The sequence below is a fragment of the Pyrus communis genome, chromosome 7, assembly GCF_041283825.1.
Source record: "Pyrus communis isolate YQ-2024b chromosome 7, ASM4128382v1, whole genome shotgun sequence".
Classification (NCBI taxonomy): Eukaryota; Viridiplantae; Streptophyta; class Magnoliopsida; order Rosales; family Rosaceae; genus Pyrus; species Pyrus communis.
In genome coordinates, this window is record NC_142571.1 from 11,651,426 (window position 1) to 11,723,514 (window position 72,089).

The following is a 72,089-nucleotide window of genomic DNA, read 5'->3' on the forward strand; positions in this document are numbered from 1 at the left end:
CTACTCTGATGTGAGGTGGAAGATACTCTTTGCGGGCCTAGCCGCGAATGAACTCTTCGCCTGGAAGGTTACTCATGTTGATTATCGAAGTGTGGTCCCAAGCATGAGTGTATGTTTGTCCATGGGCCAAACTGAGAGTGCATGCTCCTCCGCGCGCTAAGAAGAGAGTATACACTATCTTTGGGGCCCAATCGGGAGTGTACACTGCTGGAACGCTCGGTTTGTGTCTGGTTGAATGACTACTTGCTGAGACGCTGCTGGAGAGGTTTTTTGTCAACCCTTGTCCTACTTCGGAACACCTCGTCGGGGGCACGTTGCATCTCGGTGCGTTGCAAGAGTTGATTCACCAAAGTTGTCTGTTATGTGAAGGCGCTTGTCAACTATATGACTTGTCGAGATAAGTGTTGCTCTCCATTTAGGTTGGAAGAGCTTGGGCGGAATGCATCTCCTTGAGTAACGGAAGTGTAATAGACTCCAGGTGCAAGATTTGAGTTAGGAAATGTTAAATATATGGAGAAATTAAGTGAAAATGCCCTTGGTTCAATCGTCGGCCTAGAAATTTAGAGCCGAGACGGTTGAACCGGTCTTAGACTAACTTGGGCTGCTTGAGATACCATAGGAGTAGGCTAGGCCACGGGAGTGGGCTACGGCACGCGTGCATGTTGGGCCTAGGCTAGGCTCGGGAGTGCATTGGGCTCGCGCTAGCCTTGAGCCCGTGAGTGCTAGGCTATTTTTCCTGCCGCAGCTGCTTGGGCTTGTGCTGCTGAGGTAATGGCTTGGGCCGGCTCACGCTGTGCCTTGCAACATGGGCTACAGATTAGGTTGTGTGCCAAGTGGACGAAGCTTGGGCTTGCGATGTTGGGGCAGCGGCTTAGGCTCTTATAGCGCCTGGGCTTGTTATTGCAAAGTGGCGTGGGCCTGGGCTTATGGCTGCCTCACTACTCGCTGTTCACAGTGGGCTTACTGCCATAGAGCTGGCCCATTCCCCATTACCATAGTGGTCCCTGTGGCTACCATGGTGGTGGTGCTCCGTGGTGACAAAGTTGATCCTTTTGTCATCACTTTGAGCCTTGTGGATCATCATGGTGGGGCTACGTCTCATCCTCTATTATTTGATCCGGATCTTTGAACGTAGGAAGTTCCGTTCATCATGGTTTTGTGAATTTCCCTTCATTGCATTTTTTCCTCACCTCTATTCAAAGAATTAAAAAATTCTAGGAATAACAAAGTATGAAAAAAAAACATTATGAACGAAAGAGAAACGAGAAACTTTGAATGTGAGAGTCTTTTTCGAGCGTGTGAATCAAGCTCTCAATGAAAGCACCAATTTGTGGATGCAAATTTCTTCCTCCTTGTTCTTGGACAAAATTGCACCTACAAAAGAAATAGCACCTTAGGTCAAGGCCAAGAGTCTCACGTGCCCACGATGAATAGGGGCGGCTTTGGTCGAAGAACCTTCGATGCCAAAGTTAGAATTTCGAGAGAAAAATGTTTGGAGAATTTTGAGAATTTAGCAAAAGAATTGGAATTGAGTTTTGGAGAGAATGAGGGTGTTTATATAGGGATGTGGCCACCTTGGGAGGAGATGAACTGGCCACTTGGATGGTTTTGTGGGTGAAGTTCATGATTTGTGTTTAATTAGCAAATTAATTGAATAATTAATCAATTAATTACCTAATTAATATAATAAAAAATGAATGATTTAGGGGTTACCTTGTGGAGAAAATATGATGAGGGATGGATGAAATAGGATATAAATAAATACCTATTTTGGGCACTTTTAGCTTGATTGAGGGATGATCTCCCACTACTTGCGCGTATAAGCTTTGATGTGCCTCGAGGTTAATTTTGTCTTTTTCACCCCTATAATCCACGTGTCGCCTCCATATTTTTCTCGATTATTTTTTGTTCCACAGTTGTGAGTTTGTTGTGAGAGAGAGAGGGATCCGATAGTCTTCCTTGGGAGGACACGTTGCAACCAAAGCAGGGGGGAGAGAGAATCGAGGAACCAAAAAGGAAAGTGGCCCCACAAGGCACACAATTTAAGACTTAAAAGCACATTTCAAAAATATCTTTCAACCCAAAGTGGAATTATGAAAGTACCCTTCCGTTTTCATAAATTCCAAGACGAGTCATCACAATCTACCCTCGTTAAGAAAATTTCATCTCGAAATTTAAAATAATATGCTACACTAAAAACTCGAAGGTAGGAAAGAATATATGTATAAAGAAAAAAATCAAGTCAGAGTGGTTGCATCAAAGAGAATATGCCACACCGTCGCGAGCGGTCTGCCAGATCCTTTTTCATGCCTCTAAGCTCCTACTTTCTTCCCTCATCAATATAAAAGTAAAAACATACTTTATAAAGATATAAGGTCAAAATGTATAATAACTTATGGTCAAAAATATGCAGGTAAAATACGATAACGTAAAAATAGATATATATTGTCATAAAGGTGAAAAACTCATACTGAAAATCAAAATCGAAAGTGAAAATGGGTCTCGCCAAAGCATTCGTAATGTCACATACTCTGAAAACCGATGTGTCTTTGGGTCGAGCCCCAACAATAACTAAATGGTAACAACTATCGCAAACGGGTCTACCTGCTCACTTGCTTAACGAACCCAACGAATATGCCATAGATATTACAGTCGACCGCCCATAATATTGATAACACATTGTTGTCTCGATAAGCAAGCAGTAATTTCCTAAGGGTGCAAACATACCAATTTGTCCAACTCTAAGTCCATAACAACACAAGCACACAGTTTCTCAAATCATAAAATCAAACATCCGAAAACCAATTCATAGAACTCCACTGTCCAGCCAGTGCTGCCAATAGAATATATTATACCAAGCATCAAATAGTGCCATACACAAATTGAAAATAAAATTATCGTCGTAACTACTCCAAAAGAGATCGATGCATACTTCAATCATTCGGAAACCACAAATTGAAAGAAAGTAACACGTCATTCAAGATCTAGATAGTTCGTTCAAGACTGTCTAATAATCTGCAAATAAAAATGCGATACAGAATAAACAACTTAGTACTCAAGACCTTCTTGAAAACTTCACAAAACTTAGGAGTAAAATGCACATCACGATAAAGTACAAAAGTGACGATACATTGAGAACCAGAACCATCTAATTCACAACGTCTACGCAAGCTGATTCATTGAAAATTTCTCTCCAATTTAGCGAACAGCTATGCCAAGAAGGTTAAGTGAACACCCATGAATTTAAGGGTCAAAACAAGTTCAACAAAGCTAGGAAACAAGATAACTTGAGTGAATGCGTAGCTTTGATAGAAGGATACATATAAGTACCTAACTTGATTCTGTGGTGGTAAGTCGAGATGGTTGAGTGGGGACTCGACTTAAGTGGTAGTCTAAAGTAATCTGATAGACGAAAACTCAAACTTTTTCCCTATTCCAACTTTCACAACAACTTGTTACAACGATAACCTAAGGATATTCAATCACCAGTGGTAATGATTTGCTCGATAGGATGTTAATAGTGATTGAATGACTAATGGTTCAAGCTAGAACTTTCGAATCTAAGTGGTTCTCCTGAATAGTCTCTCTGCTATAGAAAAAATACGAAGTGAAATGATACAAAGTGTCATAGGGTACACACGAACCCAAAGTTGACTAAAATGCCTTCTAGTACCTGGAGGTGAAGCAGGGATTTTGGTCGAAATCGATATTAATCGAGACTTCAGTCAAGCAAAGTCTAGAAAGAAGAATTTTGCCAAGTGGTCAAAAGAATAGTCCTCGTGGACTGGTAGATAAAACGCCGAGTGAGTTGATCAACAAATACTGAAACGTCATCATAGTGTCCACATGTACAAGATGGTTTGTACCAGAAATCTATGATGACATTCACCCATGTCTATTCATATCCTTAGTAGGTCCCCAACAACCCAAGAAGGACAATCATGGGAAATTTCTGACTAAGAGCATCAGTTACGATAGTTGCTTGACCATGATGGTACTCAAAGGTGCAATCAACTCACTTATGAGTTCCATCTACTTATTCTATCTCCAACCTAACTATTTATGTGTGAAAACATAATATAACTTCTTTGGTAAAAAATGATGCAACATTTCTCACTGTAGAGAAAACTTTGTCATATTTTACAGCAAGGAAGATTGTTATCAGCTCTAGGTTAAGGATAGAATGGTTCACATCATGCGGTTCCAATTGTCAAGAAGTACACGCATTACTAGATCCTGCTGCATCAATGTGTAGCCAAACATTTAATAAAATACCATGTGAGGATTTTCAATTTCCAACGGTCGTAACCCTTTTGGAAATTGATGAGAATAACGTCTGCTCCCAAAGAAACTCCCAAGAAAAATGTCTACTTCAAACAAAAACAATTTGGTGTATAGTTGACTGTCAATGTTTAATGAACCTGACCTCACGGTTGGAGTAAGCAAGAAGGTTATCGATAGAACAATCATCGAGAATTGTGCTAAGGAACTGCACAAATTATTGAGATTTCTAATTTCAGGTCACTTCATTGTAAAACCGACTCTACCAGCAATTCCTAAGGAACACATGTTGTAGAGTATCGGTCCGATGTTGAGAGTCGTCCAACAATCCATACTGATGAGGCACAATACTGACATGAAATTTCTTATTCTTCAATAGGATATGAATATTCATGCAGAATGAGGGTTGCACAACCATGCTGAATGACAACAAATCCGGAAGTCGTGACATCTAAATGATGTCATAACCGACACACCACCACATTAACAGAAGATCCTAAGTATGCTCTGAATGAACCACGCTCTGATACCAAATTGACACGCAAGACCCTGATATTTTCTAAACACCAAAGTAAACAGGTGTTGGCCAACACCCAAAGGTGACGAAGCGATATTAGGATGCATGAGAACTAAGAACAATTAACCGACATAAATAAAACTTGTAAATTTAATTATAACGAATATGCATTTATGGAACGTGTTTAGAGCATACAACCAAAATGTGACACTAAGAAGGAATAATATAAAATTGAATGAACAAAAGGATGGGTCCTACGCCGAGAAGGCTCAAAGATGCCGATGCGGGAATGCATTGATGCCGGGATTGTACACCTCGATCCTAAGCACTGAGGGGGCGCAAAACAAAACATGAGTGGACCAAGTTGATATATAAGTACTACGAAAACAGTTAATCTTTAACGTACTAACTCCCAGGTTTAGAAAACTCGTATAGTATAATAAGTAATAGGGTTTTCCGAAAACCCTAGCATGCTATAAAACATTTCATAAAACATATATTATATAATGTGCTTAGTAGTGGTATATATATAAGGCACATATATATATATATAATATTTCATTCACTCAAAGGCACATAGAACACTTCTTCATTCATCCGAAGGTTCTACATCACGCGCCTGTAGGCAGATCATTTGCCCGTAGGCAGTATCATTCATCCGTAGGCACTACAACTCCCGGCCAAAGCCAATATAAGTATCTTTCAACTCGTAGGCCCCTACATCACCCGATCGAAGCCAATATATAGATATCATTCGACCCATATGCCTCTACATCACCCGACCGAAGCCAATATAAGTATCAATCGCCCGTATGTAAAACATACGGGCGTAGGCAAAACATATGCCCGTAGGCAAAACATATGCACGTAGGCAGGACAGTTCGAATAACCATTAAGTAAGTACATAAATATATATCTATCTTAATCGGAGTTCAGTAGCTAAAACGTCATATCGTAAAACCTATTTGTAGTATATAGTCATCAATCATATATACTATGAAGAACGGGAAAATCAATAAAGTATGGTATTCCAAAATATCCTCAGTAAAGCATGATATCTAATAAAGTGTAAATCTAATTTACTCATAAACGTTTCATAAAACGTAACCATTAAATCATGCTTTTCATGTATGCATTTCTAATAGTAAAATATGCATTTTATGAAGGAAAATTTGTGAAAAACAAGTTCATTTGAGCAACATCAACAACATGCAATTAACAATTAAAAGGCGGAATCATGTTTTTATGCACTCAAAAACAAAACTTAACCCATGAACTTCAAAGCCTAGTAGATAGGTGAACCAAGACTCAACTCAAAACAAAGTGAGTTGAGATATCAATACCTTTGTAGATTCCTCTTTGCATAAGTAAAGGCTAATCACCCAAAGAGAGGGCCTTCATTCCTTGCATCTTAGATCCATGGATTTGGATGGATGAAAAGGTTTCTCCAAGTTCCCAAAATTGAAAACCTCTAAGTCTCCACACCAAGGCATATTGTAGAAGAAATGAGTGACCTTGGAGGAGTTTGAATGCTAGATGATCCCTCCAAGGGGGTTGAAATTTTAGAGAGAAAGGAGAGCTTGTGTTCTCATCCTTTCCCCAAAAATTACCCTTAATGAATTTTGGCTATTAAGTCATACTTATTCCTTAATTCATTTGAGTGGCAAACTTGTAAATAAGTCCAAAACCACTCCTTCTTTAACATGGGATTTATTGGGCTATTTGGGCCTTTGTGAATCATTATTCATTAAGTTGTCACACAACTTAAGTCAATGGACTTGACGTTCGAAGCCCATTGGGCCTTAAGGTCCAAAACTATCCCGAGGTCTTTTAACGAACTTATTCGTTTGATTAATAATCATATTAATTAATCCTTGCCATAAATAATTAAACCATTTAATTATTCTTACTCATCTCCGTTGAATCTTCAATCTCTACCTTACACGGTGTACGATCCATTAGGTTCCTTTTAGCGAGGCAGTGGGCGATTCAAACTCTTTCAAATCGATTGTGAATTGGAACTTACTTTCAATTCTCCCGTTAGTGATAATACACTTTTAGGGCTTCCACAAACCATGGTTGACGCCTAGCAGCATGTCATGGTTACCCAAGCTAATCAGAAGAGGTGGAGAACCTATTCAGTTTTAGGATTACAAATGCAATACGGTCTTTCTCTAATACAATACTCTTGACCACATTGTTTGGTTTGATAGTTTATTCATGTCTACTATCCAATGTGAGTCTTGTGCTTATATGATTATCTTGAATGTGATTTGGAACACATTCCTAAATCTCATTCATACTCTGGCCAGAGATTCTAAATCATATCATAGAGTATTCTCCCTCAAAAAATTTGAAGGTTAGAGATCCCTTGTTGCGCATTCACTTGCCTCCATGGCTAAGTGGCTTAACCCCAACGATGCCGTGGACACCCTCCTGATGGAGTGACTTTGACATAATCAAAGATTAAGGACCTAACCACAAGACAACTGTGATGCCTCAGGTCAAAAGACTAATTTGCATTATCCTAACCATGAGTTCTCATGTGACATGAATATGAGAACTCTTCGTTGATCGTGTTCAGTGAACTCATTCTCTATTGAGCACCTACGTACTTGTCTTGATGTCACACACACCAATGACTTGAGACTAGTCACTCTCCCTGAGAGAAGACATAGCACGTACTGATCTTAACGGACTGTCAATGCCCAATTGACAATCCTATGATCAGGAACGTTTAGGATGTGTCAACGAAAGAATGGTCTCATGAATCTAACTTCTTTAGATCGCATTCTTCCAATCACATATTCCTTGGACTTATCGTTTAAGCATATAACATTTATATGAGACGGCTCAAACAATAATCTTTGCCCTTTACATTAAACTAGATTAGTTTAACATGTGAAATGTCCATAAAGTATCATCATATGATTGGTTTTAGGGCACATTTCCAACAATCTCCCACTTGCACTAGAGCCAATCAGCTTAGTCATCAGTGATGATACCTCTTCTGTAGTCATTTCATAAATGGCTGAGTAGTAGGCCTAGACAATAGATATCTATATGTTATCCATAGAAGCAACCTTGAGAATAACGACGTCACCATTATACATGATTCTCAATCATGTGGTTCAGTCTCTCATTTGAGTTCGGACCTTGATGAGACCCTGATTCCCTGGCTTGAGCTATCGCCTCATTAGTGTCATACACTTTCTGGTTGGAACCGAATGGAGAGTTCATAAATGAACTTTCCCATCCAAACAACAATGTTGTAAGCTTCTATATGGCAATATATTTTGCATACATGATGGAACACATTAAAGTCATTACTTTTAACGTTTCCACCCAAATATCTCTTTAGTCATAATAAAGAGATATCTCATTATCACTTCATTCATAATGAAGAGATATTCTATGATGGATTAGATTCATAATCTAATACATTTACGCTTCCATTACGTTACTCTAATTCTTCCTCATTCTTGAGGAATCCATCCTTAGTATTTCTTAAATACCTAATGATTCACTTGACAGTTGCCATGGTTCTGATCCTGGGCTTGCACTGATATCATCTTGTACCGTTCTAGGTACAACTTATATCAATGTTTTCATACAATATGAAATACATAAATCACCTTTCTGCGTATGCATAAAGGATTCTATTTACGCATTATTTCTTTGGGAGTCAAAGGGTACATTCCCTTTGAGAAGAACAACTTCCTAGTCTCACTAGAATTGTCATTCTAATTGAAGTTTATCATCATATGAGAAACTTCCTAGCATCTCTTGTCTATTTTAGGGATTGATATAATCCAATTATATCTTGAAATATATCATTATAGATTTCCATCCCATAGACTATATCTCCCATATACATTCTATCATTATAGAATGTTTAAAGTCATAACTTTAACGATGAAGATTTCCTTTCATTTTCAAAATTAATATATATCATGTATATATATTTTCAAATTTAGGAATATGATTAACTCCCACTAATCTTTTGTAAACCTAGTAAACAAAAGATTCATTTACATCTTTATGAGAAATCAAACGATTTGATCCTTTTTCTCATAAGATGCTTATAGCTCCCACTAAGTGTAGTCATAAGGATTTTCATTCTTATTTCTTTCGAATTAAGAGGTGTAACTCTATGACATAGTCATAAAGTTCAAACCATTCAACTGAGACGATTTATAAATCCTTCTCGACTACCTTGGAGCTTGTGGTGTAGGAACTAGGTTGTTATATTTGTTGATCATATCAAACAAATATTGCTTATTAGCACACAACCCCAAATCTTAACATGTTTAAGATTTGTCTTTCTTTCCAACTACATCTTATGGAGTTATGAAAATTTTGGAAGATCTTCTAATTGACAATCATATTGTTTTAGAAGTATATATATATCCTATATATGGGTAATAGATAACATCCAACGAACTAAATTTTATTCAAGTTCGTTCTTCTCCTAATGGAGAAATTCATTATCTTATGATGCTATTTTCCTTGATATCTTTCAAGGAAACTCATCTAAAGTGTTATCTTTCCTTGGATCAAATCCAAGGAGGTAAATACTTTAGACGTCTTACTCATCAACTTACATTTCTTGAATTCTTTGAAACCTTTTGCAAAGTATTCGGACTTGTGTTTATTCAAAATAAACTATAGTCCAACCGAGAGTGATCTTCGGTGAATGTCATACAACATGAGTAGTATTAAGTTGTGGACAAGTGCCACTAACATCTAAGTGAATTATCCTTAACAACTTTGTGATTCTTTCTTCTTTCCAAAAGAATAAAGATTCGAACATTTCGCCTCTATACAATATAACAAGAAGGTATTGGATCCGGGTCTAACGATGCAATGCATCCATCTATTACCAACTCGTAATTTATGTTTTAGAGGTATCACAACTCAGTTGGGATTAGTCACTACCTTGCAACCTTTTGGGTTTTAAGCATCATCGTATTCTAAACAGTTAAACTACCACATCATCTCTACTATAGAGACAACCAATTAAATTACAATAATCTAATTATTGATTAATAAAGAACAATGTTTTGTCAAACAAAACATTTATCCATCTCTACTATAGTGACGGATTTAAGTTCCTTAAAATTGGAATGTAAAGACAATCTTTAGTATTTTCCAATTTCTTTGGTAGTTCATATGAGGAAGTAAGTACAATCCGCTTTCGTAGAGATCTATATTTTATTCACTTTCCGAATGTGAAGTACTTTCTCTTCTCTCATTAATCTTCTACTTTTTATTAGCACACTTTTACAACAATTGTAAAACATAGTTGCTAATATAGAATCATGTATTCAAGTAGAAGAACCAACTGTTTTGAATTATTCAAGAACATTTTACAACACCTTCGAAAGGTGTGTTCTTGACACTTGCAAGACATTTCTTGCAAATACCCCTTCCAATGTCCATCCTTTCATAAAGAAAGTTTGTTCCCTTGGAGTTATTTTGCCTTCTTCATTTGACTTCCCTTTTGACTACAATAGTCATGGTCCCTAAACTCCCACTATCTCTCTTGAAACTTATTTCAAATGTGTTATACACATCAAACGATTTGGAGAGCGTGCGGTTATTGTTCACTATATAGTTTACAATAAACTTAGTGAACCATTAGGATAGGGACACAAAGGTGAAGTCCTTGCCTAGTTTCCGTCTCGTTAAGTGTTTTGACACTTCAACATTCAATGATTCAAAATCATCATAAGTCCATGTTGATGGACTATTTTTGTCAACCAACCATTATGTTCTCAACATAATTACAAACTTTCAAGAGTTGTTCAAGGCAACTCTCATTTCTTCATACAACAATTTGTAAGTGAAGAATCATGACACATAAAGTGTCCATGCCCTTGTGCTTACTTCTCAAGTTCCTTGTTCGTGTAACAAAGAGACAAGCACTAGAGTTTGCATTGTCCTCTTCATGGTAGACTTATCTAACATGTTCTTCCTTTGATACATTATCAATAGGAAGATTGTTCTTCCTTTGATACATTATCAATAGGAAGATTGTGAGGATGAGACTACTTAGGCACTTTTACAATCCATTCAAGACAATCTATGGGATTGTGGTACCAAGTTCGGAAACTAAAGCGTTCGGTTTTTCTTTGTCAAGTTTTGGATAGCGTTTGCAAATATATTGGTAAACAAATACATAACGAATATAAATTGATTGATTTTAAGCTATTTGATCCGGGTCTTTAAATCAAAATAGCACCACCCACTATTTTTAGCAAATTCCATATCCCTCATCGGAATTCGAGAGTTTTGTTGAACTCTTAGCGGGGTATGGGAGACTCACCATTACCAAGCCCACCTCACGATGATACGATATCGGTTAGCAAAAATAATAATGAGAGAGTACGCTTACTCATTTGCATCTCTTGCAAGTACCCATCTTATTTGGCCTCTAGAGAATGTTGCCTCACAATGATATGATATTGGCGCCATTGCACTTAGTTAAGTTATTCCCACCATGCTTAGTTCATGAAGGGGTTCAAGAATAGCCTCACAATGATATGATATTGGTCATCCTCGTTGCCTACACTCACCTCATCATATGCGTATAGACTCCTCCTGAGTGTAAGCATGCACTTTGTACTCCCCCATGATAGGGTGAAGCCGGTGTACAAGTCACAAACGATTGGAGCCTACCACGGTGGAAGGCCACGAAGAGATATTCAAAGCATCTCTCGCTTATCAACTTAATAATGGTTTGTTGAGGGTTTTAGGTCTCATCACATATAAACATACATTTTAATCCAATTAAAACATTTTGGTCCTATTACAACTATTGGTCCATATGATTGATTTAGTAGTATATAATACTCCCACTATGCTTTTAAAACGGTTTTTAAAGCAAGACTATATGGTACTACTAACATAAGATTTGCATTCATTGATGGACTATATAGTTGCCTTAGGGCCTTAGGATGACTATGAACCTTTGATTCGATTCAACACGAGCCTAGTGTTGAATCTCGGTCTAGGGATGGTGATTGATTTTAGTTACGCGTTTAATCACATTAAGGCGTGTTGTCTTATTGGGCGTTGGACCCAACTACTCCAATTTCATGCATATCGAATAAAACAAGAAAGGAGTACTTCAAAGTAAATAAGAGCTTATGCTCTTTTACAACAATTGATCAAATCAAATTACTTTAAAGTAAAGAAGAGCTTATGCTCTTTTACAACAATTGATCATATCAAATTACAACCAAAATTTAATCTACACATTCCCATGGTTCAAACAAATTTGAAACGGCCTTTCACATAGCTCAATTATAGTAGGCTTAGGTTCATAATCACCCTTTCTTTAATTAATTAACGCTTTAACTAATTAAACTTGAATGCAACATTTTCATTTGGTTTTTGTATCCATAGAATTGATTTAAATGGAGCTAAATGATATGAAAATCCAATTCTCATTTAAAGAGACAAAACAATTTTGTTCTCTACCTAATTTGGGCCAAAATGCTATGACCTCAACTTTTGGGCCATTTTGCAAAACTTAAACTTTTGGGGTCACTTTGTAAAAACACAAAAGTCCACTACTTCATGTAATTACAACTAGAACCCAAAAATTTCCACAAAAGCTAAAACTTCATTAAAGGAGCAAAACAATTTGTCCTTTTAGTGATTTTGGACCTTTATGTAAAAACGTAAACTTTTGGGTCAAAGTACAAATACACAAAAGTATCAAAACTTTATGTAATTGCATAAGAGCCCCACAAGGACCCTAATTGAGTAGGGTGGCCGGTTTTGAAGCAAAGTAATAAAAAAAAAAATTTCAAAGTTTTTGTAAGTGGGGTGGGTGAAATGGAATAAATCATTACACACCTACCCACTAAAATTTCTTTAACTTTTCAAAATAAATATCTAATATATTTAAACATGAGAAATATTTCAAAACAAAAACTTTATGAAATAAATTAAAACTTTGAATCAAAACACCAAACCTTTTGTTCTTGGCAAGAACATATCAAGAACAATGAAGAACATCCATGAAAACCCATAAGAGCTCCATGAACATTCTTCACCCAAAAACATACCAAAACCACTCAAACTTAAGGGAAATAACATACAACCATACTAGGGTACATAGGGGTTCCAAAAGTCACTTTAAAACACTTTTAACAAGTCAAACAAGAACCCAAAAATCCACCCTTTGGATTTGGCCGAATTTCCCCAAAACCATGGCACCAAATTTTAGCTCCAAAATTCATGCTCATATGAACTACATCTACAACATTTGAGATGGCAAATTTTCTAACAAAATTTACATTCAAAAAAGCAAGAATAAAGCTTGTAACAATTACAACATTCAAATCACAAACTATGAACTACAAAACCCAAAAGGATTCACCAACTACTAGACCTAGGCTCTGATACCACTTGAAGGAAAATTTGTGAAAAACAAGTTCATTTGAGCAACATCAACAACATGCAATTAACAATTAAAAGGCGGAATCATGTTTTTATGCACTCAAAAACAAAACTTAACCCATGAACTTCAAAGCCTAGTAGATAGGTGAACCAAGACTCAACTCAAAACAAAGTGAGTTGAGATATCAATACCTTTGTAGATTCCTCTTTGCATAAGTAAAGGCTAATCACCCAAAGAGAGGGCCTTCATTCCTTGCATCTTAGATCCATGGATTTGGATGGATGAAAAGGTTTCTCCAAGTTCCCAAAATTGAAAACCTCTAAGTCTCCACACCAAGGCATATTGTAGAAGAAATGAGTGACCTTGGAGGAGTTTGATTGCTAGATGATCCCTCCAAGGTGGCTGAAATTTTAGAGAGAAAGGAGAGCTTGTGTTCTCATCCTTTCCCCAAAAATTACCCTTAATGAATTTTGGCTATTAAGTCATACTTATTCCTTAATTCATTTGAGTGGCAAACTTGTAAATAAGTCCAAAACCACTCCTTCTTTAACATGGGATTTATTGGGCTATTTGGGCCTTTGTGAATCATTATTCATTAAGTTGTCACACAACTTAAGTCAATGGACTTGACGTTCGAAGCCCATTGGGCCTTAAGGTCCAAAACTATCCCGAGGTCTTTTAACGAACTTATTCGTTTGATTAATAATCATATTAATTAATCCTTGCCATAAATAATTAAACCATTTAATTATTCTTACTCATCTCCGTTGAATCTTCAATCTCTACCTTACACGGTGTACGATCCATTAGGTTCCTTTTAGCGAGGCAGTGGGCGATTCAAACTCTTTCAAATCGATTGTGAATTGGAACTTACTTTCAATTCTCCCGTTAGTGATAATACACTTTTAGGGCTTCCACAAACCATGGTTGACGCCTAGCAGCATGTCATGGTTACCCAAGCTAATCAGAAGAGGTGGAGAACCTATTCAGTTTTAGGATTACAAATGCAATACGGTCTTTCTCTAATACAATACTCTTGACCACATTGTTTGGTTTGATAGTTTATTCATGTCTACTATCCAATGTGAGTCTTGTGCTTATATGATTATCTTGAATATGATTTGGAACACATTCCTAAATCTCATTCATACTCTGGCCAGAGATTCTAAATCATATCATAGAGTATTCTCCCTCAAACAGTTTGAAGGTTAGAGATCCCTTGTTGCGCATTCACTTGCCTCCATGGCTAAGTAGCTTAACCCCAACGATGCCGTGGACACCCTCCTGATGGAGTGACTTTGACATAATCAAAGATTAAGGACCTAACCACAAGACAACTGTGATGCCTCAGGTCAAAAGACTAATTTGCATTATCCCAACCATGAGTTCTCATGTGACATGAATATGAGAACTCTTCGTTGATCGTGTTCAGTGAACTCATTCTCTATTGAGCACCTACGTACTTGTCTTGATGTCACACACACCAATGACTTGAGACTAGTCACTCTCCCTGAGAAAAGACATAGCACGTACTGATCTTAACGGACTGTCAATGCCCAATTGACAATCCTATGATCAGGAACGTTTAGGATGTGTCAACGAAAGAATGGTCTCATGAATCTAACTTCTTTAGATCGCATTCTTCCAATCACATATTCCTTGGACTTATCGTTTAAGCATATAACATTTATATGAGACGGCTCAAACAATAATCTTTGCCCTTTACATTAAACTAGATTAGTTTAACATGTGAAATGTCCATAAAGTATCATCATATGATTGGTTTTAGGGCACATTTCCAACATTTTAGAGGGGGTCTACTCACATTACACTGATGGTGAAGAGCCGTGCGAACAAGAGAGGACAGAAATGCCACGAATATTTGCACCTAAGCATATAAAGGATCCAATTAATAAAACTATACTAAAATGATTGAATTTGGGAAAAATGGACGTCAAAAACAAATTCAGGACTTCAAATTACTCTAAAAAGGGTCCCGGGCAAATTTCGTAAAAGTCAACATAGAATATTCTAGGAATCTTCTTTGATATTCTAAAGAATATTCCATCCAGGTGGGCTGGTTCTTGGATTTGGGCTGAAAGGTTTATAAGCTGGGTTTCACATCTGGGTTGGGCTTGGGTTAAAGCCTAGCAGCCCAACCCAAGAGTTTGGGGTTTTGGTTTAAAGGGTTTTTGGGTTTAAAGGGTTTGGGCTGAGTTCCATGGCCCAAAGAATTGGGCTAGCTAAGTGTGGTGGGTTATGTTCGACCCGTTTTTAGGCCCGGTTGGCCACTTTCGACAGATAAGAAGGCCGGAGCTCTCCCAACTCCGTTCAACCTCAAAACCAAATTGAAGCCCAAGGAATAATGATTCGAATCATACCACTTGTTTCCTCAATCAAGGCCAGAGTTGGCCGAAAAACGGCCTGCAAATCACAGCATTCTCACTGGAATCTAGGGAAGTATCCCAAAGGTGTTTTCAAGTCAAACCTTCACTAAAAACGAGTATAAAACCTTAGATATCATAGCAACATCTATTTGAGACAAAGAGAAAAGGGTTTTGAGGCTCACTAACTTGGAAATGGTGGAGATTCGTCGGATTTTCCCCTTGTTTTTGCATCGGCTTTCATGGTGTTACGTCTCGGTTTGCACTTGCAGAAGAAGAAAAAGAACGAGAGAAGTGATGAGGTCCAAGGGAGATCAGGAGAGAAAAAGGAAGGTTGGTGTGTGGGTGAGCTCGGGGAGGAAAGAAGGTTAGAGAGAAAGAGAGAATTGTGAGTTTGCTGTGAAAGAAGCAAGGGATCTGAGAGTCTTTCTTGGGAGAACACATGGCAACCAAAGCAAGGGGAGGGAGAATCAAGGGACCAAAAAGGAAAGTGGCCCTACAAGGCACACAATTTAAGACTTAAAAGCACATTTCAAAAATATCTTTCAACCTAAAGTGGAATTACAAAAATACCCTTCCATTTTCGTAAATTCCTGGACAGGTCGTCACATAGTGCCTTTATTTATAGTAGTAAAAGGAGAGAAGAAATCCTTCATCCTTAAGGAATACAAGTCCATATAGGAAAGAATAACTATAGTCAAATATAATCTAGGATTTACACAATCACACTTAAACTAGGAAAGTTCACAACAGTTTTAGTCATTTTAAAAGCAATCACTGAAAATATTTTCAGTCATTTTGAACGTAGCTTCCAAATGAGCCCCAAATTTCTGACTCGATACTAAATACTTGTAAGTATTATAGACAGTCCCCTAAATTAACTTTACTACCTTGAATTTACAAATTGTTTCACGATTTGCACTTCCACCCATCAAATATTAAGTTAACTGTTATTTCGTTTAGACGTCACTCGATGGGCACAATTTTTAATTACATGATATGTAGATTGATTTCAGATAGGAAATATCATTTGAAATGAGACTTTTACAACGATACGACATTAAAATTATGTACACTAAAGTCTATAAATATGTGTTAGTAACTCTTTCTAAGCATCCAAGGTTTGTTGGCCAATTTAGGTTTACTCTTTCTAAGCATCCAAGGTTTGTTGGCCCATTTAGATCTAGGTTGGCGCTGGTGAATCGCACGACAGAACCATGCGAATGTTGAAATGCTTTTATGAGTCTTTCCGACTCCCAGAATGGTGGATTACCATGTCGAAGCCACCAACTGATTCCTTAAAAATAAAAAAATAAAAATAATAATAATAAAAAAAAAACTGTTTATGTTGTGCTGTGAGAATAAACAGTTGTAAAATAAAGTTGGTGAGTGCTTGGTAAACCTTTTTTTTGTAAAAGTGCTTCTAAAAAAAACATAGCGTTGAGTGTGACATCCCACATCGCCCAGGGAAGTGATTCTTATATGTTTATTCTCATCCCTAGCTAGTACGAGGCCTTTTGACAGCTCACTGGCTTCGGGTTTCGTAGGAACTCCGAAGTTAAGCGAGAAGGGGGCTAGAGCAATCCCATGATGGGTGACCCACTGGGAAGTTGCTCGTGAGTTCCCAAAAACAAAACCGTGAGGGAATCGTAAGCCTAAAGCGAACAATATCGTGCTACGGTAGTGGAGTGGGCCCGGGAAGTGATCCGTCCCGGCCCGGATGTGACAATTTGGTATTAGAGCCTAACCCTAGTCGTGGTGTGCCGACGAGGACGTCGGGCCCCTAAGGGGGATGGATTGTGACATCCCACATCTCCTAGGGGAGTGATCCTTATATGTATATTCTCATCCCTACTTAGCACGAGGTCTTTTGGGAGCTCACTGACTTCGGGTTCCGTAAGAACTCCGAAGTTAAGCGAGAAGGGGCTAGAGCAATCCCATGATGGGTGATCCACTGGGAACCGTGAGGGAATGGTAAGCCCAAAGCGGACAATATCGTGCTACGGTAGTGGAGTGAGCCTGGGAAGTGATCCGTCCCGAGCCGGGATGTAACATTGAGTGTTTGATAAACTTTTATATAAATTACTATAAATATGTTAAATGACTAAAAAGAATATGGTATTTAATGTGATATAATAATTATCAAAGAGAATAATATAGGAGCAATGATTGTAATTTTATAAAATATATGGGATGATACTTGTCATTTGAAAATTTCATTAAATATGTATTAATTACTATTCTTTGAAAAAAAAAATTTAAATCTGCTTTTGTTTTTATATGTTTTTCTATTGTACAATTAAATTTTTTTTTTTATTTTATCAAACATATTTGATGTTCTAAATTTTTTTAATAACTTTTTTTTTAAAGCACCGTAATCTCTTATTTATTGTTTATTTACGTCCTTACCTTAATCCCATTTGATTTATTTCGAATCGGCCACGAACCATTCAACCTTTTGACTAATTTGATTTAGATTAAAAATAAGTTTTTATGGGAGATAATTCCCACGGCATTTATTATTTTATAATTTTTATTTTAAGAAGCCAAAGTGTGGTACAACTAGAAATACTTACCTGCCGTAAAACAAGAACTGGATTTCTGCTTGAAGAAACAAAGCAGCAGAAAGATTTATTCCTTAAATTTTGTGTTTTTCTGTGATAAAATAAGATACAAACTGAGAGAAAAGGTCAAAGCGCAGATACAGTAAGACACAGACGAATACACAAAAAGTGGAGAGAGAGAGAGAGAGAGAGAGAGAGAGAGCGTGGTGACTGGGTATGGAGATGCTGTGGACATGGCTGCTGAGTTTCTTCTTCATTCTAGCTTTGTTATGCATTCTGGGTTATCAGGTAATTCTTCCTCGATTTTATCCCACTTTTTTTTTTAATTAATTAAATTATTTTATTTTATTTATTCAAAACATGCTCATTTGATTCACAGACTAGGATCATCTGGGTATTTAGATTTCACCTTTATAATGTAATTAGTTTTTCTTAATTAATTAATTTATTTTTAATTTGAAATCAAGTATCTATTCGCATATGTTGTTTTGGATTTTCATGAAACTAGAAAGGGGATTTATCTTTCTATTGTTCTTTTGAAAATTTCCACAATTTTTTTTACCCTTCAATCTAAGTTGACTTAGAAAGCATGTTGCAGAACTTGCAGGAAGGAATTTTACAAAACTTGTAAATAAAAAGAAATACTAGCTCAATGTGTCAAGGCTGTATTTTTTCATCTTCTATCAAACGATAGATTTTGTTAGATTAGATTTAGATTAGCCACCGATGGAGTTCTAACCCAAGCCATTACGTAAGGGCTCAACTCTTTTCCACCAGTATGGTAGAGGGCCACTAAGGTTGGTTCTTTTACAAAATTTGTAGAAAATATCAGTATGTAGGAATTTTACGTGTGCGTGTGTGCGCATTGAGAATTTAAAGACATGCATATCGATTTTAAGTTACATTCTTGTGCCGAATAACCTGAGTTTGTAAAACGAAAAAAACAAAAAAAAAAAAAAAAAATTGATCAGGCATAAGCTTAATTATGGTGAAAATACTCCTAGATATTGTGCTGAAATTCTAGTTAAATGAAGGGGAACTTTTGTTTACACTCAATACAGTTTCTTGTCGGAAAGTGTCGATAACTCCTGTTACTACCTACTAGAGTTGTTCTACAAGTCATATTTAGCTATGACACATAAAAAGTCTTGCACTGTGTGGTGAATCTGGTTACTTAGTCGCAGTTCTTGAGATTTTTAGATATATGAACCCTGTGAATGTTGAATGCAGCTTGTGTGCTTGGTGGACCTCGAGTATGACTACATCAACCCATATGATTCATCATCTCGGATAAACAATGTCATTTTGCCAGAATTTATTATTCAAGGAGTTTTGTGCTTCATTCTTCTTATAGCGCGACATTGGTTCATGCTTTTCATGGCTCTGCCACACCTATATTATAATGTCAATTTGTAAGTTTCTTTCTCGCCCATTACTCAAATGTTGTTGTGTCTAGAATTGTATAACTGACGACCTCTGTGTAATCATAGGGTAGAGCTTAAGTTACATATAAATTTAGTGTCAACTACATGGTTATGGGTTTTTCTTTTTCGGTATGCCTTTCCATATGTCTCGTTAATCTTGAAAGAAAAAAATTGCTCATGGTGGATTATGAATTCATCATTTTGACCAATACTTAACTGAAAAGTGGGAAACTTGAATATGATTATACTATAACTTTGTTCCAAGTGAAGCATGCTACATGGTATGTAAGGCAGCTAGGTAATCAACTGAACATTGTAAGAGAATAGTTGTTACAATAAATGATGGTAGCATTCTGGTGTGTCACTGTAACCCCGTTTACATGTTTTTGGTGAAGAACGGAATACAGCCCAAACACAACCCCATTTACATGTTAATAACAAGTTGGGATAAGGATTTTATACTTGATTACAATTTGGTTTTATTGATATTGACATACGGTCAAGTTATGAACTGGCAATATTTTTGGTGAAATCTGGATTTTTAGAATTTCTAGTTCTAATAAGACTGACTACTCAATAATTTTTGGTGAAATCTGGATCCTTACAATGAACTGTCAATTGGCTGAGAGGCGGTTTGAGAAATTTGTAATATGCTTTAACAAATTAAGTGACATTTCACCACCCCAGATAATGAAATTGTACCTTCTCATAACCTCCCTCCACCTGTTACCCATCCTTTCACTGTGCTCCCTCCCTCCCTCTCTCTATGTCTGCGTGTTGAACAGCGCCTTCTGCCATTCATAACCTACCTATATGGATGCTAATACTCAAACTAAATGCACAATGGTCTCTGGATGGCATCATGTCATAATATAATTTGGATTGCAAATTATATTGAGTGCATTAGGAAATTATACTAATATCGGTGTATTTACTGTATTTTTTGATGTTTTTAATGAAGCATGCAAAACTAGACGTGGAACATTCATAATTTCCAAGTTGTAGAGAACACAGTTTATTTTTGTTCTGTAAAGCTGGGCAATGATTGATCATGAAGAGAATCATATTATTTCAATTTCATATGATTAGGAGAGTAATAATTTTATTCAGAAAACTTCTTTAGATACCGCATTAGAGTTTATCATCATATCTGATATGATCTGTGACTCTTTGTCAGGTATGTGACGAGACGACACTTGGTAGATGTGACTGAGATCTATAACCAACTGAGCTGGGAGAAAAAGCAACGCTATTTTAAGATTGGCTATCTTTTGGTCCTATTCATTCTTTCTTTATTCTGGTATTGTTTTTCACTCCCTTAGTAAATTGTTTGTGGCTCTTTTGAAGTACTCTGGTGGTGCTCGGGTGAAATTAAATTTTCCTTTCCTGTAAATATGGTTTAGGTTGCTTTGGAGCATTGGAGACGAATACGAATAACCAGGCATCATTGCTCCCACCAAGCTTTGTCCATTGTAAGTTATATTACTCTTTGATTTCTGTTGTGTTTTGCGGTTAAGAACCCCATAGAAGTGGCTATTGTGCTTTTATTGTTGGGCAAAAGCAGGTTTATTACTTAACTCAGATTCTTTAGGGAATAAGAAGTGGCTATTGCATCATCGGCTTGCTGGTGTAATGTGTGTCCTTCGCCAAAATGTATCTAAATTTCACAAGTTGGCATTATTTTGTATTTTGGTCGATCTTCGTAATCTCTTATCAGAACTGTAATCATTTGCATGTCATGTTTTGAGCTTTGGTTTATGTGTTTGTGATACCAGGTATGGCGTTTTTCATGAATGAAACTAATTACTGTGGTTAATTTCAGGTTTTTATGATGGAGCCAGAGAGACGGACACTCGTGGCTATAAAATCAGGACTTGTGCGTAATTCAGCCTGGTTTTGGCACCTGATTTGTTGAAGTTTTTGTGTATATGCTTTCACTCATCCTTTGTACCCATAAATTTTATCTCAATTACAATGTGAAGCAGCATAAGTTACAATGTGGCACAGAAAATTTTTGCATCCTCCTTTACCCTTGACAAATTGATTTGGGAGCCATCCCCTTTTGGGAAATTTTCCTTTCTCTTCTAGTTATGATCTAATTTGAATGAGACAGTGATTGTGCTTGGGAAAAAGTTATTTGCCGGCATTTCATTCCGCCTCGACTATCTATTTTGTTTTGGCGTCATTCCGCCTCGACTATACACAGTGATGTGGTATTTCTTCGGCTTATGTTTGTTGTGTTTGTCATGTTTTTTAGGAATCTGTTGCTAATCTTTTTTATGGCTGTCAGTTTCTAAGCATCTTTAGTGGTTAGCATGTTGATTGGTACATCTTTGCCTTTTTCATATTCTTTAGTTGTTTTTTCTGGATATATTTGTGCGGAAGCCCTTTTTCTGTCAGTAGACCAATCTATGGGTCATTGCGGGTCTTTTTACTAGTTCGGCTATTCAGAAAGTTCAAAACAAGTTTTTTTTTTCCGGCTCGTTCAATCTCTTACCATCGTCTTTGCATGTTTATCATTTTTGAGCTCGTGCATGGCAGGATATTTATTCATGGATTCTCTCATGGTTTAAATATTATTCAGCCTATTCCTTGCAAGGTACCTCCTATTCTTCCCGTGTTATGGTCTCCTCCTTGGTATCCTTGGATTAAACTTAATATGAATGGTTTGTCTAAAGGAAATTCTGGTCCTGCTGCTGTTTGGACCCAATTTTACACTATCGGCCCGAGTAATCAAGGCCGTTTGAATGTGTAGAATTTTATACCGTCAGATGATTCTGAATATTAAGAGGCAATGATTTTGTACGAACTTGACCCGTATACTTTGAGTCATTTGATGAAAGAGACCATATTTTATATTACCATTTTGTTAGGAATTTATTAAAATGGTAATTATCTTATAGTTGCAGCTTGACAGTCAAATAAATAAGAGAAGTTGCATTGTACAAGGACTCTGTGTTGTTACGCATCGTGCAGCTTGGTTGGTTTGCGTTCCTGATCAACACGGAAGATGTTACTTATCAAAATCTAAGGATAAAGACAACATGCAGAAATATGAAATGTGATTAGGATGAACTTTTTGATAATGCATGGTTTGCATTTGGTTGGAAGTAAAATGATATGGATAAAAGGCATTTTGGTTAAATGTCTACATTCTTATTAATATAAAATGAGTGCTTATCTTGTTTAAGCACGGGCTGCATATGGAGTGAATGTGAATCTGGTTGCATTTTTGACTAAGTTCAGAAGGCCGGTATTGTAGGATTCGTCCGAAACTTGAACGATGGAAGAGTTTTAGTAGGATGGTGGAACTTCAATCAACCTTAGAGCTTCTCCACCAACACGCTCTCGTCCCTATAAATAAGAGGCATCGTGCAACAATCAAAGGACCTTCAATTCAACACACAACTGCCCTGCGCAAAACCTCTCAAACATCTTGAGATTTTTTATTTTCTTTTTCCTGCCGACACATCTTCAGTTTGGATAAACAGCACTGTGAAGGCAACCGGCGAACACTTTCAGTTTGGATAAACAGCACTGTTGCCGTAGAATCAGCCGATCGCAAAGCACCTTCAGTTTGGAAAAACAGTACTGCGTCAAGGCTGACTGGTTACCTATCCAAGTCTTGGTCGAGAAGGGTTTCCGAATCCTTATTGGGAGAGGTCATCTTATTAGCCTTCTTGGCGAAGTAAGGTGTTACAAGTTACGACATTCGATGCATTAAACGCCGAGTGGTTTTATGATTGGATACTTCTAAGTGAGTTTTAGAGTTCGGCATTCTGAGGGCCGAACCACATTTACCATCAAGACACACATTACCTTTGAATACTTATTTCCATATAGTCTGGTGTCGATTCGATGTGCTTATACTCTCACGAATATAATCACTGTGACTAAATCCGACGCTGACGATTCGTGAACTTCGCAGAACTAGCAGCCTTGTCTTCAGGCTCGAGAATCCAAAGGCTGAGATTTGTTCCTTCCTCAGCCGCAGTCGCAAAATAAAGAAGTTAGCAACGTACTTAACGCAACATCAACAAATTTTACTCCTCGGCCAAGCTCGGCCGACGAGTTGGCACACCCCGCATTCAACCGAATGACGTAGTTAGCTTATTAATTACTCAGCTTGCGCGCCACGTAGGCTTTGTAATTTTTAGGATCAACATAGTTGGCACGCCCAGTGGGACACAATGCTAAAACTACAAAGTTCATATGATATATCAAGATTCCAATCCCGCTCCACGTAGCCGATTGTACGAGCTCCTAGAGGAATTGAAAAAACACAATGAGGAATGAAAAAGATCTTTGGAAGTGGAAAAAATTCTTCATGGCCATACAGAGATGCAAAAATCATTCGCTTACATGTTGAGAATAAAAACTCATGGTACCCTGCAAGAGCAATGGGTAAATGAAGACAGGGCTCGATTTAATACCTGGCTAGATGGAAAATATTTTCCTTACGTTTTCGACTACAAATCGATTCCATTTGAGGAATGGTTGGTTGAAAAGACCGGGGGTTAATTTTCCGCTCCGGCCATAATCAGACATTGGCCTAAGAAAATTGTTACTTTAGCCGAAGAACAAAGGCCACCTATTTTTTCGGTCGAGATCGAAAATATGGTCGGCCAAGAAGAAAAACCTAGGCCACCTATATTTTCGGTCAAGGCTAAAAGTGTGGCAGGCCTAGAAGAAAATGTTCATCTTTTTGTAAAACATGTTTTGCAGATTTGCAATCAAAACAAATTTTTGCACGCTGGCAAGCCATATTAAGTATTTTTGATTTTGAAATTGAATACATTAAAGGCAGCCAGAATTGCATACCAGATTTTCTAACCAGAGAATTTTTGCAGGGGAAGAATGGGTACTAATCCTACTCAGCAACGAAGGCTCCCAGCCACCCTTACCCAAACCCCAGCACCAGTAAAACAAGAGTCTATTCCCGACTCTTCATCGGCCCTCGCCATTACAAACAGATTTACTCCCTTAGGATCAACAGTAGGAAATATCCGACCAAATTACCAAACGGCCTTAGCCACCCCTTATGATCCCTACTCTTCAGTTCGTTCTCCAGCACCTTCACAACCTAAAACACCTAGCTATGCTAAAACATCTCCATATGTCCAAAATCCCAATTCAGAAAAGCTTTTTAGCATCCCTCTTCACATTGACAAAAACCAACCCCCAGAGCGCATTGCCAAATTACTCCTTCCACCAAATTATCATTTCTTACCAACTGAATCCTATAAAAGCCTAAAATATTACCAGGCTATCCTTTCAGAAACAGAAAGCATTGCTATTAAGCCAATTTACAGTACCACTCACCAAAACAAAATATTGTATCATTCACTCCATATTGGAAAATTCCTTACCGAACTCGAATGGGGAATTCCCCTTTATCACACAAAACCCCTTCATACTCAGCATGTTCTCATCCCAAACAATCATTACAATTACTATGATTATATCCAAGCATGGACCAACATTTTTCTCCACCAGACAGAAGACTTTAGTCATTCATGGTTCATAACCTTTGATAAAAATTTCAGATTGAGGTTTCCTGCATGGTTTCCAGATTGGTGGGTGATGCGAGATTTATACGCACACAAATTAAACCCTCTTTTCGTCAAATTGTAGTATATGTATAAGTAGGGATCGTTCTGGACCGGGGATTAGGAGGGATTATTAATCACTTGGATTTGACTCAAAAAAAACGTAAAAACACAAAATAAATGTATTTCTAACTAATCTAACACTTTAAAATAAATGGGGGATTGGTTTTGGACGAAATTAAACTAAAATAGAAACTTGGAAACAAAACAGATTGTACAAACGAAATTGATGGAATAGAATGAAGAAAAACTAGTTAGAGGGTTCCTTATCCACACACGAACATAAGCATATAATTTGACTCCCAGTTATGACTTCAACAAACGATGAATGACAATGCTCCAAGTTAATTAGGTCCGCTTAAATTAACCTTCAGATTTCCCTAGATTCATTGGATTGAATGGGATACGCATTACAACCAAATTATTCCTAATCAAAGTCTCTCACATGGAATACGCATGATAGAGACATTCAACAAAGATCATTAAGTTCAACGGAAATCATAAACATTGACTAGGCATTCATAACTATGGAATACGCATGTTAATCCATCCTAGGGTTTACTAAACACAATCGTGACTAGCGATTTTTACTACTCATGAATATAAGTTCATAACGATTAGGTGAAATTCCCTTATATCCTAGCATCAAGTCTTAGGCATGCAAATTAAGTGTCGACCCTCAACCCACATACATAAACAAGTTCTTAATCAAAACAGAAAAGTAACCCACATCTAAAGTTCATGAATTCATAACTGGAGTAAATCAAATCATAACCAACATATGTCCATGGCTTCAAATTTGCCTCTAACTAAAAAGAAATTAGTTTCACATGTTTAACATAATTGAATAACAAGTTAAATTAAACATGAAAACAGAAACAAGAAAAGAAAGAACAAATGGATGGAAAGTTAGCTACGGGGTTCATCTCCACATATGTTATACTTGCATAATAAAACGATTTCCAATTGCATTTCAACAAATCATTAATTCTCAACGCCCCGGGTCAATTAGGTCCGCTTAAATTAACCGTCAAGTTTTCCTTAAGTTAATGAATTGGATGGGTTAGCGCAACGCAATTCACAACATTCTCCAAAAGTCCTTTACGTGAAAAGCACAATAAAGATACAATCAAAGATCATTAAGCATCATGAAAACTTTAAGTGTTGACGAGGCATTCGTTACTATGGACTACGCATGAAACTTATGCCAAGAATTTATTTAACGCGATTGTTTATAAGCAACCTCCACTACTTGTGAATATAAGTTCGTAACTATTAGGTGAAACTCACTTATATTCTAGCGTCATATTGATGCATGAAAATTAAGCGCGCATTCTTAATAAACATTCATAAATAAGTTATCAATCAAACGGTTAAACAAATTGAACCACAACTTATGAAACGCAATTAGAATTAATCAAATCAAAATGCAAGCATAAACATATACTTCGAATCACCCCCTAGCTAAAGGGGGTTTAGTTTATTATAACTTTGAAATCAAAGAAATACTTAAACATTCCAACAACTCAAACTTGAATTGTATGAACGTTTAGGCACTCTTCTCTTCCATTCCTCATACGTACAAACAAAGAGAATTGAATTTAAACATTGAAATCAAAGAAACACCTAAACATTCCAACAACTCAAACTTGAATTGTATGAACGTTTAGGCACTCTTCTCTTCCTCGTTGTTGTAGCACAAGGTCTAAGGATAGTTTGATGGTGTGAATGGTTTGGGGAGTGGTGTTTGGATTAATAGGGAAATGGAAAAATGGTGTTTGGATTCTAAGGGAGACTCACGGCTAAGAGAGAAAGGGATGTGTTTGTGGTGTGTTGTGTATGAAAATGAGATGTCCATGAATGAATGAATGCAAGGGTATTTATAGGAGTAGTGGAGGGAACATATGGCTATGTCATTTGTAGGTGAAGTAAGTGTGTGAGGTTGGTGAAGTAAGTGGAGGTTGTAGGTGAAGTAGGTAGATGTTGTAGGTGAAGTAGGTGGATGTTGTAGGTGAAGTAGGTGGATGTTGTAGGTGAAGTAGGTGGATGTTGTAGGTGAAGTACATGTGTTTAAATGGTTGAAATGTGTAGATGATTATGAGTGATAAGTGATAAGTGTATGATATGTTAAGTGATAAGTGAATGATTTATGATAAGTGATAAATGAATGTATGATATGATAAGTGGTGAATGATAGGTGTTTAAAATAGGGAACAAAGCCCTTCCTTGCATGGCAAGGAAGGGAGACACAAGGAAACACACGACAATGTCCTAAGGTTGCTAGGAATGTTGTTTTTGTGTTCTAAAATGCGTAGGAGTTTTCAATGATGCTCAAACATGAGGTCTTTTTAGGATTTAACTTTCCTACTTCAAGTCTTCAATTTCGTCCATCCTTTTGGCTCCAAGCATATGATATCCATTCCAATCTCTAATTTGCTCCAAAAGGCTCCAAAAGGCATCCTTTTGCATACTTTGCCCTTAGAACCTGAAAACACACAAAAGAAGCATAAAGAACTAAAATAACTAAAGAAACATAACGTAAATGTACGACAACAAGCCATTTAAGTCGCATAAATATGCTCCTATCAGTGGGCTTCCCATGGCCCAAGCTCTTCTATCATTCCAGATGACCTTCGTCATGTTCTCGCAAACAACTTCCAGCCCAGTTTTGACAGAAGTCGTTTCGACAACAGAGTTACTATTTTCTCACTGCTCATGGCCAAGTACAAGATTCCATGGATTCTCAAATGGAACTTTGAAGTGGACACTGGTGGTATTTACAGAACCCGATGGGTAAAATGGTGGGATAAATTCAACCACCAAAAAATTATTGATCTTGTAAAAGTGGAATTTCCTCAGGCATCTTCTCAGGCACTGCCAATCAAAGTTTCAACTTCGTCCTCACAAGCTTTGCCAGTTCATCAGCAATTTCCTGAATTACCAAAAGCTCAGGAACCAGTTCAGTCCTTATCAGACATTAGTCCATCTTCCTCTCTCAAAGGAATTTCCAAGTCAGCCAAGTCCTCCAGCTTAAAGAAAGAAAAAACTTCCCAACTGCTGGATATGGCTCAGCTGCTAATGGCGGAAGCAGCATTGCTGCAAAAGAAAAAAGGTTCAGACTCAGATTCAGATAATTATGTTGCCTCGTCTCAGCTTCCCGCCTCATGGGCTGATCAAGCAGATTTTCAAGATGCCCAGGACCCATTTGATATCTGAGACACAATATTTGCCCATGTGATTGTGTCAGCCCAGCAACATCATCAGCAGTAGCTATTTTCATCTCTTCCGCAAAAGACAAAGCATTATTCTTCAATAGTGAAAAACAAAAAGGTCACTATTCACAATAGTGAAAAACAAAAAGGTCACTATTCATTTAACTTTTGTAAAAGAATCAAAGCATCTTCACTATTCTTTCACCCAGCTTTAGCAGACAGCGGGATTCTCGGATCAATTGGCCAAGTCTCATTCAGTATCCTCGCTCTATATAACGAGGATTCATCTTCAGAAGAAGAACATAAGTTTTTAACTTCAAAAGCTCAGTTCAATATCATCTCTAAGATTATTCAAACACTTGTAATACATATATATTATTCAGGATGCCTGCGAGCTCCATCTCTTTGTTTACTTGTTTCATCTGCCATTAGGCAATACCTGTTTGTTATCTGCATTGCAGTAAGTAATATATATATATATATATATATATATATATATATATATATATATATATATATATATATATATACTCAGCCACGAAACTTGATTTTCCATTCGGCCAGGTCATTCGGCCATTAAGACTTTTTGACCATTTAAAGTTATATATATATATATATAAAAGATAGAGATGCATGGCTGACAAATCATTTTAAAGCCTTGGTTTTGACATTGGGTTTAATATATCACATTCAAGATTGATGGACTGGCCGAGCTGCCAAGAATGGTTTTTCTTGGACCAATGTTTCGCGACCTCGCCCTTTTTCTTGACCTTGGCCTAATTTTTCTTGACGGCAGGAATGCATGCAAATTCGACATTATATTTATATATGCATGACTCAGTTGGGAGGACCTAGGACTATCAAAGATGCATGTTGGCAGAACACACTCAGTTGAGTTTCGACATGGAGTTTAATATATATATATATATATATATATATATATATATATATAAGTTAGCTTACATTAGGACGTAGCCGTATATAAATATACACCAATCGGTCATGGGGTTATATATATATATATATAGCTTGCTTCAAGATGCCATTACCGAGAAGTGATCAGAGCATTCATGATCGGTGGTAAGCCCAATTACCAATAATCAGGTGTTTCTTGGCCCTTAAAGTAGATAGCCGATGATAATGGTAGCCGAATGACGGTAAGAAATTCTGGGGTTTTGAAAGTGCCTCTTCACTATGGGTACAACGCTGATGTATCCCAAGTTGGCTGAGAAAAGAGTTGTGAATTCGACATTAGTTCGATGACAGTGGGGTGTATGTCGTGATCGATGACATATTTCTCGACCATGTATTTCTCGACTGAGAAACTTGAGAAAGCAACAGTTGAATGAGTCGATTTGAAAGTTCAGCTCGGCAGCTTATATTTGCTTGTGGCTTCTGCCAAAGAGACGAGTTGAGAAACAATTCGTGAAATCAAGAGCCTACAGATAGATTGTGCAGAAACTTGGAGGTTCTCGACATTGGATGTTATGGGGAGGTGATCCACCATGTGACTTTGCATTCAGTGGGGTGGTCTATTCTCTACCATATATATATTTGAATCAATTTGATGGATTCGATCCTCGACCATAATTGTCCTTGACCATATATTTCTTCGACCATAGCTTTGGTGATAGACTTCTTTGGTGGAGCTTCGGTGAATTTTTATTCAACGGTGGAGCTTCGGTGGTCATTTATATTTTTAGATGCCGCTTGTGATCAATTGAAGAAACTTAATTTCCTTAACCATTCATCTTACGAGCCGAAGCTCAAGGAAACTGGGGAGCAATGTTTGGACCCAATTTTACACTATCGGCCTGAGTAATCGAGGCCATTTGAATGTGTAGAATTTTATACCGTCAGATGATTCTGAATATTAAGAGGCAGTGATTTTGTACGAACTCGGCCCGCATACTTTGAGTCATTTGATGAAAGAGACTATATTTGATATTACCATTTTGTTAGGAATTTATTAAAATGGTAATTATCTTATAGTTGTAGCTTGACAATCAAATAAATAAGAGAAGTTGCATTGTACAAGGACTCTATGTGGTTACGCATCGTGCAGCTTGGTTGGTCTGCGTTCCTAATCAACACGGAAGATGTTACTTATCAAAATCTAAGGATAAAGATAACATGTAGAAATATGAGATGTGATCAGGATGAACTTTTTGATAATGCATGGTTTGCATTTGGTTGGAAGTAAAACGATATGGATGAAAGGCATTTTGGTTAAATGTCTACATTCTTATTAATATAAAATGAGTGCTTATCTTGTTTAGGCACGGGGCTGCATGTGGAGTGAATGTGAATCTGGTTGCATTTTTTACTAAGTTCAGAAGGTCGGTATTGTAGGATTCGACCGAAACTTGAATGGTGCAAGAGTTTTAGTAGGATGGTGGAACTTCAATCAGCCTTAGAGCTTATCAACCAACACGCACTCGTCCTTATAAATAGGAAGCACCGTGCAACAATCAAAGGACCTTCAATTCAACACACAACTGCCCTGCGCAAAACCTCTTAAACATCTTGAGATTTTTTATTTTCTTTTTCCCGCCGACACATCTTCAGTTTGGATAAACAGCACTGTGAAGGCAACCAGCAAACACCTTCAGTTTGGATAAACAGCATTGTTGCCGTAGAATCAGCCGATCGTGAAGCACCTTCAGTTTGGATAAACAGCATTGCGCCGAGGTTGATTGGTTACCTATCCAAGTCTCGGTCGAGAAGGGTTTCCGAATCCTTATTGGTAGATGTCATCTTATTAGCCTTCTCGGCGAAGTAAGGTGTTACGAGTTACGACATTCGACGCATTAAACGCTGAGTGGTTTTATGATCGGATACTCCCAAGTGAGTTTCAGAGTTCGGCATTCTGAGGGTCGAACCACATTTACCATCAAGACACACATTACCTTTAAATACTTGTGTCCATATAGTCTGGTGTCGATTTGACGTGCTTATACTTTCACGAATATAATCACCGTGACCGAATTTGACGCCGATGATTCATGAACTTCGCGGAACTAGTAGCCTTGTCTTTAGGCTCGAGAATCCAAAGGCCGAGATTTGTTCCTTCCTCAGCCGCAGTCGCAAGATAAAGAAGTCAGCAACGTACTCAACGCAACATCAACAAATGTTACTCCTCGGCCGAGCTCGGCCGACGAGTTGGCACGCCCCGCATTCAACCCAAGGACGTAGTTAGCTTATTAGTTACTCGGCCTGCGCGCCACGTAGGCTTTGTAATTTTTAGGATCAACAACTGCTTATGGGGGAGTTCTTGGGGATTGTCGTGGTCGTTTTCTTGGTTATTTCTGTTAGCATAGTAGCCATGGCAATTATTTTTTGCAGATTTTATGCAATTATTATTAATATAGAATTTGCTTATCAGAGAAGGAGTTGTGTTTGGTTGGAAAGTGACTCTTCTAGTGTTATTTTTGTTCTCCATTTGAATGATTTTGATCCTCCTTAACTTCTTCGCATGTAATGGTTTCCTTGTTTAGGCAACATTCGCGAGATGACCTTTTACGATTCTCACATTTTTCGAGAGGGGATTGTTGTCGCAAATAGCTTTGATAAAATGGCTTATACACCTCGTAATTGGGTATGTAATTAGGCTATTGTGTAGCCCACATGAAGAACCTGTACCCGAGATTCCCGACGTTGCCCTCACCCTCTTCGTTAACGCCGACTTCTAAATGATGTTATATTAGTGTAGAGCAAGCTCCGATTTCACCAATTATAGGGACAAATCCAATGTCGACAGCTCAAAGATGGTGAGGAAGAGGGACTGCGGGACGAGGTACTTGAAGCCAGAGTCGAAGAGGATTTCGGCGACATTAAGAACCTTGGGAGGGCTGGGCGGAGCATCTCCTCCACCTTTTTTTTAATTTTTTCTTGAATTATTTTAAGGGAACTTTAACATAAAGTTTATGGTACTGTTCACTTTAACGAAAATCCATATTTTTACATTAAAAAGTCAATTCTGGTACCATTTACTTTACCTTTTATTTTGTCCTTATCGTTAAAACTCAAGGTTTTCAAGTCATTTTCATTAGTTTTCCTTTATTTTAATCTCATGCCATAAATTTGGATTCTAAATCAACAAAAGATGGGATCCACACTAACCATATCATCATTAAATAGCCAATTTAATGAATTGACTAACTGCTATTTTATTACTCATCCCTAATTTTTCTGTAATTTTGTCATCACTAATGTATAATTACCAAAGTGCCCTTAGGTGCGTATTGACTTTTGTTGACCTTATTTGTTGTGACACGCGTGGTGTATTAACTAGTATATTTGAATAGTACTCGTTGCTACGAACGTAACGAGAATCAGACTTATACGAAGTTTTTACAGGGACTTTAATTGCAAGGGCATTATCAGAAATTTCATCAATTTCTGAATAAGTCTATTGGCTATTGGGATAGTCGGTCCCACAAGGAACATTCTTATTCTCCCTTTTCTCTCTTTTCCTTGGTTCCTCTCTATAATTTTCTCTTTCTTTTTCCTCCTACTTCTTGACAAATAGAGAGAAAATCGATGAACAATTCCACCATTTCACGGCCAACCTTGATCATCGACCACCACCACCTTCTCCACTCCACCAAGATTAGCCGGCAGTGATATGATTACTTTGAGATTACTCAGTAATGACATGAGTATACATTTATACTCTCAACTTGTTATTACTCTGAGATTACTTAGTAATAACATAATTATATATTTATACTCTTAGCTTGTCATTAGTTCAAGATGACTTAATAATGACATGATTACACAATTATATTCTCAGCTTGTTATTTCCTTGAGTTTACTCGGTAATGACATGATTATATTATCAAGCTTCCACTAGTTACAGCTAGTGGATGATATTGTATGCTATACCATTGGTACGTATCAGCTCAGTATATATGTATCTATTAGCTCTTAGTGTATACAAGTGTATATTAATTTTCAGTTTTTATGAGATGCTTAGGTTTTCAGAAATTACATGTAGTATTACATATGTTTTCAAAATAAGGAGTTAGTCTGTTTAGAAAATAAATAGTCTTGGAAAACTTTATTTTTTCATCCACTCGCATTTTTATGTTTTGCGCCCCCTTATGAATCAGTAGTAGTTGATATGAGCATCTTCGATTCCAAGCTCTAACCTATCCTTATTATTGAGTACGTTACCTACTCAGCTTTATCAGTAAAACTGGTATCAGACAACTATGCTTTGAACTTATGATCATGCATACAACAGAGGGTTAGAGGCCCATCAAGTGTGGCCTTTTTGGGATGTGATGAAATAAATGTGGTTACCTTCAAGTATTTTAGTTTGAGCTTATTCCTATTTTAGGAGAAGTTCTACCGAATTTCGGTAGACTTTTATTAGTTGATGCATACTGCGGCTCAGTTTGAGTGTTTAGTGTACAATAAAATGAAATAATAAGTAAACTGTTATAAATAGGCAAAAGTTAGAGAGATAACCTTTATTAGTGACAGGAGCGAAGTAGGTGTAAAATATCACACTGCAACTATAACACAAGGGGATGACAAATAAAAGAAGGAGAGATAGATACTGATGTTATTGATTTTTTCTTCTTCGTAGTGTTTCTTGAAAGTATACGAAGCGCTCTATTTATAGAGAAACTCCAAACAAACGTATTAACTATTTGTTGAAATTTACAGCACACACCTTTTGACAATACGATCCCCCTTCATTTCCTAAGTCAATATCACTTTGTCTAGGCATTAAAAAATCTACCAATATTTTCAATATCATTGTGGGCATTCATTAACCCACCAGTATTTTCAACACTCCTCCTTGGATGCCCATATATCAACATCAGTTGCCTCGTTAAAACCTTGATTGGAAAAACCCAGTGGGAAAAAACCATAGGGAAGGAAAAAGAGTACAACTTTACTTGGATTGTTGATATAGTGTTAAATATGATTATGTTGCCTTGTTAAAACCTTGATAGGAAAAACCCAGTGGGAAAAATCCTAATCAAAGGAAAAAGAGTACAACATGCATTTATCATGGGTGTTCCCCCTGATATGTATCTCCTCCTAATTCCGCATTTTCCAAATTTAGCTGATTGGTAAGTCGACCTAATCTGATACTTTGCACTAACTTCTTAAACGTGCACTTTGGTAGAGACTTAGTGAACAGGTTTGTCAGATTTTCATTGGAACAGATTTGTCTGACTTCAATAACTTTAGCCTTCTGAAGCTCATGTGCACTGAAAAACTTTAGAGGTATGTGTTTAGTCTTATCACCCTTGATGAATCTTTCCTTCATTTGGGCAACACAGGCTGCATTATCTTTGTGGATGACAGTTGGATTGTTTGTTTTCGAAGTTAGACCATATGAATTCCAGCTAAGATGGATCATTGATCTTAACCAAAAACCATAACTTGCTTTATGTAAAGCAAGTATTTCTGAGTGATTTGAAGATATAGCAACTAATGTTTGCTTTGTTGAGCGCCATGGGATTGCTATATCTTTATTCTTGAACACATATCCAGTTTATGAGCGGGCTTTATGCGGATCAGAAAGAAAACTTGCATTTGCATATCCAACAAGGACCTGGTCATTTGTGGATTTCTTTGAGTAAAAGAGACTCATGTCTGTTGTCCCACGAAGGCATCGCAATACATCTTTGATTCCTTTCCAATGACGAATTGTTGGAGCAGAGCTATACCTTGCTAACAAGTTGACTGAAAAAGCTATATCTGGTCTAATACATTGTGCTAAATATAATAAAGCACCTGTTATACTCAGATATGGTACTTCTGGACCAAGGACCACTTCATCATCTTCTTTTGGACGGAATGGATCTTTCTTAATGTCCAGAAAACAAACGATCATTGGCGTGCTGAATGGATAAGCTTTGTCCATACCAAATCGCTTCAAGATTTTTTTAATGTAAGTTGATTGATGGACCAAAATTTCATTAGCACAATGCTCGATCTATAGGCCGAGACAATATTTTGTTTTTCCAAGGTCTTTCATTTCAAATTCTCTTTTTAGATATTTAGCAGTTTTATTGAGCTCTTCAGGAGTTCCAACTAGGTTCATATCATCGACATATACTGCCACTATAGCAAATCCAGAGTTGGATTTCTTAATGAACACACAAGGGCAAATGACATTGTTGATATACCCGTCTTTAATCAAATATTCACTGAGATGATTATACCACATTTGTCCAGATTGTTTCAGTCCACACAATGATCGCCTTCATTTGATTGAAAGTATACCTCGTGGTTTGTTAGTTGTTTTAGGCAACTTAAGTCATTCTGGGACTTTCATATATATGTCAGTATCTAATTCTCCATATAGATACGTGATGATGACATTCATAAGTCGCATGTCAAGTTTTTTTTTTCTGAAACCACTAAACTTATTAAGTAACGAAACGTAATTGCGTCCATTACAGGAGAGTATGTTTTCTCATAATCAATTCCAAGTCTTTGTGAAAAACCTTGTGCAACGAGTCGTGCTTTATATCTTGCAATCTCGTTTTCCTCATTTCGCTTTATTATGAATACCCATTTGTAACTCACGGAGTTTATACTAGGCAGGGTTTGGACTATCAGTCCAAAAATATTTCGCCTTTCCAATGAATTGTATTCTGCTTGGATTGCATCTTTCCACTTAGGCCAATTTTGTCTCTGTTTGCATTCATAGACATAGCAGGACTCAATATCATCACTTAATATGATTTCAGTAGCTACTGCGAATGCGAACATATCGTCAATGATTATTTCATTCCGATCCCACAATTCATTAGTACAAGCATAATTTATGAAGATTTTTTTGCTTTCATGTACCTCTGTTTCTTCAGGTACATATGTCTTACCAAGAACATTTTCTTTTTCTGAAAGTACATAATCATGAATTGTGGATTTGTCATTCATTTTTTCTTCTTGAATGATTTCATTTGGATTCAGTTGTGCCCTTGTCTTTCTCTTTCGAGGGGCTGAATATTTTGAACTTGAAGGTCTACCATGCTTCAAGCGTGCACCAGATGAATTATTCACTGCCATTTTATTTTGTCCAATAGGGACATCAATTATTGCAAGTGCATTTGCAGCTGGTATATATGATTTTGTCACTTTCATAGCATCATTAAATGCATTTGACATTTGATTGACTATACTTTGAAGATAAACAATCATTTTCACTTCATTCTCAAATTGAGTGCTACATGGATCAAAATGAGATAAGGTGGGAACAACCTATGTTAGCTCTTGCTGTTCTTCTGGAACTCCCATTAACGATAGGAAGACTGTCTCATCAAATTGACAATCAGCAAAACAAGCTGAAAATATATCACCTGTCAAGGGTTCCAAATATCTAATGATAGACGGTGAAACAAAACCCACATAAATTCCCAGTCTGCAATGAGGTCCAATCTTAGTACGTTGTGGTGTTACAATAGGTACATAAACAGTACAACCAAAAACTCGTAAATGTGAAATGTTTGGCTGAAGCCCAAACACGAGTTGTATTGAGGAGTATTGGTGGTTGGCTATATGTCTCAATCGAACCAATGATGCAGCATGTAAGATGGCATGTCTCCGTGTAGAAATTGGCAATTTTATTTCATGAGCAGAGTGTGAGCTATAACTGAAGCCACTTGATCAATGTTTCAGCTAAACCATTTTGAGTATGGACATGAGGAATAGGGTGTTCAACATCAATGCCCAATGTCATGTAATAATCATCAAAAGTTTGAGATGTAAATTCACCAACGTTATCAAGTCGGATTGACTTAATGGGGTAATTTGGGAATTGTGCTCGCAACTTAATTATCTGAGTAAAAAGTCTCGCAAAAGCTACATTCCGAGTAGACAAGAAACAAACATGTGACCATCGGGTAGATGCATCAACCAAAATTATAAAATATCGAAATGGTCCACATGATGGTTGAATAGGCCCACAAATATTCCCTTGAATTCTTTGCAGAAATGATGGGGATTCAGCATCAACCTTTAGTTGTGATGGTCTAATTACCAACTTCCCTTGAGAACAAGCCTTGCAAAGGTTATCATTTGAGATAGCAATGTGTCTGTTTAATAATGGATATCCATTAAAGTTGGCAATGATTCTACGCATCGTGGTAGATCCTGGGTGACCCAGACGGTCATGCCAAAACATGTAAACTTTTGAATCAATGAACTTTTGGTTCATGACAGTATGTGATTCAACTGTCTTTATGTATGTATAATGTATTCCACTCGTCAAACCACGCAATATGGTATCCATTTAAACGTATGTCTTTGAAACAAATTTCGAGTAACGTTTAACGCTTTCTGTATGGACAATCTTGTTCTATTTGGTAACATAATTTTGGTTTTCCCTGAGCCTTCAATTACATCTGATTAGACTGATATTGTTGTTACCCTTACTTTTGTAAACTTCAATCTTGAGAAATACTTTCGATGTCGAAGTATTGTATGCGTGGTTGCACTGTCTGCAAGACAAATATCTCTGCCATTGCTCTTGTTTTGAGAATGACCATAGTGCTTATCCATGCTTTCTAAGTAAGGGGATCACAGTTAAAAGCAATTTATAACAGGAAATTTAAATGCAACTTTTATTGAATTTGAAATGCTAGTTTTAAACTAAAAGTTTAGTATATCAAACATAAGCGATTCAGTCGGACTGCTACACTTCATTCCCCATTTCCACAATAAAGTATGAGACATTTAGGTAGGTTGTGTTCAACTGCCCTGATAAGTTACACACTGGATCAGGTATATCCATTGGTTTAGCCTAGTCGAGAAAATTGGTCTCAACACCCTTCTCCTTGATGGAGGTTTGATATAAATCTACCAGATGTTTTAGGGTACGACAAGTCTAGTGTCCATTGTCACCACACCCATGACAAGTTCTTTCAGAGTTTTTAGGAGCATTGTTCATATGAGTTTTGCCTTTATGACGATTTACATTTTTGAAGTTCGGACCTTAATTATGCTTTGGAACCTAGTTGTGAAACTGGACACCATGATTCTTACCTTTCCCGTTCCACCGTCCTCACCTGTGGCCACGTCCTCATTTATGATTATTGCCACCAGAGGATGTGGCATTCACTTCGAGGGAAGTAACATTTACTTCTGGGAATGGTGCAGATCTAGTAGGTTGAGATTGATGACTTTTCATCAGGAGCTCATTGTTTTGTTCAGCTACCAGGAGCACAAATATTAGTTGGATGTATTTAGTGAAAACTCGTTCTCTATACTGCTGCTATATGAGCATGTTTGAGGTATGAAAGGTGCTGAAGGTCTTTTCCAACATATATTATTCAGTGATGGTTTCCTCATAGAGTTTCATCTAAGAGTTAATTTTGAACATCGCAGAATTGTACTCAGCCACTGACTTGAAATCCTGGATCCTTAGGTGAGTCTATTGATAACGAGCTCTTGGAAGAATCACCGTTTTCTGGTGATTGTATCTGTTTCTCAATGCCTTCCAGAGAGCTAACGGATCTTCAACCGTTAGGTACTTGCTCTTTAGTCCTTCATCAAGGTGGCGACGGATAAAAATTATGGCCTTCGCCCGATCTTAAGAGGATGCATTGTTCTCCTCCTTGATTGTTTCTCCAAGATTCCCTGCCTCTAAATGGATCTTGGTATCCACTACCTAGGTAAGGTAGTTCTTCTCAGTAATGTCCAGGGCAACAAAATAAAGTTTTACCAAGTTCGCTATTTTCTTTTCTAAAAGAAAAACTAATATGTGTAAGAAGTTGCAATAATATGCATTTTGGAGGTATGTAGTGTTAGAACTTCTCGTTCTTATAATTTTTTTTTTCATTTTGATCTTCAGGCCAAAATGATAAGCACTAGAAACTTCTAGCTCGAAATTTACATGATAAATGAGGAGGGCGATTGTACCGCATCATTTTCATTGAGATAACATAACATAGGATGAACGATTATTCCACACCATTCAAGTAGCAGGAAAATTTAAATACATAGAGCAGGGTGGGCGATTATACCGGACCAACTAAAATTGCAATGAAATTAAATAGTAGGTAAATTAAATATGCAGGGTGGGGTGGGCGATTATATCGCTCCATCTAAAATTTCCAGTAAAATTAGATCTGCAGTCCAGGATAGACGATGATACGCACCATCTTGGATTGCAGTAAGATTAAATTTGTAGTTCAAGATGGGCGATTGTATCACACCATCTTGGATTGTAGTAAAATTAATATAAATAAACACTTGGTTAGTAATCAAGAGCTACACCAAACAAAAAAAAAATCAAAGATATAAGTAACTGTTAGGTTGAGAACTAGAAGCAGACATGGTGCAAACAGTTCTTCACGAGGGTATATCCAGCAGTTGAGGCAGAGGAAGAAGAAGAATAGTAAAATCCTTAGAGGAAACATCTTTTTTTCTTTCGGCAAAGAGAAATGAGAAATGGTTAGTTAGTCGTGCTGATAACGTGTTATAAATAGGCAAAAGTTAAAGAGATAACCTTTATTAGTGACATGAGTGAAGCAGGTATAAAATATTACATTATAACTATAACACAAGGGGATGACAAATAGAAAAAGGAGAGATGGATACTGATGTTATTGATCTTTTTTTTTCGTAGTGTTTCTTGAAAGTATACGGAGCGCTCTATTTATAGAGCAACTTCAAACAAACATATTAATTATATGTTGAAATTTACAACATTTTGACAATACAATCCTTTTTCATTTCCCAAGTCAATATCACTTTGTGCGAACATTAAAAAATCTACTAATGTTATCAATATCCCTATGGACATTCATTTACCTAGCAGTATTTTCAACATAATGGTATGCGATAGAAATATTTTAAATGCGTGAGGTTGCAATTAAACGCAAAGCTGAGGAGCAAAACGTAATTTAACCTTAACAAAACCCTAGCCGCAGTTTGATCCCTCTACATCCTCCTCCTTCCATCTCTCTGCAAATCTTCATCTGGCAACTGGGTTTGACAAAAAATCTAATCTAACCAACGCATCTCATTCCTCCTCTTCAATTACCTCCTTTGACATCACCGATCACTCCTTCTCCTCTTTGATTTGAACAGTGTCATCGACGTCAATAACAGCGAATTTGATGATCTATTCATCGCCGTATCATCGGAGCTAACCGATTTGGAACCGATTTGAACCGAAAAGTCGGTGAGCGACTCAGTCGGTATCGGATTCGGTTGTAGAATTGGGCATTACCGAAGCCCTCGATTCTGCAGTCGGTTCGTTGATTGTCAATGGTTTGTCCTTGATCTTTGATATCTTGCTTTCTTGTTGATGTTATGGTGCATTGTTTGATACTTCTTCAAAGTTCTTACAGTGTGGATGCGTGTTTAATTTTTGTTAGTGTTTAGGATGCCTGTGATAGATGTTGTGGATTTATCTAGTGACGATGAAGTTGGGGAGAGAGAGGAGGTGGATGTGAAACCTGTTAAGTTGGAGCCAGGTCTCATTGGAATACAATTGCAGCGGAAAGACAAGCCTAAAGCTCGAATAGCGAAGCATAAAATATCGAAAAACCCGCATGGGATTCGGGAATCTGAAGAAAATAGGAGCTCAAATGCTTTAAGTCCCTGTCATAGTAGCTCTAGTATATTAGACCAGGGGCAGTCTCCGGTGGATGATACCGGCGTCTCTTCTACATCAACTTTCAGTCCGGCACCGCTTTGCCGGCAGTTTTGGAAAGCTGGGAGCTATAATGACGCTGTTGGTTCTAAAGTCGCATTTCAAAGTACTCTACTATCTACTGTTATATTTTTGTTGTTTTTGAACTTGATTACGTCCGGAATTTCACTAATAATGTTTACATAACAATCCTTAGATGGCAAAAACTATCTACATGTCCATCCTATGTTCCTTCATTCAAATGCCACTTCGCATAAATGGGCGTTTGGCGGTATGTTCAATCGCATTTCATCTCATCTTTCTGTATGTGATTAGTGAATTCAATCTTACTACTTTCTCCCTGTTTTCAGCCATTGCAGAACTACTTGACAATGCAGTTGATGAGGTAAGTTATGAATCTTTATATTTTACTGTTTCTACCTCCCAGCAGTAGTCGAGAATATAGCTTCTTTGAGGAGTTCCGTGATAATTATCTTTCATAGTTTTCCGAAGTTTCTGAGCAGGCGATGGGTTCCTGTTCATGATATTTGCTCAACTTTTGTTTTGTTTATTTTTTTTTATGGATTTTCCCTTGATGTTATTGTGTTTTTGCCTAGTTTGACCTATCTTATCATGCTTTTCATTCCACTCTCTTTCGTTGTTATTTTGGATAGATACAAAATGGGGCCACTTTTGTCATTGTAGATAAAATCTTGAATCCGAGGGATGGAAGTCCGGCATTGTTAATTCAAGGTATTGTCTATATGCACAGGAGTTTTTATTTTTATCTTTCTCAAAATCTTCAATATTCAAGTGTATTTAGCTGACTTTTGGTTCCAAAATTTGATACTTTATATCTAGATGATGGTAGTGGGATGGACCCTGAAGCCATGCGGCGTTGTATGAGTTTTGGGTTTTCAGATAAGAAGTCAAAATCAGCCATTGGACAATGTATAAGTTTTACCATTCACTCTAAATTCTGTTTTACTATCTCCTTTGGCATTTATTGGTTGACTTGTAGCTTTCCAGATGGAAATGGTTTCAAGACTAGTACTATGAGACTTGGCGCGGATGTTATTGTTTTCAGTCGCCACCAGGATACAAGGTTTTATCCCAATAGTTATATTATTTGTGTTTTCATAAGTGGCCCAGAAACATATATTTGGTGATCTGAAAGTGTTTGGACATGTGTACTTTCCATTGCATATTAAAGAGAAAAGGAATATTTCTGGAATTTCTGCACTAGTACTGATTCTTCTCTTTTTATATTTCCTGCCCCGGGGGGGGGGGGGTGGGTGGGGCGGGGCAGGGCGATAGAGGACAATGTTAGGAGGATCAGTAAAATGACTGTTGAAACATTCAAAGATCATTGTTTTTTTGTGATAGATGAACTTTTTTAGTCCATGAGTTCATTTGAGTGTAAAGAAATTGGGAAATGTCTTGGTTCATACAATTTTTTGATTTGCATGGATGTCTTTATGTTTGCGTCCTGGTTATTCTGCTGTGCTGTATGTTAATTTAATCTTTGTTTTTACGCTTTGCTGCTGGACTTGTTTGAGTAGTTTTTGTTAAAATGAACCACCATCGCCACCATATGTATTAATTGCATATCTAAATGTAACTGATGAGCTCTGAATGTGGTATAGGAAATCCTTATGACAATCCTTTTCCTGGTTATTCTGCTGTGCTGTTTGTTAATTTAATCTTTGTTTTTACGCTTTGCTGCTGGACTTGTTTGAGTAGTTTTTGTTAAAGTGAACCACCAACGTATATGTTAATCCAGCTTTAAAGTTTATACTTTTGTGTTAAGTTGATATGGTTGTTTCCCTATTTCGTTGGACAGGACATTGACTCAAAGCATTGGTCTCCTCTCTTACACATTCTTGGCACGAACAGGCCATGACAGAATAGTAGTACCGATGGTGAGTTTTGTTGCTCGGGATCTGATTGTGTCTGAGTGCTTATCCTCCTGTTATATAATCCGTGTGATAGAAATAAAACAGAATGCAAACTGTTGTTTATTGTCATATAGGTCTTCGGTTTATGTATGATGTCTGTTGCAATGCCCTTTTAATGTACTTGCAACATGAACTGAATATTTGACGATGGAGCTTATGCACTAGATCTCAATTGTTTTGTTGTTTTTGGTTCCGTGGGCTGTTGAAACACTGCTTGTCATTTATGCCAATCCCTCAATTAATTTACTCCTAGATATAGTATCCTTGAGTAACAGCTCATGTCCTTTGCAGGTGGATTATGAATTAAACTCATTAACTAATAAATTAGAAGTTATGCATGGGAGGGAACATTTTATGTCTAATCTTTCCATGCTGCTACAATGGTCCCCATATTCAACTGAGGCTGATCTTCTAAAGCAGGTGATTCATAAAATACGTTTTTTTATTTTTTATTTTTCCGTATGTGATGTATTATGTGTATAAGATTCATGAGATCCTGCAAGTGTGGGCAACCGGCCACTCAGATCTGTACTCACAAGATTGCACTTAAGGAGTTTTTTTTTTTTCCCTTATCTTTCTGTATATTTGTAATATGATTAGATATTACTATTGATCGATTGGTGTATAGTTTGGAGGTCATCTGATTTTGAAAGTTAATCTAAGCCTTAACAACGAAGCCATTCCTTTCTTTCTATATTTATTGTGGATTTGTCAGAACAAAACAAAGAAAATAGGGGCTAGGGATAGAACAAAAGGGTAAAAAAAACTTAAAGCAAGAAGAACTCACCTGCTTAGCGCCAGACCATGAAAAAGAAAGAACTTGATGCATGAACAAGGGATTAATAGATTTGATTGTTATTTAACCTGTTTTTCAAAAAATATGTAATGTATTATGTGTTATTGCAATTGCATTTCCTTATTCATATCCTAGTCTTTGGAGACTTTCTGCATTGTGTCATATTGTATAATCCCCCTTCAAGACCAGATATTGTATATCCCACGTACTTGTATTGTGCAACTTAGGTCTGAATATGGTATGCATACGCATTAATTTAAGGTTACTCTTATTTGAAATCTACTGGAAATATGGGCAATTTCACCTACTCTAAGTGAACAGGTGGTATCACTACTAAATTCCATTGGTGTTTCATGCTATTTGGATGGCTTTCATAGTTCTTTATGTCAAGCTTTGCTGATACGTGTGTTCATCTGAGTTTGATCTATTTTCATTTGCTCTTGAGATGGCAGTTTAATGACATTGGAGCTCATGGTACAAAAGTTATTGTCTATAATTTGTGGTTCAGTGATGATGGGAATCTGGAGCTAGACTTTGATACAGATCCTGAGGTTGACAATTCTTTCATATCATGTGCTTTTCTAGTTTCTTCTGAAATGTAATTTGTCCTCATCTGTTGAGGTGGCTTTCTGTGACTTGTGTTGCAGGACATTCGCATTAGTGGGGATACCAAAAAAGTTGACACTAAATTTAAGATAGTAAATGAAGAGCACATTGCAAACCGTTTCCGTTTTTCTCTCCGTGTAATACTTTTGTAGCATATGCGTAATTGATTATATATACAAAAATGTGTTTTAGCAGAATTTGATAGTTTCCTTATGCTTCACAGGTATACTTGTCCATCTTGTACTTGCGGATACCACAAACCTTTCAAATAGTACTTCGCGGACGAGTTGTTGAGCATCATAACATTGCAAATGATCTAAAGTTTCCAGAATTTATCTTGTATAAACCTCAAAGTGGAGGTTCTGTGGAGGTTATACTGAATTTTTTGTGGTTTTACTGTTAAATGAATATTTTCCATCAGGAAAAATCGAGTTGTTATTTACCTTTTGAATTATTCCCATCTGTTTGCTCTTTCCTTAACTTTGTAGTGGATTCTTCATGCAGGGTCAAGTTATTACGACTATTGGATTTCTTAAAGAAGCTCCACATGTCAGTTTCCATGGTTTCAATGTGTATCACAAAAATCGTCTAATACTGGTTTGTTTTCCTTGCTGATTTGACATTCTGCTGATGCTGCTTGCTATCAATTAATTTTGAGGAGAATATTTATTTTGTTCTACACGCTATAGTTTATTTTTGGACCAGTACAAGAATGTTCATACCGGAACACATGCAGAGAAATGCATGCATACACTGTAGGATTATGTGTATCACAAAACCATCTAATCCAGCTAACTTCAGAAATTGTACTTTCTGCTGGCGGTGTTGGCTATCAACGTAATTTTGAGGAACTATTTTCAATTTATGTTCCCACTATCTTTACTCCTGCACTCACATACACATATGCCTCCCTCACTCTCTCCTTGAATGTTTCTAGTTGGTCATTTATATTGTCACTACATGTAACTTACTGCCTGTGGGAGAACACAAATTTTCTGTCGCAAAGATTGTAAGATCAAGACAGTCTTAAGAATGTATGTCTTGCCCTGGGGAACTGGTTTATGTTTTAGTATACAACAACAACAACAACAACAACAACAAAGCCTTATCCCACTAAGTGGGGTTGGCTATATGAATCCTAGAACACTACTGCACTCGGTTTGCACCTCTTCAGTTAGCTCCAAGTACTCCATGTCTTTTCTTAGAGTCTCTTTCCAAGTCTTCCTAGGTCTTCCTCTACTCCTTTTGCCTTGTACCTCTGTCTCATAGTTGCATCTTCTAACCGGAGCATGTATAGGTCTTTGGTTTATGTTTTGGTATGATGTTGCTTAATGGAAAGGGGTGTGCTTCTGAGAAAAAGATGTGAAAACTTTTTGAAATGCGTACATAGTCTATTCCACATATGTAAAAGCCTAAAAGCCTCTATTCAATGAATTTGTTTTTCAACTGTCTTTATAATTTCCCATTCTCTTCTTTTGCAGCCCTATTGGCAGGTTGTGAGCTATTCAGACAGTAGGGGTCGGGGGGTGGTTGGTAACAACCTGCTAAATCACTCTTTTTATTGGGCTCTTTTTCTTTTTGTGCGTCTGTCATTATAGGCTAATATTTCATTGGCTACTCTTTAGGTGTTCTGGAAGCAAATTTTGTTGAGCCGAGTCACAACAAGCAAGATTTTGAGAAAACTAATCTTTTGCAGAAACTTGAAGTTCGCTTAAAGGAGATGACGTGGGAATACTGGTAATCTATTTTCCAATAGTAATCGTCTTTATTTTTTATCTTTGGTTTGGGTCTTAGAAATTCGATGATAGCAAAAAGCTTCATTTTACTCATATCTCTTCCCTTTTGTGTAAAATGTGTAACTTTGCACAACCGAATAAATTTGATTGTTTTCCTTTACTTTTATGTATCATTGTGATGAGCTTGATACAAAACTTGCAATTGATTTATTTGAGTCATGAAGCTGTTTGGCTGTTTGTAATATTAATATAGAATGATCAGCTGGCTTGTATTAGAAATCACATGGGGACCCATATATGTAGCCCTCATCCATGTCAATTTTACATGAAACTGGTACTGGTATGGCCACTGGATGCTTCAACTACATGTAAAATCCAACAACGCACTGACATGGGACATTAACCTGCATCATTCATACATGAGCCTATACTGCATTACTGTTTCTTTGCAAAGTGTCTTTTGAAAAAAAAAAATGGTGGCTGCTATTTTCCTGATGCATTGTATTGAACTTTGGCAGGGATTATCATTGTGGGTTAATTGGGTATCAGGTAAAGAAGAAACTTGTGTCACAGGTTTCATCTGGTCCTAAGATTACCCAACAGGTTTCATCTAATCGTGCGCCACCTAGTGGTGTTCAACATGTCAGATTGGGTCAAAGTTTCCTTGCTGTTGGTAGTAAAAAGACGGCACTTGGAAGATCTGAACAGTCAATACCCAACTCCCAAACCAGATCTGAACAAGGTAGCTGCTTGAGTTGAGATCAGTTTTTCTTGATTAATCTTACTGACTGGTGATGGTGCCTTTTGTTGTAGTGGGAGGGATGAAGAGGAAGGAACATGGTGATATTCTACCGGTCAAAAATGTTAAAGTGGCCAAGGTGGTTAACGAGAAGAGTCAGAATGTACAGGTCAGTGGCAACTTGTTTAAATTGTCACTTTTCCATCCTTGTGGAAAAAAGTGTGTCAGTGTATGTTGGATATGCCAGCTTATTTATTTTGATTTTCTATTGGCTATAGGAGAACTAGAAATAAATGTAAAACTCATTGTTATTTCTGTGTTAAGTTGGTTTTGTGTGTTTTACTAAGAGTTATGTATGTTAGCCAGTGTAATCATGTTGACTTCGTGTGTGCCCTGTTTTTTAGATTATGGACTCAAGATATTCAAATGAAAATATTAAGTCTCTGATTTTATTTTTTATTTTTATTTTTTTTATGAATTGTATTTTCTGTAGCTGGTGAGTCCTACTGGAGACCAGCGGAAAGATCAAGAAGCTGTAAATTTGATGCAAGAGAACAAAAAGCTTCGAGCTGAGTAAGTACATGATTACGTGCTTCATTATGCCGATTCCATCACTTGAACAATCATTTTTTTTTGTTTGCAAATTAAGAGAGTTTACTTCCTGAATATTTTAAAGGTTCTTAGCTGTTTGTTTCACCTTGTCAGCTGCTTGGAATATGAGAAGAGGAATGAAGAACTTAATCTCAAGGTACGAAAATCACACTGAATAATTACTTTAATCGAGTATTTAGTTTTTGTACTTGCGTCCTTAATTTTCTTTTTGTTGTTCTCAACTGTGAAAATATGCAAAGCTTGAGAAGTAGGATTCTTGATGCACTTCTCAATCCAACTATTTTCGATGGTCACCTGCACATGTATACTTGAAGGCTCAAAGCTATTCTAGGGATCAGTTACTTTGGCATTCGGCCTGTTCTTTTAGTCTTGGAAAAGAGAAATAGGCTTTGGTTTGATCTCTGAATTTGCAAATCTGCTTTAGATATGTATCGGGAGGATTGCATACTCCAGACTCAGGGTGGTTTTACGTTTTTACTTAGTCCGTGAAAGCACACGTATCTGTGCTTCCCTAAGGTCTCTTGCCTGATCTTCTCCACCATTGTATGAAATTGATACCAAGAAAATCTTAAAGAGTTTACCTTGCTTAGTTGTGAAACTGAAAGGTTGTACATTACGCCCACCATCATCTAAACCTTAACTATTGTTAATTGTGCAGGCGACACAGCTCAGAAGTGCAATAAAAGAGCTTGATGACGAATACTCTCGGATGATGGCTGAATTAGAAGCTTTGGAGGCTGTCAAGGAAGAAAAGGGAATATAAATGTAAATAGTGTGTTGTATCAGCAATTCTTTCATTTGTTAAACCTTGTTGTACCATGTATGCATAGGTCGTTGTAGCCTTCAGTTTTCAACCCTTAGGATGATTCGTTGCAGGTGAAACCTAGCGTCCGTAATTTTTTCGTTTTGTTTTCTAATTGTACCGACGCTCCCTTTGCGCTTTCCAGTGGAAGTTTGTATCTAGTTTTACTGATGAATTAGAGCCTGCTAATTTCACATCTAGAAAGCAAGTAGCTTTTCTGTCAACAATATTTTCTGTCTTGCTGCACTTCCAGATGTTTTTGCCGTTTCGACTTGTTTTTCGAGTTTAGTGGATCATATGTATTAACTTATGGATGGTTTAGCAGCGCGCAGGCCCCTTCTATCACTGTTAATGTGGTTGTTTAGTAAGGCTCCATGCATGCATATTTATAGCGTAAAGGTCCGGGGAGACCATGCTCAAAATTTGTATAAACGCTCACAAAACAGGTGTGAATTTACCGTAGAATTTTCGAATCCATTTCGTACTCATTTTTCTATGGCTGATGCCGATCGTCTATGCAGATTTCCTTAATTATGCAAGTAGAGTGAAATATAATCATCCTAAACGGAGAAATTACTGAATCCTTTGTTCCAGCCCTGGAATTAGAGGAGGAGACCCCTATGTGTGTATATTTTTTACGTATGGAGAAACGTCTCACTGGGACACCTCGCCTCTTTCCGTCGGCTTGGCGGGCACCTCCGTCGCTACAGTTGTGGATACATTTCAAATCGCTTGTGACATCCACTGTTGATCTATCCCCATCGGCGAGATATACTGTACAGATATACCCCAATCGTCGGAACTCATCTTGTGTCACATAAACTTTATCATCGTTGTCGTTCTTGATGCTCTTAAGCGTGACGATAATGATGAAACCCCTTGGACTCTAATTTCTGAGCGCCCATGGGAAAGCCCGATCCATTGGAATCCAGTACTCGCACCAAATGATGCCGTTACATAGTCAGCTATGATTCTCTTCCCCCTAAAGATTTGGTAAATACATGATAATGATTAGAAGTGAACTAGTTTCTACTCCTATGTTTCAAGAATTAAAATGATTATAATTTCCATTTTACTGTGATTATCGTGTTTAAGCATGGGAAAAACAAAGAAAGTTGGAATTCAAAAACAAAAAACTAAGACAAACAACACCAAGAATTAATGTAGTCCGGCTATATGTGCCTACGTCCACTGGGCAACAACAATCTTTCACTATATCAATAATGATTGCAACGGATAATCTTGACAAGCGTCTAGGATCAAGACTTAACGAAAAACTTGAAAGAACAAGAACAAGAAATACACTCTTTATCTATTTTCTTTTCTCTTGCAAACCCTTTGCTCTTACAATATTTTCTCACTCTAACTCCTTGAGTAGTATACAACTTAATTGTTTTGCTCCACTTCAAAACTAGTGCACTAGCCCCCTTATATGTACAGACATAATAAATGTCTTCTTCAATAAGGAATACTAATCCTAATTGGAATCTAGTTATGAATTTTTCTCCAATTGAGAAATCAACTCCAATTAAGAAAACAACTTCAATTGGGTAAACAACTTCAATTGGGGAAACAACGTTAGGTAGTTTTTTAAAAATGTTTACAAAGGTTGTCACCTAGTACTATGGTATAAGGGTATTCCTCTTCACTTATAAGTGAGAGGTTTTCGGTTCGATTCTTGTCAAAAACGAATTTGAACTGCATTATTGTTAGTCTATTATAAGACTAAACCTACTTCTCATATTTTAGTATAGATGATATCGTTGATTAAAAAAATGTTTACAAAGGTTCAGACTTTGAAGACTTTGAAATCACTCATAAAAAATTGGTGGTTATTCGTACTTAATCCCATTTAATACAATAAGAATTCAATAAGTTTGTTTGGAGGAAAGAGAAAAAGAAGACGTGTGATTGGGTGGAGCAAGGAATTCCTCAGTTGACTTGAGCCAATTACTGTTTATTTTCGCATTAGACTAACGAGAAATGCTAAGGAGACTTAACTTATCCGCGTCCACATCTGCATGCCTTTGGCTCTGGGATTGCAGAAGACCCTGTGCCTAATCTGAACAGGTCAGTCCCTGTTGCCGGACACGGCAACCACACGGAAGAATTTCCGCGCGTTGATAACAAGACTTTGTCCCAGAGTTACAAAATGCAGCAAAAACTATTTTGTTTATCTTTCTCACGGGTATTCAAAATCCACAGCATAATACTTTTTCAATCCCTAGGGACGGGGAGATTCTTAGGTGTCCCGGATAATATATCATTGTCACGTGATGAGAGATATAATAAGAACTGTTTTCGGTACTACACTATAATCTCCCATAGGGAAGAGAGTTTCTTTGATTAGTTACTTTCTTATAGTTAATTACATTCTAATAAACCTTAATTGAGATCATAATTATCCCTCTGTAGTTGCCAACTAATTGAATATGGAATTGTCTGGTGGTTATGAAGTTTCATCAATATTGTATTGTGTTTGTGGGAGGACTTTGTTGGGTAAGCAAGCCTCTTTTAGTACGTCACTTCCAACAAACTTGTACTTGTTAATTATCTTTCGCACAGTTTGATAGGTGTGGGGTTTTATAACAAAAAACTTTGGTGTTAGGTAGAGCGGGGTTAGGATACTTAAACTCTTCTTTTCTCATACATATGATTGAAGTAGGACATTTCAACACGCCCCCTCACGTGGAACCCAATTAGTTGGTCACATGTGGAAGATCCACACGTCGGCAATCACGTGGAGCCAAAGGGATTCAACCTACATGCCAAGGGGGCCAAAGGGACCCACCCATCACGTAGCAGTACGGTCTTGCTCCATGGCTTTGATACTATATGGAATTATCAGAGAGACGGGCCAAGGGATCACTTCCAACAACACCGATATTGTCCTTAACTTGTTAATTACCACTTGCACAGTTCGACAAGTGTGAAGTTTTATCACAAAAGGCCTCGGTGTTAGGTGGAGTGAGATTAAGGTATTTAAACTTTTATTTTCTCAGAGATACAACCGATGTGGAACATTTCAACATGTCTTTGCTAAGTTTCTACATTTAAGGGCAACAAATGGTGTTTTGACCAAGACAGGCATGTAATTTCAGCCTAATATATTGGACTTTATCAGGCTCAAAGTAACGCGAATACAGAGATACTTGTATTTATTGACATCTCATTGATTATGTGGTTTGGTTTGTACAAAACAGTGGAAACACAGAATATAAGTTTTATCGCAATCAGGATTTGGTCTCCATGGCTCCACTCGTTATTTGTTCGGTTAACGTTTGTCACGTGGTAAATTAGTGACAAGAAAATATCAATAAAAAATAAATTCCTTTTGAATTGTACAAAATTACTACCCTTTTAAAATTTAGAACCAAAACCATCAAATGCTGGGAATTGTATACTAGATGGACAACTAGACAGGTTTCCCACAACAATTAGATTGAATGGATTTGAACAACTAGGTGAATACATTGGAATTGGATTTTAAATAACCATATATGCAAAGAATCAGTAAAGTAGGTCTTTGTTTACTTTACGATAATCATATAGAATTTGAGAGAAAATGGCATTTCCTGCATGCTACATATCTTCCTACATGAACTCTAATAAGGTGCCATAGCATATCCTTAATAATACTGATTACTTCAAGACTTCAAAGGTTTGTTTCCTTGATTAAAGTTTTAATAAGATAATTAGAAATAAAAGTAAATGCCTTTTCCTAGGACTTTGGGGTAGATATTCTCAGTGGGAAATATTTAAACTGTATTCGTTTTCTTTGTTCCCTAATTAACTGGTGCTGAGATCATAAAGATCCGCTCACACCTAGATGGTCTGACGACTTAATTAATTATTTCATAATTATATTCCAAAATGAAAACTTGAATTCCAAGAAATAGTCCAATAATTGTTATTCTTCAACATTATTATAATATTACACAACAACTACGTTTACATCATTCATATAATCATATCATATATTACATCACCAACTGAATCCCAACAGTGTCCTTAAAAAAAACAGGACTATCAAGAGACTAATTGAACCCCAATTACTTCAACATCTAAAGCCCCAAAAAAAAAAAAAAAAAAAAAAAAAAAAAAATTGAAGGGGTTAGAAAAGCAAAAGATGAGAAAACCTAACAACAAAAACGATTTTAGGTTTTTTCTTTTTTCTTTTCTTTTACCTGGTGAGAAAATAAATTGAAGTTTTTCACATTGAACTAGCATTGAAGAAATATTAGAGCTAGCTAGAGCTGGATGATTGTGACTCTATCGAAGCCATAAACATATGATCATAAAGCAACTCCTCTCTCCATTTCCTTGTGACTTTGGCTATGAAATCCTCGGTTCTCCTCTCCAAGTCACTATCTTTTTCTTCAGCATAAAATTCTTCACTTTCAGTATCGTCGTCACTACTATCATCATCTTCGTCTTCATCATAACCATCGGAACCATAATACTCACTGCCCTCCTCATAATCACTACTATAGTCACAATAATAATCTTCAACCTTTGGTTCTTCTTCTTTTGAATCATTTTTCACTTCATACCATTCAAGCTCTTCTTTGGATGGCCTGAAACTCCCTAGCACAATTGTGATAAAGATGACATTAAACATGAAGAACACAGCCACACGATTCGATTTTGCCACCACGATGGATTCGTAGGTGGAAAGAAGAAAGTTGTGGTGTTGTGAAACCGAAACAGACATTGAGAAGGAAATCAAAAGGATAAGAGGGATTGCTAGACACAAAAGAAAGAAAACCAGTACTGCCGGTGCTGAAACTGCCTTCATATATGCCTTTCTATTACCAAGGTTAGTGATGTTCTTTGTTCGCCCTAAATTTTCATGTAGAAAAATATTTAGAGGGTTCTTTTTATAGCCCAGTTCAGAAGGTCACCATTAAATAATGCACGGCGAAGAAGTTTCCTGGTGGGAAACTATGCCAAAAGTCCACTCCTGGACGTTATATATAAAATGCATTACTTATATTGATTACTGTATAAAAATTCTATGAATTTGTATGCATGTCCACATGGCATTCGGTAAAATATAAAATTACGCGTTTGTCAATAACGCAAAGCTTTTGTTATATTACAGAGAAATTTCCCAGCTTCCTTGCTTTTGGGAATGATGGTGGTATATAATATTCAGATAAACCAAAGCTCTCTGTTGATTGTTTGGTGGTCTATAAAGGAAGATGGATGATCAAGAGTAGGACTTTTGAGCAAAGATATCATTAATTAATTATTTCATAAATAATTATGGATGACTTAAGAGTTAATTAAGGTTTATATTAATTGTCAATTAACCTGCCGCCCATCAGGCCTGCGGACACATATAGCTCTATGAGAAATATAATTAGAATTTTCCTTTTCTTGGTCAAACAATTGATTTGAATCCACGACAAATCATGACAAAAAAAATACTCGGAGAATCTATAAGACAATGTTTTCTTGTCTTTTTTTTTTTTTTTTTCGGAACGGGATGTTCTCTTGTCTATTATATCGATTGTTTCATATTCACCGCATGTTTTAGGTATACAACATTTCCATATATATGTTTGAGTTTCTAGCAACTGCTGGTGTATGAATATTAGTACTGATTATCTATATTTTTTATGATGATCAAGAGGTTACCATGATTTTGTACATGACTGGTTACCATGATTTTGTACATGACTATATGCATAATATTTGATATTGTGTGTGATATTGCTGATATGTGTTATTGTTGTATTCATCTTAATATGATTCATTGCTTATATGAATTTGATTTGACTATCTGATTTGATAATATGTACTTTATGTATTATAACTTATTTAGAGTCTGAACCAGCCATCTTGTGCTTCAGTGTTGAGCCCTCTAGTTACTTACACAAATAAGTTTCTAGCACAAGTGTGAAACAAAGCTAAACCTAGTAAGCTGCTACTGCTAGTATACATATGTCATGTTTTTACACACTCCAATCCTTGACTTTTCACCTGCTAATTATGCATTGGGCATGGCCTTTATTTGATCTTAAGCCTATTTCATGATGGTTTGATATATATATATATATATATATATATATATATATATATGTATATGTGTGTGTGTGTGTGTACATATGTATATTTATATTTGTGTATGATAGGGATTTTACCACCTGCAAAAGTAGGGATAAAAACACTTAAAAATACTTGCAAGAGTACAAGGTTGTCGTAGTATATATAGCGGCTCAAGTAAGGTCGTTCTCCATAGGGATTGAATGAATAATTTATGTTTAAAACCAACTCTTAATTAATTATTGAAAACAAAGTTTTGAAAATGTTGATTCTAGAATTTAATATAATAAAAACGAATTTTAAAATAAAACAATTAAAGAAATTCACGAGAACAATTTAAAGAAAGTCAATTTGTAAAACCTAGGGTTCAGCCGTCACCCTAACAATCTTACGTAGTTCTTCTAATTCCTTATGAATTACACATGCATATTTTGAAGGTTAGGTTTTCCTAAAGTATGCCCTACTTGGAACCTCCAACATAGAACGTGTATCTAACGTGCAACTCGTCCGTGACGTCTAGATCGAATGTGAACATACAAGACTCATTAAGTTTTGTGAAAACCTTTTGAAAAACCATACAACCCTTAAGAGGTGTCGTCTATCCTAAGAAGTTACACATATTAACCATAAGAAGCCAACGCCATTTTCAGGGACAATCCTCCACCAAAATTGCATCAAATTACTTTTCTAAATATCCTAATGGTGACCAATCATCAAGACAAATAGATAGTTTAAAGCACAGTTATTAACAATTCAAAACCTGCATGCCTAATATTAGAAGTAAATTGAAAAGAACCTACATATTCTTGCTAAGGCTCGTGGCTTCACCCTAGCAAACGAAACTAGTTACTAACAACCATAAAACAAAATATTATTAAGAACATAGATAGAAAACACCTTGAAAATAAACTTGAATCGTCGAGGCTCTCTAAAGCCAAAGTATTGTGTTCTCCCCCTCTCTAACCTAATGGCTAAAAAGCCTTATTTATACTACTACAAAATAAAATCCTACCTTGAAAAGGTCCTAGAAGAAAACTAAGAAACATAATTAAATGATAAAACAGAAAATAAAAGGTTTCCAATTTGAACTAAAATTCGGAGTTCTTAGAAAATCATACTTTTGACTGATCAAATCAATTCCGATTTGGTCCTAAAAGGTCTCTTTTGAAAGTTGAAGACGTCCCCTACAAATTCTTAGAAGGAGTCTTCCTTAAAATATGCCATCTTGACCTCCAAACTACCCAAAACGTCTAGAAACATCAATGGGAAAGTTGTGTGCTGGGTCTTTATTCCATCGCCATGGTCAAACAGCTTGGTAGAAAAATCTGAAATTTTGATACAATCATCTTGAAAGGTACATGAACATCCTCCAGTTGGAATTACTCCCAAATTCATCCGTTTGATCACATTTTGCTTCAAAGGAAGTCGAATGTCCTACATTGAAAATATAATACAAAGTATCAAAATTCTACCAAAATAACCGATATATTAATACTAAGATTAGGGTAAAATATATGGTATAATATGGACTCATCAGTATACTTCCCCTTCATATTCCGTAGCGCATCGTAGAAGCGTATTGATCGTGTTATGGCCAATTTTCTAAAGGGTAGGGATAGGGTGCGGCAAGAGAGAGATAATTTGTAGAATGCTTAGGAATTGTGTGATTTGATTCTCCCTATGCCAATGCTGTATTTATAGTAAACTATGAGGAAAAAGTATTCTAATAGGAAAAAATCACTAGAATAATGGATAATCTAAAACCCAATCTAATTAGGACTTACACAATCACATATATTAAGTTATGTTCACAACGTTCTTAAGGCGGAAGAATCATGAAGCAGTATTTATTTTAATTGTTGTAAACAAAATGAACCCATTCAGAAAAAAACAAAAATCACCAACAGTAAGAATAAGATGATTGTTTGTTGTGAAACAGCTGGTTCAATCACTACTGAAAATCGGAAAAATTGAGATCGTCTAGCGAGTCGAATGGATTATTCCACCACTGTCCCGAATCTTCTCCTTGGGGAGGTAAGGAATATCCGAAGTTTGGATTTGGAGGATAAAAAAGTTGGTTACCATCAAAAGGTGCGACGCCAACATTTGGTTCTGGCCTGGGCATCTCAACGTCTGGCCCTACATTTGGCTCTGGCAGGGGCGTCCCAATATTTGGTTCAAGCCCGAGCGTCTCCACATTTGGTTCTGGCCTGGGCGTCTCAACATTTGGTTCTGGCTCGGGCGTCTTCACGTTTGGTTCTGCCCCGGGCTCCTCCACATTTGGTTCTTGGTCGGGCTTCTCAGCCTTTGGTGTTATTTTTTGTGGTCCTGCGGTGAAGCTCCCTATGAAGACCTGGTGGTATGTTCAGAGAAGAAATGAAACGTATTCGTTTTAGGGTATATGGATAACCAAAGCACTTTACGAAAAGCACGTTAGGATACGCAGACATTAGCGGTAGAAACACATGCAAACAAATAAAAATATATCACACGTGTCCCAGAAAAAACAAGAGAAAGAAAAGCCTCACCTGCACAGGAGTGGCAGCTATCAGAGCTCCTCCTACAGCTCCCAGTAAAACACGACCATCAGAATCTGCCAAATGAACAGTCATGGCACCACGCCTAGTTCCTTCCTTGTCATGTATCATAAACGTCCCAGACATTTGAATTATTTTAAATTGACCCTACAAGAAATTTCAATTTTCATTCTCAAACCAAGGTCACACCCTCATATATAAGATCAAGGGACAAATATTTTTACACTTCTTTGTAGCCTTTAGATTTTATAACATCCAAGAGTTCTTATTTATTTATTAAATGACATGGATACTTATGTGGATTTTAACTAATATTAATGATGAAAATAAAACTGAAACAACATAAAATCTGAAAAATTAAAAATAAATTTTAAAAAAGAAAAAACCCTAGCTACCTGTAATCGTGAACACAACATGCTTAAGAATTTAATGTAAGTTAATTTAGGGTTTCAAAACTGCATCTTTTTCTATGAAGGTTCAATTTTATTTCCGATATCAAGTTTCAGTTTCTGGGCTTAGAAGCATCATCGGGGCATCTTCACTGATTGAAAAAAAAAATGGAATTCTTTAATAATGGGACAAGAGTTCTCTGATTCTATCTTTTAATCCCCTCTTTTTCTTCAGCCACTTTGTATTGCTTGCTTCCCATGACTTGCAATTTCAGACAACCCATGAAAATACAATATTGATACTGAGGATGATTCAAGGGAGGAGAGAGAAGGAAGAAGATGGTGAAAGGGTCGATTAGGTTGTACGGAGCGATCAAGATTGATAATCCACCATGGGTGATTGAGTTCTTGTCATCTTAGTTAACAATGGCCTAGGGGTTTAGAGGAAGATGGAGGCTGGGAAGTTTACGTTTTCCTAACCTGATAATGTTCCTTAAAATGTTTTAATTGAATAATATCTTTTTATTTCCATGTCATTACCACATCTGTGACATCCCACATCGTTCAGGGGAGTGATCCTTATATGCATATTCCCATCCGTACCTAGCACGAGGCCTTTTGGGAGCTCACTGACTTCGGGTTCCATTGGAACTCCGAAGTTAAGCGAGAAGGGGGTTAGAGCAATCCCATGATGGGTGACCCACTGGGAAGTTGCTCGTGAATTCTCAAAAACAAAACCGTGAGGGAATGGTAAGCCCAAAGCGGACAATATCGTGCTATGGTGGTGGAGCGGGCCCGGGAAGTGATCCGCCCCGGGCCGGGATGTGACAAATTGGTATCAGAGCCAATCCCTGGCTGGAAATGTGCCGACGAGGACGTTGGACTCCCAAGGGGGGGTGGATTGTGACATCCCACATCGCCCAGGGGAGTGATCCTTATATGTATATTCCCATCCTTACCTAGCACGAGGCCTTTTGGGAGCTCACTGGCTTCGGGTTCCATTAGAACTCCGAAGTTTAGTGAGAAGGGGGCTAGAGCAATCCCATGATGGGTGACCCACTGGGAAGTTGCTCGTGAGTTCCCAAAAACAAAACCGTGAGGGAATGGTAAGCCCAAAGCGGACAATATCGTGCTATGGTGGTGGAGCGGGCCCGGGAAGTGATCCGCCCCAGGCCGGGATGTGACAACATCATTTAGTAGTTTATTTTGAGTCATATTAGTTTTATTGAGGACCATTAGATGTAAAAAGATCCAAGAGCTAATATGGAGTGTAAAGATATTTGTCAAAATATTTGCCTCTTGATCCTATATATGTATGTGTATATTATATCTCGAAATGGAATGAGTATGGCAGACCTCTCGTCTTATGACACCGGCGTCATGAGCCGGATCAATCACTGCAACTTTTTTGAGCATTCCATTTGCAGACATAATGACAATGCCTCGACGCCTTTGTTGAGCAGCTGATAAGTCTCATTTTGCATGCATTTATATATTCCTTATTTGGCGTCTTTGTGATGTTTTTAGATTAAACTAGTTGCATTTTACATTATTTGGTGTTAGTGTGCAGCCAAGGGTGAGTTTGGATCAATGAGAAGACAAATAGAGTAAAAACATTCCTTTTGGTAGCTGAGCATTACTCAAAACGTGGAAAGGATTCTAGGGATTTAAATTGAAGTCCAAATGAAGAACCTAGGAGACGTTTGAATGCTGGAATTTCAGGAAATGATGTGAAAATGTTAAGTGGTGCAATTCGGCCATTTTGAGTGATTCTAAACAAAACAAGCATTGAAGTCAGATTATGTGGTTTCAACACCAAAACATGCATTCACATGCATGTTCAAACACTTTGCCGAGCACTCTCATGCATTTCCAGCTCCCTTATGCATTTCCACATCCGAAACAAATCACCTTTGCATTTCCAACTCCTTCATGTCCATCCCGTGCACTTCCATTCCCATGTCCAGATTATTCTAACCAAGTTTCAGATTGTCCACTCCCTTGTGGCAGACTTTGCACATGTTTCTTGGATTAAATATCCACATACCTGCAGATTATGTCCATTCCTTGCATCCTTTATTCCAGAAATTCCATCATTCCATCATTCCATGCCGTGTGCTTTCTTCACATTTCCAGAATTTGCACAAACAATTCACTTTTGGCAGATTCCACTCACTTGTTGCAGCAAGGACACATGCATTTTGATTAAACAAAACACATCCTTGCAGATCTTGTCCATGCCATGCGTCCACTACCTCAGAAACCCATCATTCCAACTGAATTATGCTCTGCCATCTGAGTTAAACAAATGGCAGATCCAATCTGATTGTCTCTCCATCATTAGACTCATTCAGAAATGCACCAAGACTTAGGGATTTTCTCTCTCGGATTCATTGGATCACACACACTCTATTTGCTCCATTTTCTGTCCACCATTCACTCTCATTCTCCCCCTCCATTCTATTCAGTTCGACATTCTCTCCCCCATTCACAAAAACTGTCCAGATTCTATTCCATTGCACATTCTCTCCCATCCGCATGTTTCTTCTTCTTCCATTCCATGAGTCACACGCCAAAACACTCCATATCACTCCATCTCTGACCATTTCATTCTCCCAAGTGCAGAAACCATCCAACCATCACCAATCTACCTTCATCCGCACCACATTTGGAGAAGCAACACCAAGGAACTCTTCAAGGAATTCAACATCAGTTTTACTTCAAGGGTTTCTTCTTATTAATTCTATGTTCATTCATGTTTCATATGTTTATGTTAAATCTTTTGTAAACATGAATTGTAACTAATCCTCCTCTAGGGATTCGATGTAGCCTTGCAAAGTTTGCCATGTAATCAAGTTAGAATGCTCAGTTTGTTCATCTATTTCTTGTTTCATTCTCTGATTTAGTTGTGACTTTGTGAGTTGATTTTAATGTTTGATCACCATTTGAATTAACCACAGGTTGTTTAGCCAAGATTAGAGCACACATCATGCATAATCTTGGTGGATATGTGAATGAATGAAGGGAATGTTTTGCAAACATCCTGCCGAGTTATTCCCTTTGGTTTTATGAAAGTTTCTTGTGCATTACATACTCTTGATTATGAACCAACGTTGCACATCACAACTAGGTTCGTGATTAGGGACATTTGATCAAATCCACACATCATATGGTTGATCATATCTAAGTGAAACAAACTCAAGGAATAGGTAGATGGCTGAGAATAAACTAACTTGACAAACATGGACTTAGTTGAGCAATGGTGAAACCGAATCCCTAGCTTCATTTCCATTGATACTATCCTATTCTATTAGTTGTTAATTCATTTAGTTGTGTTTACTTCTTTTATTTATGCTTTCAAGTAACAACAACAAATCTGCTCAATTTGATTAGTTTGGTTCATTTCATAGAAGTTCTTGCAAAACAAGTAATTACATAGGTCCAATTAGTCCCTGTGGATTCGACACCCTTACTTGTGCCATTATACTAAATATATTCTAGCATTAGGAAGGAAATATGATCTTTTTGCCGCTGGCGCTGTCCCGTCGGGGCCATACTTCCTTGGCTTTCCCTTCTTTTTTGTGCCTGAAGTGCTAGCAGCATTAGATCCACCCCTGGCCCTCCCCCTTTAACTGCAAATGCTATAAATGCAAATGAGTGAATACTAAAATGGTTAGAAGATACCCACCAATTGGTTCGGATGTTGGTGTCTTATCCTGATTGTGCTCTGATGGGGCAAGTGATGAAGTCGGCACTCTTGGCGAGTATGATCTCTTTGCCGCTGGCACTGTCCCGTCGGAGCCATACTTCCTTGGCCTTCCCCTCTTTTTTGTGCCTGAAGTGCTAGCAACATTCGATCCACCCCTGGGCGGCGGTGGGGCCATTCCAAGCGATGCAGCCTGTTTATTCGGGACCTGATACCCCGATGCAACTTCAGTCGACTTTCTTGCCGTTGCTGCTGCAGGTAACCCTGCTGCCTGGTTATTAGGTATCTCGGTCATGGGAAATGCGTGCGAACCTGATGGAATTTCACTCGTTCCTGGCCTTTGAGCTGCCATTTGTACAAAAACCTGCAATCACCCTAAACCTCCAAAATCTGTCAGCAACTGCAACAAAAGAGGCCATGAGAAGAAAGACAGAGAAAATAAAAACAAATAAAACAAAAGAAACCAGATAAAAGAGGCCAAGATGCTAATTAATTCAAATCTTTCATTCTTTCATTTAACCTTTACACATGAAAAACCATATAAAACCGAAACCCTAACTAACTCCAAAGTAACAAAGAACTGAATTAAAAAATAATTTCACATGAACTAGACAATAAATTCAGGCCCCCCATTTTACTCAACTTGTAGAAGATAGAAATCATAAAGCAGGATCCAGTTGGGAGAAAAAGATTTATGTATTGAACTCAAAAAACTTATATCTTTCCCAACATCTAAACTTTGAGGTCTGAACCCACCAGGGACACAATCAAAAAGTTATCATTTGGAAGAGTTTGGCTTGTCTTTTTTAAGCATTCAAATATCAACGCATCTAATTAATTAGGGAATTGTTATAGGCACTCTAAATTTCTCATTCTACACTCCAAACTTTCTATATTTAGAAAGAAAAATACACTTGTAAGGAGTGTAGAATTAGATTTTTGGAGTGCCAATAACACTTTCCATTAATTAAAGCCAAACCAAAGTTCTAAAAAACCGTTTCAAATATATATATATATATATATCAATTCAATTAAATAAGATAAAAAGAGATAGAAATCGAGTGTAAATTATAAATCGTTTCAATCAAAATATAAATCGTTTCTATGAGAAAAAAGGAGAGGGAAATAGAGTGAACTAAAAGAATTTTAGTTGATTTTCAATGTTTAAATTTTTGCGGTTACTTGGCCATTTTTCTAGAAGATCAAAGCATGCAACTCAAAAACCAAAAAGATCAAAACGTGGCTTGTTTTTTTTTTAAGCATCAAATATCAACACTTGGTCATTCAAAAGATAAAAAACCACAACACCAAAACTTTAAGCGAAAACAAAGACATAGCTAGAAATCCTAGAAACATATCACTTTAAAAATTACTCTCTTTAAACTCTACATAATTTACACACTTCTCTAACTCGATGAACAAACAAAATGTTGAAAAACAATAAAATATTATAAGGAATTACCAGTTAATTTCACAAGAAAATAAAAATTGAAAACAGCGGCGGGGATTTTGAGGAAAATGTGTGACTTGTTAGGGCAGGGAAAACGAGTGTGGGGGTAGATGTTATTTATAGCCCAAAATAGCCGAAGAGGGAAAAAAAAATCCAGAGCAAAAATGTCCGTTACTTTAGTTTTGGAAATATTTTTGCTATATTTTCTATGTCCGATAAAATAAGATTGAGTTAAAGAAATTTTCACCTGGACAAATTAGAAATTGAAAAAATAAAACTGAATATCGGATAAACATTGGATAATATGGTAAATAAATAAATGGCCTATTATTCCTTGTTCATTTTTCTTTAATTTGTTTCCATTTAAAGCTGAAAAGGTGGCCTAAGAATATATCTAAGGGAGATGTTAAAAATTACATAGACTGTTTTAACAAAAAAAAATAATTTTCTAGTTTCAAAAGAAAAGGCAAAATCCTACATGATTTATAGCCAAAATCCTAAATAATTTTTTTTGTTTTATTTTAATGTTGCGCCTCTTATTTTTTTATTTTTCTTTACTTATTGATTATTTTATTATAAACTTTCGACCTACTGGATTTTATAAATAATAAAACATATTTAATTGACATCTCAATTGAAATAGATAATAAAATTTCGACCTCTTTTTATTGGTGGAATTTAGCCATTTGAAACCATTTCATTTTCTTTTTGTCGGACAAGAAAAATCATTTCAAAACGTTTCACCAAAAGCTACAAACGAGTGTAATAATATTTTTGTATCTTCATTATGATTTGGTAAGAAAAGTGGCAAAAAAATTTACGACCTGTCGTACTATATCTGGCACGATATACACCCAATAAAATATGTCAACAAATAAAATTAAGTGAATTGAGTCCAACAGTTGAACGTACGATTTGAATGTTTATAAACATTAGCTAAAATGAAAATATTATAATTTTTATTAGATTAATCGAATTAAGATGTGTCGTCTGAATTGGACATATTATGTCAACATCAATCGAATCAGGTATCTTCGATAAAAATTAGTTAAAATTGAACTATTACTAATTTTGTAAAATTAAATGAATTACGACATGTCATGTTAGCTTCAATGAACATTTCAAAAATCAAACGAAGGAGGTCTAAACACAACAAATGTACTACCCATATGGCATTATTAAAATTAATTAAATTACGCTTGTCATACTAATCACGATGCAATAAACCTAGTCGAATGCGTTAGCAAAATAAAAAATTCCAAAACATACTTCTTGGGTCCAATACAAAATGAACGTACATGTCGCTTTATTAGCTAAAAGAGGTATTTGTTAATTTGCCTCTCCCCCTTGAACTTGTATAGAGTTGCCAATTTTCCCATTGAACTTTAATTTTAGCCAATTACGCCTTAAACTTTAATAATTAGCAATTTTCTCCTTGAAATTTAACTTTAGGTGATAACCCTCCTAAAATTTTATAAATAGCCAATTTCCCCTCCTTACGTTAGATTTTAAAAATTTTCATCCAGTTTTCACCAATCCAATTTTCCATTCTTTTTGCCCTCATACAGTTGTCATGTGCTGTCTGTGTGATCAAAATGGGTGGAAAGTTGGATGAATAATTTTAAAATTTAGCGTTAGGGGGGAAATTTGGCTATTTATAAAAGTTCAGGGGGGTAGTTGGCTAAAATCAAAGTTCAAGGGAGAAATTGGCTAATTATAAAAGTCCAGGAGGAAAATTGATAGCTCTATATAAGTTAGGGGGGCAAATAGACAAATATGCCTAGCTAAATAAGGATGTTTACAATTTTTTAAGATTAAATGAATTGTGACGTGTGGTGGTGGATTTAAGATCAACCCAGTACATTGTCTTAGCAAAACATAAACTTTTGAAACCAAACGAATTGAGTCCAAGATGAATGCACAACTCGAAAGGAGATGTTACGAATTTGATAAACTTTAAGGCACATAATGGTTTATGTGACATCCCACATCGCCCAGGGGAGTGATCCTTAAATGTATATTCCCATCCTTACCTAGCACGAGGCCTTTTGGGAGCTCACTGGCTTCAGGTTCCGTAGGAACTCCGAAGTTAAGCGAGAAGGGGGCTTGAGCAATCCCATGATGGGTGACCCACTGGGAAGTTGCTCGTGAGTTCCCAAAAATAAAACCATGAGGGAATGGTAAGCCCAAAGCGGACAATATCGTGCTACGGTGGTGGAGCGGGTCCGGGAAGTGATCCGCTCCGGGCCGGGATGTGACAATTTGGTATCAGAGCCTAACCCTGGCCGCGTGTGTGCCGACGAGGACGTCGGGCCCCTAAGGGGGGTGGATTGTGACATCCCACATCGCCCAGGGGAGTGATCCTTAAATGTATATTCCCATCCTTACCTAGCACGAGGCCTTTTGGGAGCTCATTGGCTTCGGGTTTCGTAGGAACTCCGAAGTTAAGCGAGAAGGGGGCTTGAGCAATCCCATGATGGGTGACCCACTGGGAAGTTGCTCGTGAGTTCCCAAAAATAAAACCATGAGGGAATGGTAAGCCCAAAGCGGACAATATTGTGCTACGGTGGTGGAGCGGGCTCGGGAAGTGATCCGCTCTGGGCCGGGATGTGACAGTTTACCACCAGTCTCATTGACATTGTCTCTACTTAGCTGACTATTTCTAGGTGTTAAATTTTATACATAAGGTCTCGATAATATTAGAGGTAGAATCTCCTATCATGAAATTAATTAAAAGGGAGGTGTTGCCAATGTTTTATTCGGATTACAGAGTGTCATGTTGGATTTGAAGGAAAATTTGTGAAAAATTAAGTTCATTAAGCAACATAATACTTGCATTTAACAATTAAATGGCGGAAGCATGTTTCTATGTACTTTAAGACAAAACTTAAACCATGAAATTCAAAGCCTAGTAGTTGTGGTGAACCAAGACTCAACTCAAATCTTAAAGAAAGGAGTTGAGAAACTTTTATACCTTTGAAGCACTTCTTTGCTTAGCAAAGGATATTCACCCATGTGAGGGTCTTCTTTCCTTTATCTCCTTGCTCCTTGGCTCCATGGATGTGGATGGAGGAACTTTGCTTCTTGGTTCTATGACTTCTTGATGGATGGAGAAATGGGTTCTTCAAAAGTCCCCAAAGTTGGAGACCTCTAAGTTCCGACACCAAGGATGGTTGAGGAAGAAGATGAGTGACCATGGAAGAACAAAATGCTAGCAATGCTCTCAGATGGTGGCCGGCCTCTCTAGAGAGAAAGAGAGAGCTTGTGTTTTTTCATCTTTCCTCAAAGAAAAAAACCCTTATGAAGAAAAGGCTATAAAGTTACTTTTATGCCTACCTTCATTGGAGTGGTACACTTGTAATAAGTCCAAAACCACTCCCTTTCTAAGCATGGTTGGCCTCCCTATTATTAGTAGGTTAATTGCTCATTTTGTTTTAGTTGTCACACAACTTAAACCTTATGTGCCTTGTGGACCAAAACCCTTTTGAGTCACGAAACCCAAAACTAACTTAAGGCCTAAAACGAACCTGTAATTCTTGATTAATTAACTTTTAATTAATCCTTGCCATATACAATTAAACTAATTAATTATCCTTACTCATCTTCGTTATTTCCTTTAATCATTACCTTACACGGTGTGTGATCCATTAGGTTTCTTTCAGCGAGCTAGTGGGCGATTAGAACTCTTACTAATTGATTGTTAATTGAAACTTTCTTTCAATTCTCCCTTTAGTGATTATACACCTTTAGGGCTTCCACAAACCATGAGTGATACCTAGCAGTATGTTGTGGCTACCCAAGCTAATCAAAAGAGGTTGGAGAACCTATTCAGTTTGGGATTACAATGCAATACGGTCTTTCTTTAATACAATACTCTTGATCACATTGTTTGGTTTGATAGTTTATTCATGTCTACTATCCAATGTGATTCTCTTACTTATATGATTACCTTGAATGTGATCTGGAACAGCTTCCTAAATCTCATTCATACTCTGGCCAGAGATTCTTAATCATATCATAGAATATCTCTCTCATCGGTTTGAAGGTTAGAGATCCTTTGTTGTGCATTCACCTACCTTTATAGTTAAGTGGTTTAACCCCAACTATGCCATGGACACCCTCTGATGGAGTGCCTGTGACACAGTCAAAGATCAAGGACCTAACCACAAGACAACTATGATGCCTCAGGTCAAATGACTACTTTGTATTATCCCAACCTTGAGCTCTCATGTGCCATGAGTACGAGAACTCCTTGTTGATCGCGTTCAGTGGACTCATTCTCTATTGAGCACCTACATGCTTGTCTTGGTGTCAGTCACACCAATGACTCGAGACAAGTCAATCTCCCAGAGAGAAAACATAGCATGTACTGATCTTAACGGACCATCCATGCCCAATTGGCAATCTTATGATCAGGAATGTTTAGGATATATGTATGAAAGAGAATGGTCTCATGAATTTAACTTCTTTAGATCACATTCTCCTAATTACATATTCCTTGGACTTATTGTTCAAGCATATAACATTTATATGAGATGGCTTTAAATAATAATCTTTGCCCTTATATTAAACTAGATTAGTTTAACATATGAAATGTGCATAAAGTATCATCATATGATTGGCTTTAAGGCACATTTCCAACATGATTTGACACAACAAACCTAATATAATGTGACGGCAAAATATAAATTTGAAACCAATGGAATCGGTCTAATACAAAATGAACACACAACTCTTTATTCTCCACACATTTGGAGCTAACAACTCACTTTTTTCATTGATATGGTCCAATATCCTAGTCGATAAGGTATTGGGTTTTTACTTATGCTTCTGGGTTCGAAACTCCCGTTCCCTTAATTATTATAATAATTTCGTACCTTCCCCCCCTTAATAATAATAATATTATTTTTTCTTTAAATACCCACTTTCTTTTTATTAATTAGTGTGATCTTTTTGTTTTTATATGCTCATCTTTTCAATTACTAAACGGTAGTCAACACAAGCCCAGTGGTACCAAAAAGTTGGAATGCTACATAAAGTCAAATAACCCAACCTTTGCAGCAAATGGAGGAAATTAGGGGATCGAGTGTAGAAGAGCAAACACACTGGAAAAATCAGAGTATATTTGCAAGAGTGGATCTGAAAAGAAGAGTAAAAAGGAAGAATAAGTGCATTTTTCCAATGGAGTGTCGTGCATGCCATTGGAGTGTGGAGTGTTTCTTGGTTATTTCTATCCTTAGTTTTAGTTCAATGTTTATGTTAATTGGGTTTTCAAATATGATGAACATATGGAACTAATTTCTTTTTAGTTAGAGGTGAATTCGAAGCCATGCTTATATGTTTTATATGAATTGATTACATCCAGTTATTGTTTCTTAAGCCTTGAATGTGATTTGCTTATCTAAGTTATTAAAACTTGTTTATGTATGTTGGTTGAGGGTCGACACTTAATTTGCATGCATGAATTTGATGCTAGAGTATAAGGGAGTTTCACGTAATAGTTATTCACTTATATTCACAAGTAGTGGAGGTTGCTAGTCACAATCGTGTTAAGTAAATCCTTGGTATGAGTCTCATGCGTTTCATAGTGATGAATGCCTTGTCAATGCTTATGATTTTCACAAAACGTAATGACTTTTGATATGTATCTTTATTATGCGTTTCATATAAAGGACTTGAGAAAGATAATTTGGTTGTAATGCATATTCATTCAATTCAATTGAATAAGGAAAATCTGATGGTTAGTTGTGCGATGCAACTAACTTGGGGCGTAGTCATTCATAGTCTAAAGGAATAATAACTGGAAATTGGTTTCTATGCATATATCATGTGTGGAGAAGGACCCTCTAACTAGCCTTTCACCCATTTAATTCACCCAAATTCGTTTTTACAAAGTGTTGTATGCAAAGTTTTTGTTTTAAGTTTTAAATTCGTCAAAAACAATTCCCCTTTCATTTAGTCTTGTTATTTGAGTCAAAATCTGTTTTCTTTTAGTCTTTTGAGTCAAATTAAGTTTTATTTTCGCCAAAATCACTTGTTAGGTCTAGAATTGAGTCTTTTTGAGTGTTTGTTGCTGTTTTAAGTGTTTTGAGTTAGTTTTAAGTCTATAGAGTCTAAATTAGTGTTTTCAAGTATTAATTGTGTTGATTAGCATCCCTAGTTAATTCCCGGTCTAGAACGATCCTTACTTGCATATATACTACAATTGTCACAAATAGGGTTTAATTTGTGTGTCAAGTTAATTTTCACATCAGTCATGTCTTGGCTGCTCAACTCTATGGAGAGTAGGATCGCTGAGATCTTCAGTTACTCAGAGTCATCTATGCATCTCTGGAAACAAGTTGAAGAGATGTATGGAAATCAAAACAATGCCGCACGTGTCTTTCAACTCAAGAAAGATATCTTTAGTCTTCAACAAAGGGAAAAAACCTTTTTACAACACCTTGGTAGTCTTACAAGCATGTGGAATGAGCTCGATGTGTACCGTCCTCGTACCACTGACGCCACTGTGTTAACTAAGAGAGCTGAAGAAGACAAGATCTTTTAACTCTTGGCAAGCTTAGGTCCAGAATATGAAGATCTAAGAAGCCACATCTTGATGAACGCTGTGCTTCCCTTATTCATTGGTGTTTGTGCTATCTTCCAAAGGGAAGAAGTAAGAAAAAATGTCATAAGTCAAGAGACCAAAGCCACTATCTCCAAAACAAGGGTTTATGTTTCTAGCAACAACCGAAAGGGCAAAATGTGTAAGGGAAAGAGACCTGAATGCAGCTATTGTGACACACTTGAGCACACAAGAGACAAGTGTTGGATACTGCATCCATAATTGAAGCCCAAGTTCTTTAAAGAGACAAAGGGTCCACAAAGAAACCTGAACTACAATGCTTACAAGGCAAATCATGCAGCTACCTCTTCAACCGAAGGGATGGTGAACTTCACGGCCAATCCTGTTGCACTAATCAATGAATTTGCAGTATATCTCCATAACAAACAAGTCCATAACCATGGAGATGAAGCTCCTCCAGTTGACAAGAAGAAGAACACAGCCTTACTTGGAAAATTTGCTGGCTTCTTAGCTGAACATGATCATGTCTCGCAGAAAAATATTCCAGGTATTTCAAGTGCTTTCTTAACTGCCGTAGATGCTAGTAATGAACATGACTATTGGATTATAGACTCAGGGGCCACAAATCGCATGACAAATCAAATTACCAACTTGCATGATTTTAAAATCTTGTCAAAACCTGCTCATATGTCCTTAGCTAATGGTAAAGCTGCCTCAGTTGTAGGAGAGGGAAAAGTCACTCTACTTTCAAATCACATAGAGTCAGTAGCCCTTTATATTCCATCTTTTCCTTTCAAATTGTTATCAGTAGGAACCATCACCAATTCTCTAAACTACCTAGCCATTTTTTCTCCTCACGATGTTATCTTTCAGGATATCACCACCAAGAAAATGATTGGTAAATGTTTCTATTTGAACGGTCTCTACTACCTAGCTAAAGACACCAAGGATCCCAAGGTTTTTCAAGTCAGTTCAAGTGTTTCTCAAGATCAACAACTTTGGCATCAACGCTTGGCACATCCTTCTAAGAAAGTGATGTCTTTTCTGTTTCCAAAACTATGTAAAGACAAGCTACATTGTGATGTTTGTCACTTGTCTAAGTCAGCTAGGTTGCCTTTTGATTCCTCGACCTCTAGAGCCAATCATCATTTTGAAATCATTGATTCAGACATTTGGGGTCTAATACTAGAGTCCTTTGATAGATATAGGTACTTTGTAACCTTTGTCGATGATTTTACGAGGATAACTTGGTTGTATCTTTTGAAATATAAGAGTGAACTTCCAAATGTTTTTCAAGATTTTCATAAACTAGTTGGTACTCAATTTGCATCGAAAATTCATGTCTTAAGATCTGACAATGACACTGAGTATATGTCCCTTAGCATGTCTCAATATTTGAGTATTCATGGCATCTTGCATCAGACCACATGTGTTGGCACACCCCAACAAAATGGGGTTGCTGAGAGAAAAAATAGAGACCTCCTTGAGAAGACAAGATCACTCATGTTCCATATGAATGTGCCCAAAAACTTTTGGTCACAAGGAGTGCTCACTGCCACTTATCTTATCCATAGACTACCTAGTAAAGTATTAGCTTTCAAGTCTCCATATGAAGTATTAAAGGAAAGAAAAATTGACCTCTCACATTTGAAGGTTTTTGGTTCCACTTGTTTTGTTCATAACCAACCTTCCCATCGTGACAAACTCGATCACAGGGCAACTAAATGTATTTTCATGGGTTATTCATCTATTCAGAAAGGTTTCAAGTGCTACAATCCAACCACAAGAAAACTTATGGTCTTAAGGGATGTGAGGTTTGATGAAAACACTATTTATTTTTCAAAGAAACTGAGTGATGTAGGTCGGGGGGAGTTTTTAAGTGATATGGCTCCTTTGCCAAGTGTTCCTCACTATCGAGAGACTCCCACACCTTATGTCACTTTACCTATATCCCCAGAATTATCACCCTCTCTAGTTACAAATCTTGAACCTCAGGTCCAAATTAGACGAAACCTTTCCAGAGATAGACTGCCCCCACTTCGCCTACATGACTATGTCACCTTCACCTCTATGTATCCTCTCACAGATTTTATCTCGTACCAACATTTTTCACCATCTCATACTTCCTTTCTCAGCATCTTGGACAACACTCATGACCCTCAAACATTTCAAGAAGCAAATGAACTTGTAGTTTAGAAAGATGCAATGAGGGATGAACTACAAGCACTTCATGACAATAAAACCTGAAGTGTAGTTAGCCTTCCCAAGGGAAAGAAAGCTGTGGGCAGTCATTAGGTGTACAAAACCAAGTTCAACACAAATAGGACCATTGAAAGACACAAGGCTCGTTTGGTAGCTCGTGGTTTCACTCAGACATATGGCTTGGATTACAAGGAAACCTTTGCTCCAGTTGCCAAATGAACACTGTTAGGGTTATGTTATCGGTTGTTATGAACTAATCTTGGCCTCTGTATCAAATGGATGTGAAGAACGCCTTCTTACATGGTGAGTTAGAGGAGGAAGTGTACATGAAACTACCACCTGGTTATCCTCAATCTCATGATCCTGACATGGTTTGTAGACTGCACAAATTTCCACGTGCATGGTATGCAAAACTAAGCTCGGTTCTTGAAGCATTTGATTTTCAAGGGAGCAGTGCCGATTCCTCACTTTTTATCCGTGTTGGTTCAGTTGGGAAGTTGATTGTGTTAATCTATGTTGATGATCTTATAATGACAGGTTACAATATTGAAGAAGTTCACTCTCTCAAGCTTGCTCTTTGAAGCAAATTTGCAATCAAGGACCTGGGAACTCTCAAATATTTTCTCGGTATTGAACTTGCCACATCATCGAAAGGCCTCTTTCTCAATCAAAGGAAATTCATCTTTGATCTTTTGAAGGAATCTAACCTATTGGATTGCAAGCCTGCCCACACTCCTTTGGATAGTAAACTCTGTCTTCATGATCACAATAAGCTCCTTTGCAATGTCACTGAATATCAAAGGTTGGTAAGCAAACTTATCTACCTCACAATAACGCATCCTGATATTTCTTATGCTGTGAGTATTATCAGTCAATTTATGCATGCTCCTACATTAGGACACATGTATATTGTGAAAAGAATTCTT

The 72,089-nt window shown here is 37.0% G+C and overlaps 3 protein-coding genes and 1 long non-coding RNA gene across 5 annotated transcripts; all 4 read left to right on the forward strand.

Annotated features, from left to right (window-relative positions):
* The first annotated feature begins 18,234 nt into the window (after window positions 1–18,234).
* Window positions 18,235–21,653, forward strand: LOC137735475 (protein cornichon homolog 4). Its single transcript, XM_068474906.2, has 5 exons — window positions 18,235–18,447; window positions 19,390–19,571; window positions 20,761–20,883; window positions 20,987–21,055; window positions 21,406–21,653. Exons 1-4 carry the CDS (start codon window positions 18,376–18,378, stop codon window positions 21,018–21,020), a joined length of 411 nt encoding a protein of 136 aa, XP_068331007.2. The 5' UTR covers window positions 18,235–18,375; the 3' UTR covers window positions 21,021–21,055; window positions 21,406–21,653.
* Window positions 21,654–24,416: 2,763 nt separating this feature from the next.
* Window positions 24,417–28,408, forward strand: LOC148695723 (uncharacterized). Its single transcript, XM_088697381.1, has 2 exons — window positions 24,417–25,163; window positions 27,782–28,408. Exons 1-2 carry the CDS (start codon window positions 24,441–24,443, stop codon window positions 28,406–28,408), a joined length of 1,350 nt encoding a protein of 449 aa, XP_088553507.1. The 5' UTR covers window positions 24,417–24,440.
* Window positions 28,409–40,227: 11,819 nt separating this feature from the next.
* On the forward strand, window positions 40,228–48,490 carry LOC137734160 (protein MICRORCHIDIA 6). Of its 2 annotated transcripts, none has more exons than XM_068473469.2 (20): window positions 40,228–40,650; window positions 40,758–41,141; window positions 41,232–41,306; window positions 41,386–41,420; window positions 41,689–41,767; window positions 41,876–41,965; window positions 42,044–42,119; window positions 42,858–42,936; window positions 43,264–43,392; window positions 44,221–44,319; window positions 44,416–44,511; window positions 44,598–44,744; window positions 44,879–44,971; window positions 45,856–45,907; window positions 46,000–46,111; window positions 46,629–46,852; window positions 46,924–47,018; window positions 47,343–47,422; window positions 47,555–47,597; window positions 48,120–48,490. In XM_068473469.2, the coding sequence occupies exons 2-20, from the start codon at window positions 40,766–40,768 to the stop codon at window positions 48,222–48,224; spliced, it is 2,085 nt and encodes a 694-aa protein (XP_068329570.2). In that variant the 5' UTR covers window positions 40,228–40,650; window positions 40,758–40,765; the 3' UTR covers window positions 48,225–48,490. The 2 variants fall into 2 exon arrangements, with proteins under 2 accessions (XP_068329570.2, XP_068329571.2); XM_068473470.2 differs by having other exon boundaries at window positions 40,283–40,650; window positions 40,765–41,141.
* Window positions 48,491–48,585: 95 nt separating this feature from the next.
* On the forward strand, window positions 48,586–48,931 carry LOC148695724 (uncharacterized). Its single transcript, XR_015964911.1, has 2 exons — window positions 48,586–48,709; window positions 48,785–48,931. It is a non-coding gene; the product is annotated as an uncharacterized LOC148695724 (long non-coding RNA).
* The last annotated feature ends 23,158 nt before the right edge of the window (window positions 48,932–72,089 follow it).

What these genes read in the sequence shown, in the direction of transcription:
- LOC148695723 (XM_088697381.1), top strand. Translation starts at nt 24,441, where the DNA reads ATGGGTACTAATCCTACTCAGCAACGAAGGCTCCCAGCCACCCTTACC. An exon ending in CATGGTTTCCAGATTGGTGG is followed by an intron (nt 25,164 to 27,781) that starts GTGATGCGAGAT and finishes TGCTCCTATCAG; the next exon opens with TGGGCTTCCCATGGCCCAAG.
- LOC137735475 (XM_068474906.2), top strand. Translation starts at nt 18,376, where the DNA reads ATGGAGATGCTGTGGACATGGCTGCTGAGTTTCTTCTTCATTCTAGCT. An exon ending in CTATATTATAATGTCAATTT is followed by an intron (nt 19,572 to 20,760) that starts GTAAGTTTCTTT and finishes ACTCTTTGTCAG; the next exon opens with GTATGTGACGAGACGACACT. An exon ending in TTCATTCTTTCTTTATTCTG is followed by an intron (nt 20,884 to 20,986) that starts GTATTGTTTTTC and finishes AATATGGTTTAG; the next exon opens with GTTGCTTTGGAGCATTGGAG.
- LOC137734160 (XM_068473469.2), top strand. Translation starts at nt 40,766, where the DNA reads ATGCCTGTGATAGATGTTGTGGATTTATCTAGTGACGATGAAGTTGGG. An exon ending in TCCGGCATTGTTAATTCAAG is followed by an intron (nt 41,768 to 41,875) that starts GTATTGTCTATA and finishes CTTTATATCTAG; the next exon opens with ATGATGGTAGTGGGATGGAC. An exon ending in AGAAGAGTCAGAATGTACAG is followed by an intron (nt 47,019 to 47,342) that starts GTCAGTGGCAAC and finishes TATTTTCTGTAG; the next exon opens with CTGGTGAGTCCTACTGGAGA.